At 58.5% G+C, this 64,548-nt stretch overlaps 8 protein-coding genes across 21 annotated transcripts in view; 5 read left to right on the plus strand and 3 right to left on the minus strand.

Moving 5' to 3' along the window:
• Positions 1–6,382, minus strand: part of LOC111154659 (ATPase family, AAA domain containing 3A) — a 22,603-nt gene extending 16,221 nt beyond the window's left edge. For both annotated transcript variants that reach the window (XR_002641096.1, XM_022514447.1), the window contains exons 1-4: positions 6,095–6,382; positions 1,422–1,498; positions 629–730; positions 241–300 (exon numbers count right to left, since the gene is read on the minus strand). Coding sequence is in view for 1 of the 2 variants with exons in the window: in XM_022514447.1 (XP_022370155.1) it covers positions 241–300; positions 629–730; positions 1,422–1,498; positions 6,095–6,296 (441 nt within the window). In the remaining variant the exon portion in view is untranslated. The remainder of the gene's footprint in view (positions 1–240; positions 301–628; positions 731–1,421; positions 1,499–6,094) is intronic.
• Positions 6,383–11,358: 4,976 nt separating this feature from the next.
• Positions 11,359–15,474, minus strand: LOC111154695 (von Willebrand factor A domain containing 1). 2 transcript variants are annotated; one of them, XM_022514538.1, is made up of 4 exons: positions 15,360–15,474; positions 13,698–14,255; positions 11,797–12,075; positions 11,359–11,700 (listed from the first exon to the last, which is right to left on the minus strand). In XM_022514538.1, exons 1-4 carry the CDS (start codon positions 15,430–15,432, stop codon positions 11,363–11,365), a joined length of 1,248 nt encoding a protein of 415 aa, XP_022370246.1. In that variant the 5' UTR covers positions 15,433–15,474; the 3' UTR covers positions 11,359–11,362. The 2 variants fall into 2 exon arrangements, with proteins under 2 accessions (XP_022370246.1, XP_022370245.1); XM_022514537.1 differs by having other exon boundaries at positions 11,359–12,075.
• Positions 15,475–21,308: 5,834 nt separating this feature from the next.
• On the minus strand, positions 21,309–23,468 carry LOC111154671 (transmembrane protein 88B). The gene is made up of 2 exons (XM_022514474.1): positions 22,820–23,468; positions 21,309–21,792 (listed from the first exon to the last, which is right to left on the minus strand). The coding sequence occupies exons 1-2, from the start codon at positions 23,093–23,095 to the stop codon at positions 21,532–21,534; spliced, it is 537 nt and encodes a 178-aa protein (XP_022370182.1). The 5' UTR covers positions 23,096–23,468; the 3' UTR covers positions 21,309–21,531.
• Positions 23,162–29,420, plus strand: LOC111154670 (ankyrin repeat domain 65). Of its 6 annotated transcripts, none has more exons than XM_022514469.1 (7): positions 23,162–23,227; positions 23,468–23,784; positions 23,935–24,104; positions 25,052–25,170; positions 27,272–27,501; positions 27,608–28,139; positions 28,593–29,420. In XM_022514469.1, the coding sequence occupies exons 4-7, from the start codon at positions 25,096–25,098 to the stop codon at positions 29,295–29,297; spliced, it is 1,542 nt and encodes a 513-aa protein (XP_022370177.1). In that variant the 5' UTR covers positions 23,162–23,227; positions 23,468–23,784; positions 23,935–24,104; positions 25,052–25,095; the 3' UTR covers positions 29,298–29,420. The 6 variants fall into 6 exon arrangements, with proteins under 6 accessions (XP_022370177.1, XP_022370178.1, XP_022370181.1 ...); XM_022514470.1 differs by having other exon boundaries at positions 25,074–25,170; XM_022514473.1 differs by lacking the exon at positions 23,935–24,104 and adding an exon at positions 26,980–27,171 and having other exon boundaries at positions 25,092–25,170.
• A 5,269-nt stretch (positions 29,421–34,689) lies between these two features.
• On the plus strand, positions 34,690–38,776 carry LOC111154773 (mitochondrial ribosomal protein L20). The gene is made up of 4 exons (XM_022514672.1): positions 34,690–35,103; positions 35,222–35,332; positions 37,095–37,172; positions 38,376–38,776. Exons 1-4 carry the CDS (start codon positions 35,017–35,019, stop codon positions 38,547–38,549), a joined length of 450 nt encoding a protein of 149 aa, XP_022370380.1. The 5' UTR covers positions 34,690–35,016; the 3' UTR covers positions 38,550–38,776.
• Positions 38,777–41,657: 2,881 nt separating this feature from the next.
• Positions 41,658–50,452, plus strand: LOC111154649 (cyclin L2). Of its 5 annotated transcripts, none has more exons than XM_022514423.1 (11): positions 41,660–41,980; positions 42,261–42,335; positions 42,512–42,621; positions 43,420–43,540; positions 44,918–44,982; positions 47,477–47,576; positions 47,778–47,882; positions 47,970–48,111; positions 48,978–49,086; positions 49,171–49,268; positions 49,412–50,452. In XM_022514423.1, exons 1-11 carry the CDS (start codon positions 41,687–41,689, stop codon positions 49,771–49,773), a joined length of 1,581 nt encoding a protein of 526 aa, XP_022370131.1. In that variant the 5' UTR covers positions 41,660–41,686; the 3' UTR covers positions 49,774–50,452. The 5 variants fall into 5 exon arrangements, with proteins under 5 accessions (XP_022370133.1, XP_022370131.1, XP_022370129.1 ...); XM_022514421.1 differs by having other exon boundaries at positions 41,661–41,980; positions 48,975–49,086; positions 49,171–49,263; positions 49,419–50,452; XM_022514422.1 differs by having other exon boundaries at positions 41,661–41,980; positions 49,171–49,263; positions 49,419–50,452.
• Positions 50,453–51,298: 846 nt separating this feature from the next.
• On the plus strand, positions 51,299–52,773 carry LOC111154907 (aurora kinase A interacting protein 1). Of its 2 annotated transcripts, none has more exons than XM_022514863.1 (4): positions 51,299–51,517; positions 51,683–51,771; positions 52,047–52,492; positions 52,590–52,773. In XM_022514863.1, the coding sequence occupies exons 2-4, from the start codon at positions 51,720–51,722 to the stop codon at positions 52,689–52,691; spliced, it is 600 nt and encodes a 199-aa protein (XP_022370571.1). In that variant the 5' UTR covers positions 51,299–51,517; positions 51,683–51,719; the 3' UTR covers positions 52,692–52,773. The 2 variants fall into 2 exon arrangements, with proteins under 2 accessions (XP_022370571.1, XP_022370570.1); XM_022514862.1 differs by having other exon boundaries at positions 51,299–51,443.
• A 7,077-nt stretch (positions 52,774–59,850) lies between these two features.
• The window catches only part of LOC111154826 (matrix remodeling associated 8), a 10,454-nt gene continuing 5,756 nt past the window's right edge, over positions 59,851–64,548 (plus strand). The window contains exon 1 of one of the 2 annotated variants that reach the window (XM_022514753.1): positions 59,851–61,914. In XM_022514753.1, the coding sequence (XP_022370461.1) occupies positions 61,902–61,914 (13 nt within the window). In that variant the 5' untranslated portion in view covers positions 59,851–61,901. Of the gene's footprint in view, positions 61,915–63,053; positions 63,548–64,548 lie in introns of those variants that run through there. The other variant, XM_022514751.1, reaches the window with a different exon arrangement.

The raw sequence follows: 64,548 nt of genomic DNA on the forward strand, positions 1-64,548 counted from the left end.
GTTTCCTTGTGACATCCTGACAGGTACCAGCATTTCGAAGCCACCCCTACCATGCCCTTGTCACAGCCGGGTTCCCAGGTTCTCACCTGGAAGAACCTCACCACAGCCAGAGCCTGGAGGCCGTGTCTCCTGTGTGTGCGCGTCCCTGGGACCCAGCACCTACTGCTGGTAGAACAGCGCTGAATTCCGGCCCACCAGCTGCCCCCGAAGACGCCCTCGGCGCGGACAGAGGCGGCTCACCTGCTGCTTCAGCTGGTCCTCGTGGCGCTGTCGGGCCAGCCTGTCTTGGTACTGGGCCCTCTAGGGAGGGAGAGGGCAGCGTGAATACGGCTCAGCCGCAAAAGCTGGTGGACGGCCTGAAACCAACATCTGAATCCAGACTTTCCTGGGTGCTGGGCCCTCAGATAAGCCACCCACCCCTACCTGCTGTGAGCGAGCACACACGCTTGAGACACGTGTGCTCCCCGTCACGCTCAGCACTGGCGGACCCGTGGGCTTTCGATGTTTGCACACGGTCTTCCCAGAGCCTCGATGGGCGACAGACCCACACTGAATGTGGGGACCATGGCATGCCCCAGCAGCGCCCCACCCCGGTCACCCTGTGGCTGTGTGGCCCTGCGGTCCTTACGGCCTGGTGCTGCCGCGTCTCCTCGCTCAGAGTCTTCCTCCTCTCTTCCGCCTGCACGCGGATCTGTTCGCTCTTCAGCTGTTCCACGGCGGCCTCGTACTCCTACAGAATGTTCCAGCGGCTGCAAGCCCAGAGCTGCTAGGGCCTCCCTCTCAGGACTCTGAGCTCAGGGCTCACTGCCTCAACAACCCTCTCCTGTGTGGGCTCCAAAGGGGCTGGACAGGAGCAGGAGAGGCACCCAGAAGACACCTCCTGGACCAGCACCCCGCACGCCCGTAGGCTCCCAGCCGCGTGGGCACCACGGGCCAGGACCACCTGGCCCCACAGGTAGTGAAGTGCCAGGAGAACGGATAGGTTTGGGCCCCAAAGAAGCAAGGGCATCCAGGAGACCTGCTTCCCCAGTTTCCGTGGCTTATGTCCCATGCTCACTTGTGGACCACGCTTTCCAACAGCCAACGACGGGCCAGAGCCTGTGCCGTTCCCACGCCTGCCGCGTGCTCAGCATAATGGTCCCGCCAGATGCAGACGGACCAGGTGAGAACGTGCCTTGGGGAGACCAGACGGTGCTCCCCACAGCAGCCCTTCCGGGCAGGGCGGCTGCAAGCGTTCGGGCGACAAACCCAGCGCGCCTTGGCCTCTTCCTGTTTCCCTCTCAAGCACCAGCACAAAGGCAAATCCAAGCCCGAGATGCCTGAGGAACCCGCCCGGGCCCCACCGCCCACGTGCACTTTCTCCTTCCAGCCTCCCTGCCCACGGGGCGAGGCGTCCTCCGGGCAGCACACCCACTGCCCACCTTGAGCTTGGTCTGCTGCTCCAGCTGCAGTGTCTGCTCCTGCATCTGCGCCAGACTCAGGGCCTCCTTGGCGTGTCCTGGGGGAGATAGGGACAGAGTGGGTGTCACGACGCTGGCACACCAGGCAAGCGTCCCAGTGTGCCGGGGCTTTCAGGGAGACCACAGCTCACCTCAACCGCAACACGCCTGTGCCCACCCTCACTCCCGCGATCTTGCTTGGTGACTCCCCCACCCCAGGGCCACTGTCCCCTTCTCATCCGCTGTGTCCGCTCCCCCCCTCCACGGAAAGCCCTGCATGCGAGACCTCGCGCCCCCTCCAGCTGTCACGTCCCGGAGGGCTATTAGAAAGGTTGCCCCACGCGAGCTGAGAGGAGGGTCAACGGGACAGTCCCATTCTGGTTAAATAAAAAAGCAGCCTGTGGCTAGAGTATCTTATTTTTCGTGCTAAGTAGTTTCTCTTAAGTCTCCAATACCTATCGTTATCGACCCCATACCAGACACAGGTGCGTAGCACAATCAACATGAAGGAAACAGTGAAGTTACAACTACACCAACGCGCAGTGAAGGCTCTTCACAGACCTCGTGAACACGTGATTTATCAATGTCTTCTGTACTTTTTTTTTTTAAGATTTTATTTATTTGTCAACAGGGAGAGAGAGAGAGAGTGCGTGCGCCCAAGCAGGAGGAGCACCAGGCAGCCCAACGCAGGACTCAATCCCAAGACCCTGGGATCATGACCTGAGCCTTCCAGGCATCCCTTATCTGTGTATTTTATTCATAAGGTGCAATTCGTATCCATCAATATTGGGTATTCTGGAAAAAAACTAAGTTCTGGTCCTCTCCTAACCAAAAAACCCATGCATCTGGCTTCTCAAGTATTTCGGTGAGGACACAATTCTCCCATACGTGAGACTTTACTGTAAAAAATGTTCTACTATATGACAGCACGGAAAGTAACTGGGAACCCCTGGGAACCCAGCTCCCTGACCAAACAATGCACCTGGTTTTCTCCCTTTGTGTACCAAGCATCTACCCTTCCACCCCAGACCCACAATCCAGTTTTTGAAGCCTTTGAAGTATGCTGCGGACCCCAGTGCCCATCGTCCCCAAACCGCAGCAAACACGTCAGGAGCTAGAGCAGACTTCTGCGCACAGGGCTGTCAGCGCCCGCACAGGCGGACGTGGATGTGGCGGGAGCTGCCGTGTTTGGAGGGTCTGCTAGGGCAGGGCAGGAAACGAGAACACACTGCCTGCGCCTGGGAAGGCCCTTCCGAGCCGGTCCAGAGCGGGCTGACACAGCCTCCCACCCTCCACTGCAAGGCTCTTCCCTGGGTGTCTGGTGATCGGAGGCACAGGATCCCGGGGGACCCGCCCCTGAGGAGAGGTGGCACAAAGGCACCGGGGTCCCATATCCTGCACCATAAAATTGGGAAGCCACAAAGCCAAGCCTTGAACAGACCACAGAAGACCCTTTAACATAAACATCTGAGCAGGAGGGCATGAGAGCACAACCGAGCTCACCCTGGTGCAGCAGACAGGAACGTGGGCGCCTCAGGCCAACAACGCGGAGACCGGGTCCCAGCTGCCCTTTCCACCACCCCATGACCTTTGGCCAGCCAGGCTAACCTCACCTGCATACGAGGCAATCAGAGATCCCTCAGCCGCTGCCTCTCGAAAGAGGGAAAGGAGAGAGCAAGTACCTGAGCACAGGGCCTGGCACACGCCCGGCTCATCACAAGCTCTGACCTCACACTACCAACGACCATTCACCGCCTCGAGACCATCCTGTGAGAGGAGCTGCGCCTTCCAAAGCATCCCCGTAGCGCCTCCTACAGGCAAGGGGCTCTTTTATACACCCCTTTCATGGAGTGGACAGGCACACGGACAGGAGCACTCCGGGATCTCAAGGCCAAATGTGCTTCTCTGGCCTCCAAGGAAGGCTAGAGACCTAGGGGACGAGGGAGCGTCAGGCTGGGCCCAAAGGACAGAGCAGGTGGTCATACTACAAGGAGCTGCTGACGGCATCTTGGTTTGCTTGGAGACAGCAGTGAGGTCAACAAACAGGCTCAGCCCAACCAGGAAGGCACTGCCGCCTGTGAGCTGCGAGTACCAAAAAGACAGGTTTTGCAGAGCGGCTACTTTTTTTTTTAAGGATTTTGTTTATTTATTTGACAGAGAGATCACAAGTAGGCAGACAGGCAGGCAGAGAGAGAGAGGGAAGCAGGCTCCCCGCTGAGCAGAGAGCCCGATGCGGGGCTCGATCCCAGGACCCTGAGAGCATGACCTGAGCCGAAGGCAGAGGCTTAACCCACTGAGCCACCCAGGCGCCCCTGGAGAGCAGTTATTGAGCAGAGAGGCAAGAGGCACCCTGGGAAGAATGGCTTGGGGACAGAAAGAGGGTGGCACACCAGAGCAAAAACCTCTCCCACTGACCAGCAGTCAGGCCAGGAAGGCTTACAGGAACAGAATAACGTACAGGGACGCCTGGCTAGCTCAGTGGGAGGAGCATGTGACTCCTGATCTTGGGGTTTTATGTCTGAACCCTAAGTTGGGTGTAGACATGACTTAAAAAGTAAAAAAAAAGGGGCGCCTGGGTGGCTCAGTGGGTTAAGCCGCTGCCTTCGGCTCGGGTCATGATCTCAGGGTCCTGGGATCGAGTCCCGCATCGGGCTCTCTGCTCAGCAGGGAGCCTGCTTCCCTCTCTCTCTCTCTCTCTCTGCCTGCCTCTCCCTCTTCTTGTGATCTCTCTCTCTGTCAAATAAATAAATAAAATCTTTAAAAAAAAAAAAAAAGTAAAAAAAAAAAGGGGGGAGGGCACCTGGGTGGCTCAGTATGTTGGGGCCTTTGCCTTCAGCTCAGGTCATCATCCTAGGGTCCTGGGATTGAGCCCCGCATTGGGCTCTCTGCTCTGTGGGGAGCCTGCTTCTCCCTCTTCCTCTGCTGCTCTCCCTGCTTGTGCCAGGACTGCCTGAACTTGCTCTGTCAAATAAAGTCTTATCTTAAAAAAAAAAACAAAACCAAAAACAAAACACCGGATGTAGAGACTGATGGGGGACCATACCTCCTCTACAGTGTCCCCTGGGGACAGCTGGAGAATATCCTGGGGGAGGAGCTCTCGGGCAGCTGGTACCAGAGACGTGGCAGCTGTTCAGAGTCACGATCAGATGAGGAAGAGAGGCCCCTGACCTGCCTCCCCTCAGGCACACTCAAGGCTATTCACAAAGGCCCCTATAACTGCAAGGGTTTGGGGACAGTATGATTCAGCTTCCATAAGTGGGAAAACTCTGAAATTCTCTGCAGGACTGAGTGGATAAAATGTCACAGTAGCTGGGGCAGAAAGGTGCCCCCCCAAAAGGCGTTAACAAGAAACTGGATCACATGTCAAAACTCTGTCATTATCCGAGAGGCCCTGGTGCCCAGCCCAACCACATACTGAAATTATCCAGGCAGGCCTCAGGAAACAGGCCCAAATATCCAAATGTTTTTAATGTCCCCAGGGGACCTGAGGGCCAGGCACCCTTGCACCAGAATGTTCCTGCAGTCCCCTGGGGAAGGGCAGGGACGGAACCACAAAGTGACAAGCCTCTCCGTCCTTAAACAGATAGACTCTCCCTTACACCTGTTTATAACACGGCTTCTTTATACAGCCTCCTTTGAAAAGCAGCATCTCTGCTCAAGCAATAATTTGAGAACTGTATTCTTTCTATCAGTATTTATTTGGTGCCTTTTACATCCCAGGTTCTCACACACTCGGACTACGTCCCAGGACAAATCACTAAGCCAAGGGGCGCCTGGGTGGCTCAGTGAGTTGGGCCACTGCCTTCGGCTCGGGTCATGATCTCGGGGTCCTGGGATCGAGTCCCGCATCGGGCTCTCTGCTCAGTAGGGAGCCTGCTTCCCTCTCTCTCTCTCTCTGCCTGCCTCTGTCTGCTGTGATCTCTCTCTGTCAAATAGATAAATAAAATCTTTAAAAAAAAAAAATCACTAAGCCAACAGGAGAAAAGAAAATTGGGAGGAAAGGACAGAGGTTTAGTGAAGGTCCCGCCGATGACCGTGCCTTGAGGGCCCTGAGTCAGGAAGGAAGGCTACCAGGAGGGGCCAGGACATACTGACCTGCGTTGCACTACAGACCCCTCCCATCTGAACGCTCATGCTTTCCAGTAACAAGCACAAATCTGCTTTCTTTTCCACGAAACCAATGGCCCTCAACCGTACTTCCCTGCCCAAGCGGAGGACTGTCACCCGCACCACACTCCGACCGGATCTGGCCAAGGCTCCGGCCACGTGGAGGCAGCAGCAGGCGCGAGGAGCTCCCCTCCGCGACAGTCACTTAAGCCCAGGCTCCAGGCCCGGCAGTTGCTGCCTGTGGCCTCTGAAAGTTCGATCTGCACCAGCTTTCTCACTGGGGGACGCTCGGAAGGCGCCAGGGCTGCTGGTACCCCCGGCGTCCCCGCACGCACGGTGGCTCCGGCCAGGTTTATTCCCGTAGGCCGGGTTCTTCGCCGGGCAAGTGGGACTGCAGCCAGCCGCCTACCACTCGGACGGCCAGGGAGTCCAATGCGCCCCAGGACCGGGCATGCCCGGGGGCTCGGTGGACCGGCTCTCCGTGGAAGAACCCCGAGCTCCCCGGGCCCCCACCCCAGCCCGGGCCCCACCCTCGCCGCCGCACTCACGCGAATGCTCCAGCTCTCGCGCCGCCTTGGCTGCGCGCTCCAGGCCCGTGGGGTCAAAGTTGCTCCATTTGTCCTTGGGCGCCTGCCGATCCCCCGCGCCGCGGTCCCCGCCGCCTTCCGCCCCAGGCTGAGCGGGCGGCAGAGACAGCGGCGGCCCCGCGCCTTCGCCCTTGGGGCCCTTGATCCCGAAGAGCCACGACATGGCGCGAGACCGCCACGCGCCGCGGCACCCGCGGGGAGCCCAAGCCGAACTGTAGCGCGGGGAGCCGAGCAGCCTCCACGCGCCGCGAGCCGGCGGTCAGAGGTCCCGCGCAGGCGCAACAACGCCTCTTCCTCCCAGGCGACGGAAGCGCATTAGGGACCCGAACCGTGCGGCCTTCGGATTGGCCGGGGGTGACGTGACGCCACCGGCGTCCTCGCCAGGACTGCCTGAACTTGCTCCGGGGGCGGGCCGTCGAGGGGCGGGCCGAAGCGCCTAGTTACGGGGACCGATCAAGGACAAAATCGACGGCTTGGGTGCATGAGCGCCCTGGTTTACGTCGGTTCCCGGTCCGGCGTCGGTTCTGTGTCCGCGCGCGGTGGGCTCCCGCAGAATCCCGACGAGGCGGACGGAGGTGCGGGTGCCGGCGAGCCGAGGCGGGGCGTACGCGAGGCCTCGAAGCCAGGGCGGTAGGCCCCGACGGAGGGAGCGGCCGCCGGAGGAGAGGCTGCCGAAAGAGGCTGATCCGTGAGGGAGGATCCACCCGGCCGGGCGCGGGGATGCCGGGGCCCCCGGAGGCTGGAGGCCAAGCTCGGTGGGTCTGGGCGCTCGCGCACGGAGCGGGCGCTGAATGGGACGTTCGGAGGGGGCCCGCGGTCCCTGCCAGTGCCCGGCAGCCTCAGGAGGTTCACGCGCCGGCCGGAGGTCGAGCTCTCCTCGGCCTCCTCCCGGGTATCTCAGACCCCAGCGGCCCCTGCTCGTGCGCTCCGGCTCCCAACGCGAGGGAGGCCGACTCAACCCCGGAAGTGTGGAGACGCAGAGCAGCCCACCCCCGGTCCGCCAGGAGAGCGCCCTTGCTGGAGGAGGGGTCCTGGCTGGGGGGCACCAGCAAGGGCCACGTGCCTGGTTCCGGGACACAGCGCCAGGCCGGGTGGCCTGGGGCGGAGGGAGAGAAGGCTGGGCAGAGCCAGCATTGCTCTAGAACCCGCAGTGCCTGGAGCTAGCAAAGTTCGCTTCTGGGGCCAGCATCCAAGTTGCCCCTTTACTCTTTCCTTGATGGAATTGGTCGAGTTCCCAGATTTATATGGCGTTGTCCCCACTACACTGAAAACAGCTTTAAGCCTGAATAAAGGGGGGGGGGGGGTGTCACAGATAATTCTGTGATTTTTCATCTTCAAGAGAAAGCCAAATGAGTTTCCCAGCCAGATGCCACCCCCTCCCCGACACCAGTGGCCATCCAGGTTTTAATGGATTAACCACAAACTAGACCTCCCAAAGCACCCGCCCCGCAGGGCTCGGCTGGATTAATAAGAGGAAATGCTGGTCCCTTTTCTGTTCTTTCTCTCCAGCTTCCAGAAGGACCTGCTGGTTCTGGTGTTGCTCACAGTCGCCCAAACCCACATACACTCCACGTCCACCCCCATGGGACAGACTCCAATTCTGCCAAAAGAGTGGCTGTCCAGCCAGCCCTCCCAGGACTGAGCCCCCAAAATAGGGCCCCGGGCTGCTGATTCCCATCCTCGCTGCCAAAGCAGGGCTCCCAGATCACAGGGCTCCTGCAGCTCTTCCGTGGGCTTCCAGAGGGCCAGAAGAGGGCATGAGGGGTCATAGTGCTGAGCTCAGAGCTCACTGCGCCTCCACTCTGTCTTCCCTGAGCAGTTGCCTACTCAGATGCCCTGGCCGGCTGTTTTCTCCCCCTGCGGATCCACCTGGCAGAAGGTCTGCACAGCCAGGACATCCCCATGGGCACCTGGCGTGGGGGATCCTTAGCACAGGCCTCCACCCTGCTGGCAGGAGACACACTGTGACCACTGGCCTGCCCTTCTCACAACAGAAGCGGGGGCAGATACACCACACCGTCTGGACAGACCTCAGGAGCAAAGTCCTCAGAAGCCATGGCCACTGAGGAAGATGTGTTCTCCGAGAGGGGCTGTGAGTGGGCCCTTGGCTGCAGCATGATACACCCTCTTGCTTTTTTTGTCTTAACCAGAAGTAACCACAGCACAGCCCATTCTGATTTTCACACCTGCATCAGAGGCTTATAGTTCCATGTGTCACTTCGCACAAAATGACAGTCCCTGCAGGTGGCAGCCTTGGGCTGGACCTCGTAGATCGAGGAGCCTGCAGGGACGTGGCGGGGACAGGACAAAACTGCTTCCTGAAGGTTGTTCCCAGACGTGGCCCAGACTTACCAACCTTTAAGAGTTGCCTGGGCGGCTCAGTCATTTCAGGGTCTGACTCTGGATTTTGGCTCAGGGTCATGGGATGGAGCCCCCCCATCTGGCTCTGTGCTCAGCGTGGAATCTGCTGGAGATTCTCCCTCTGCCTCTCCCCACCCTGTGCACATGCTCTCTCTCTCTCTCTCTCTCTCTCTCTCAAATAAAGAAAGAAATCTTATTTAAAAAAAAATTAGGGGCACCAGGGTGGCTCAGTGGGTTGAGCCTCTGCTTTTGGCTCAGGTCATGGTCTTGGGGTCCTGGGATCAAGCCCCGCATTGGGCTCTCTGCCCAGTGGGGGAACCTGCTTCCCCCTCTCTGCCTACTTGTGATCTCAGTCAAATAAATAAATAAAAATCTTAAAAAAAAAAATTAAAAGTTGCCTGGAACGGTGCAAAGAGCAGCACTTCCAAGGTAAGGGCTTCCAGAAGAGACATTCGTTGGCATGGAAGTGGGGGCTCCTTTCCCTGCCCTCAGCATCTGGCAGTGATGAGCTGAAGCTGGAGTGTCTCCCGGGGAGCAGGGCCATGTGTCTTCGGCCACTCTGCCCTTGCTTGGGGTCGCAGGCATGTTTGGGGGAGGAGCCCATCTGTCTCAAGGGCATGACAGCAGTTAGGAAAGCAAGTGCCAGTATTCTTGTTTCTCTTGTCACCTGCACACCACTCTGCAGGCTGGACCAGGAGGCTCAGTGTGGAAGGGGAACCTTTCCAGGGGCCCAGTGGGCTTGGACCTACAGGTACTCAGGGCATCAGGGCTGGGCACCCTGGCCTGCATGTGGGGCATTCTGATCAGGTCTGGGGAAGGGTTCCCTCTCTGGTCGATGCTGCCTAGGACCCTGTTGTTCACATTCACTAGCCTTGGGAGGGGTCAGCCGACTGCACAGCCTGCTAACCACTGGTCATGGTATAAGCAGGTGCCTGCAGTGGCACACGGACCACACGGTACCACTGGCTTCCCTGGGCCTGAACCCGCCAGGGGTTGTGGGGACATGTAGGAGAAACCCAACACCCAGTCAGCAGTACTTCCCTACCCTCTGACCAAGTCTGGCCTGGCCTGCCACTACCGGGGTAACCTGGACCCACCACCTACACCCCTGCCTGCCTGCCGGCCCTGGCCCCGGCCACACAGGAGGGGCAGGAGCCCTTTGTCCCCCATGCCACTATTACATAGGCACACCGTGGGCTCGTGCACCGCTGGCCCCCACAAACATTCAGTACACAGACCAGTGTGTGCTGCAGGCCCTGGGTGCTTAGGGAGCCATGTGATTCTTGGGAGCCTGGTCCTCGAGAAATGGTGGCAGGCCAGCCCGACTGAAGTTTGCCTCCAAACCCATGCCCACCAAGCCCGAGTGGGCAAACTGAGAACACAGTCAAGGACTCCGGGACCACCTCTCTCAACGCTGCGGGGTTTCCGGATACCCGTCAAACTGCTGCTGAGGGAGTGATCTTGCCAGCAGAGGGCGCCACAGCCCCACCCTTGGTCTGAAGGCTGCGGTGGGGACGGCCCAGCACAGTCAGGTCCTGCTCCTGCCTTCGGCCACTGTGCTCCAAACCGCGGGGTGGGCCTGTAGAAATGCCCACGGCCCTCTGAGGAGGTGCAGATGGCAGGGTGCTCCCAGCCTCCGCAACAGGGGGGGCTCTGCTCCCCTCCTCTTCCCCAGCACCAGCCGCAAAACACGGGCCTTGGGTCTGGAGCTCTTAGAATACTGGAGTGTTGGGACGGCGTAAAGCACTCCAAGGAGACCGCAGAGCTCAGTTTACAACTAGTTTATGTACTTCAAAGTCTGGGATGTTAGTGGGGAAGAGGCAGTGTGAGCACGGAGTTGGAGAAGACAGGAGTATAGGCCTTGGTGGGGCTGGGGGACAGTGGGTACTGCCCTTACGACGTGTCTGGTGGCCCCAGTAGAGTAGCAGTGACAGCAGAGGGGGTCAGAAGATGCTGTAGAGAGAATCGCTGGGGTGACCCCCCCGGGGGACTCTTGTTTGTCCCGGCCCAGGCATGGAAGCTCACCACCCAGACGCACCCTGTGCATGCACTAGCCTTGGGGCTTGCAGGGTCCTGTTCCTTCGGGAAGGTGTGGTCTGCATCTCTGTGGCTGCAGGGGGACACAGCGGGGTCCTGGGCAGGAAGGCAGGGCCACTGTCCCCAGCAGGCACTACCCCTCAGGCCAACTGAACGCCCTGGTAAAGCCCAGTTTTCTGCTCACCCAGCTGCTGACCGTACCATCAACCCGCCGCCACAACTCCCTGCCCTTCTCCAGATCCTGTCCCCTCCGGAAAGCCTTTGGAACCCAGCCAGAGCCAGCTCCTGCCCTTCCCCAACCACCTTCTACCAACATCTAGGACCCGAGTGGCCGCAGGGACTCAGAGCGGCCGACCGGACCAAGCCCGCTCAAACCGATGCCAGCCCTTCCCCCAGAGGGACTGGTTCTTCACAAGCGACAGGTCCGGCCGCTCCGCTCGGCTGCCTCCTGTCCTGGGCTCAAGGCCAGTCCTGTATCTGATGTTCTCAGCCCGCCCCAGGCTCCCTGCCCACCTTCCGGCTAACTCCTGCCTAAAGGACAGCACCGCGCGCCCAGCTCTGGGCCCGGGCGGGGCAGGGGGTCGCGATGGCAAGAGCTGCTGCCACAGCGGCAGCGGAGGGTCAGGCGGGGGAGCCAGGCGAGGCCCCCCCGTCCTGGAAGGCAGACGCCCGAGCCGGCGGCCCTCCGCCGCTGCAGGAGAGTTCGGGGTGGGGGGGACGGGGGTTCGGGCGCAGTCGCCGCGGGGCAAGGCCCAGGTTCCGGCGGCGCGCGCTGCCCCGCCGGGCTGGGGAGAAGGGGGCCCTCGGGCGGGCGGGGCGGCCGGCTCCGGCTCACGGCGCCCGACCCGCTGCCCCCGGCGGCTGGGGGCGCAGGGCGCGGCTGCGCGGGCCGTCGGGCGTGCAGGCCTTGGCCGACAGCGCCCTCTCGCGGCCGGAGCGGAAGGCGGCCGTCACGGTCACCAGGTAGGCGGTGCCGGGCGCCAGCCCCTGCAGCGTTGTGCCGTTGCGGCCCGCGGGCACCTCCACGCGCTGCGCCGCGCCGCCCGGCAGCGGCCCGTACTGCACGTGGTAGCCGAGCACCGCGGCCGGGCCCAGCGCCGGCGTCCAGCTCACGCGCAGGCTGCGCGGCCGCGCGTGCGAGACGACGATGCGCTCCGGCCCGGCCTCCTCTGGGGGTGGCGGGGGAGGGCGCGTGAGAGGAGGGGGCGGGGTCTCGTCCTGGCCCCGCCCCGCGCCCGCGGCCCCGCCCTCCGCGCCGGGCTCACGGGGCAGCGTGTGCACCCGCAGGTGCTGCGGCCTCACGAGGTGCACGTTGGACTCGGGCACCAGCGCCACCTCGTAGTCGGTGTCGGGGTCGAGGTTGGTCCAGGCCCAGCCCGTGGCATTCCCCGGCAGCTGTTGGCGACGCACGGTCCCCGGGTCAGCGCTGGGCGCCAGCTCCAACACGTAGTAGCCGGAGTCTGCGGTCAGCAGGGGCGGCCAGGCCAGGCGGAAGCCGCTGGACGTGACCTCAGAGGCGCGGAGCTGCTGCGGCCGCATCGCGTCTGTGGGTGGTGCAGGACGTCAGGTCTCCTCTCGCCCGGCCTGGGGCCCTGACTGCTGACTCAGGGCGGACGGGACAGGGAGATGTGGGGGACAGCCCAGGCTCCAACACCGCAGCCGTGCTAATGATACACGACCCAGTGACAGGGCTGAGCTACGGAACCTGGGACTCCATCAGGTGCTCAGCGGCAAACCCCCGCAGGTGAGGAGCCGTCGTGGCCACTTCCCACCACTCCAGTGGCCTAAACAGGGCCCCTCAAAGGTGGTGTTTGAGAACAGAAGGCCAGCCCCTTTCCTGGGCCCCAGTGGCCAGCACAGAGTGTGGGGTCAGCTCTGGACAGTCCATGCAAAGGGGCACCACTGGGGCAGCCAGAAGATGGGAGGCCACGGGTGGGGGGACTCCCCAAGGGGGGATGACGTGACAACTCCAAGAAAAGCTGGGTGAGCGGTCAGAATACCACCTGCCTCAGATTTCTAGGGGGGGCTCCAGAGTGGGACCCCCAAATGTGCATTACTCCTGAGACTGTGACACCACATGGCCATCTGAGTGACCATGCAAGCAGATAAGGTTGATAAATGTCTGGGCAGTTATGCCCATTGGGATCCTCATGCTTCCTCATTTAATGTCGGGTGCTCCAGCTGTCAGCCTGGCACTCATTCTCCTGCCCGTCTCCCAGATTCAGACCCCACCCCACCCCTGGAGCCCCCGCCCCACTGCCTCACTGCCCTGCAGCCTTGGGTTCTTCCTGTCCAGCTGCTTGCTTTTCCTCCTGCTGTCCCCTCCAGACTCAGTCACAGTGGCTGACGCGGGGGCCACCAGAGCCCAGGTATCCCTGGGAGAAACCTCTGAAAGGACCCTCTCCCTCCTGCAATCCACAGCCCAACCCCTTTCAGTTTTTGGTGGATGATTAACCCACAGGCGGAGGCTCAGGAAGAATCCTGGGGTTAGTGGCATTTTTCAGTGGATAGAGCCAGCTGAGCCAATAATCAGGCCCTTCATCTCCCCCCCCCCACCATGAGGTTTGGCTGGGTGGGGGGTGCAGAGGTGGTCTGTAAGGAAGTTGGTGGGGAGCTGCTAGCCTGCACTGGGCCTTCCCTGGTCCAGCCTCCTCTCTAGCAAGTCCCCAAACCACCACTGGCACCAAGTCACTCCGCGACTCTCCTCCCCCCTAGGGTGGCAGGGCCTGCTCTCTGTGCAACCCTACGCCATCCCGACCCGGCTCTCTCACTCGCAGGCATGTACAGGAGCCTGCGGTGTCCATCGGCACAGTCCTCAGGCTTGGGCCTCCCTCTTCCTCTCCATTTAACCACATCCCACCACAGGCAGCCCCTTGGTCGCCCCGCCCCTCCAGGCCCTCCACCCTGGGGTGGGCCAGTTAGCGTCAGCAGGGACGGCCCCTGCACGTGTTTACTCAGGCCTGACCCTCTGCCCGCTAGAGCCCCAGGCAGTGGGGCCTACAGGGCGCAGAGCCTGACCGCGCCCCTGGAAGACGCAGAGAGAAGTTTGTGAGTTACCTCCCTGCCGACCACCCCGACAAAGTGCTGTTGGCCAGGCCCCCGGCCCCTGCTCCGGGCCCTCGAGTCCCTCTCCCTGCACCTCTTCCGGGGCTCCTTGGCTACCTACCCAGAATGGATGCCCTCAGCTGCTGGGCAATGATGTGTAGGTCATCCACGTCCACAAAGTGTAGGTACTCCTCGGGGGGCGCTGAGGCAGCGGCTGACAGCTCCAGGAGGTTGCCGCGGCCGGTGCTGACGACGAAGACAGTGACGCCCAGGTCCTTCAGCTCCTGCATGGGGGGTCCCACGGGGTCGCTGGAGCCGCCGTCTGTCACCCACACCAGCACCTTGGGCACCCCTGGCCGGGCCCCCGCCACCTCTGCAAAGAGCTGCTCCTTGGCGTATGCCAGCGCCAGGCCAGTGTTGGTGTCGCCCATGCGCTGGGCTGCAGCACGTATGGCATCCTGGACAGCCTCGCCTGAGCTGTGCTGGCCGAAGGGGAACTCGGTGTACGGGCGGCTGCCCACATGCACCAGGCTGGTGCGCAGAGCCCCGGGGCCCAGGGGCAGCAGGCCCACCAGTTGCCCCACAAACTCCCGAACTCGGGAAAACTCATAATGAGACACGCTGGCCGAGCTGTCCAACAGAAACAGCAGGTCCCCCTGGGGGGCCGATGCTCGGGGGCCTGGGGGAGAGGGGAGGGTTCAGCCCCGGGTGGTGGCCCCCAGACAGCCCCACACCCAGGGCAGAACCCCCAGGGTCTGAGCTTCCCCTACGCTGGAGCTTGTCCTTACCCAAGTAGGCCCTGAAAGTCCGCTCAGCCCCACCCCCAAAGGTCCTGAAGCTGGCACCCCTGGGGAAAGGAGGAGAGGGGTCCTGAGCCAACAAGTTGCCCACAGTCTCAGTGGGTTCAAGCTCTGCACCCTGGTCATATGCCTGGGGTGCTCTCTGGGCTCAGGTCTCATCTGTCGCGGAGAGCCACCCCCTCTAAGCCCCTCCAACCTCCCTTTGCTCAGCCGACTCTCTGCAGGCTGGAGCCAAGGGTCCTGGCCCAGCCCCTAGGAGTGTGGGTGGACAGGCCTGGGTCACAGGGGTGGTCTCCTCAGGCTTGGCTTCAGGCCCACAGCCCAGCCTCCAGGTAAAGCGACTCATTGTTGGGGCTGGGAGGCACAAAGTGGCTGGGCAGACTGGGGGCTGAGGTGGATGAGGGGCACAGAGCATGATCACAGCCCATATGGCCAGGCTGGAGTCATGACCCCACTTGCAGATGATGTCACCCCTCCTCTGGACCCAGGAAGCAGGTTACCTGCTGCAGCAGCCCAAGGGCCCACCAGCCCCTCCAAACCCTTCCCCTTGCTCCCGGCACCCCAGGGGGCAACAGGACCCCTTCCACCACTGCGCTAAGGGCAGACAGGAGCTGCGGTGTCTCGGTTCTGATCTGTGCCTTGGGGCCTCTGTTTCCCCCTGTTTCCCCCAATCCGGTGGGGCGACTCGAGCCCTCTTACCACCCCAGCCCTCTATTAAGGGTCATCGCAAGGAGAAGGAAACTGAGGCAGGGACTTCCTCCCCGACAGACGCCTCCCCTCCCTTTCCAGACCCGCCCCCCACAACATCTGGCGCCCGCCAGGCAGCCGGGGGGCACCTGGGTCCGCCCACCGCAGGTGGGTGGGGTGCCCGGCGGTCTTCCCTACCCCGCGGCCGCGGAAGGGAAAGAGACTGTCCCGCGCAGGCAGCGGGGGTTAGGGGCGCCGCCTGAGCTGGAGCCCAGCCCGCCTCCGGCCTCACTCACCACGTTCGGCGCCGCTCCGCGCCAGCGCCAGCCGCAGGCTCAGGGCCAGGCTGAACGCCGTCCAGGGCAGCATCGCGCGGCGGGAAGGGGCGCGCTCGGCCTCCGCTCGCCCTTCGCTCGCTCGGGGACTGCAGGGCGCGCCGCCGCGCAGGCCGGCCCCGACCCCGCCCCCGGGAGGCCCCGTCCCCGAGGCCCCGTCCCCGAGGCCCCGCCCCCGGTGCGCACTCACCCAGCGTGCGGAGGCGCACAGGCTCCGGGTGGCGGGAGGCGTGCGCGCGGAGAGACCCGGGCGGGTAGCGACACGCCGCGCTCACGGCGGTGCGACCGCGGCACACGCGCGTGGGCGTGCACAGACACAGACACTGCAGCTCTCTTTCCTGGTTGGGAGGCTTCGGGGTCCCCACTGCCCCCTGCCCCCAGCCAGGAGCAGAGCAGGGAGCTCTCAGGCTGGACTCTCACCCCCAGGCCCACCGCCCGTGACCCCACCCCCAGTGCTTTGAGTCTCTGAAATCAGGCCCAAGGGAAACCCAGGGGGTGCGATGGGGTGGGGGTGACACTGAGAACGAGGTCACCCTAGCAAGGCTGGGGCCCTGGACTCACCTCTACCACGGGGTTGAGAGAGGGGTAGGTGTTGTGGTCTGGACACTTAGAAAGGAAAGGGGGCATTGGGAGGGTGCAGGGGTCTGAAGGGGAGCTTCCCCCACCCCTGCCTGGCTGCTTGGAGGAAGAGGCATAGGAGCTGGGAATGGCTGGTTTAGGCCCTGTCCAGTGTGACCATGCTGGAACTATTGTTGTCCCCATACACCCTGCCCAATGAGGGTCCCAGGGTTTGACCCGAGATCTGACTCCAGGACCAAGGGCAGGCCCCCAAGCCCTCTGGAGGGACCCATTAGCACCAGGGGTGGCTGACAGTTCGGTAGTCAGCATCCTGAGGCCGCTCAGGCCTTAGGGCAGATGGCCTCTGCTTGGGCAGGAGCTGAGGGTCCAGATGACGTCTCTCACTATTTTTTCTTTTCTTTCTTTCTTTTCTTTTCTTTTTTTTTAAGATTTTATTTATTTGACACAGAGACAACCAGAGAGGGAACACAAGCAGGGGAAGTGGGAGAGAGAGAAGCAGGCTTCTTGCTGAGCAGGGAGCCCGATGTGGGGCTCAATCCCAGGACCCTGGGATCATGACCTGAGCCGAAGGCAGATGCTTAACCCACTGAGCCACCCAGGCGCCCCAAGGTCTGTCACTACGAAGACCACTGGCTTCTCCCAGCCACTACTCTGTGGAGCTGGGCGGGCACAGGTCCCCCGGTGCAAGGTGGCAGGGGTGTCTATGCCAGGATGTCCCCTCCCTTCCCCCCTCCCCAGGAGGGTGCTCAGCAGCACGGACATGGGACTCAATGGTGTTCCTTCCTCCCTTTATGGCAGGTGAGACACTGTGTGGGACGGGCTGGAGCTCCAGCTTTGCCTAAAAAAGGAAGTGGCTCAGCCGGGCTGGAGGATCCGGGCCGGAACAAGCGGGAACTGTGTCCCCGCCGCTCCCACCCCCTCGAAGGGAGTCTTGGCACGGCAGTGCTGGCTCAGCTCCACAGACCTCAGGCCTCCGCTGGGACCAGAAACGGCCTGGTGTTTCTGCCTGGGCCCTATCGTTGGGGGGGTGGTGCTCAATAGGCTTGGGCCCTTGAAGTCCAGGGTATGCCTCCCAGGGGGGCCTTGTCTGGCCCCCGGCCCCAAAGCACACAGGCTGACCGGGACCGCTGCTGCTGCTGGGGACAGTGAGTCGAGGCCATGGCCAAGCAGAAGCAGCTGGAGGCTGGGGCTCCCACCCAGAGCCGACCCTGGGGACCCTGGGGTGGAACCACCCAGGTAAATGTGAGCAAACACTTCTCGGTTCATCCTCTGTCTCACTGGGCACCCCCGGCCAGGGGCGGGTCCTGGGCCATGGCAGACCGCCCTGAGGCAAGGCTAGAGCTCCCCAGCTTGGCCCCCAACTCCCCGTGTAGCAGGCAGGCCCCAGCCCCACTTCGGCCTGTGCTGCCGGGCCAACAGGGAAGTTTCCGTCCCTTCTGGAAAAACTGAGCGGGTCTTCTTGGCCATGACTCAGGCCCTCGAGGAAGCAGCTGCCCTCCTCCCTCCGGCCTCTCCGTGAGACGGAGAAAGGATGAGAGGCCCCGTCTTCGGACCGGTCTGCCACGGCCTCTGCCCAGACTTGGCTGAGCTGGCCACCAGCCCTGGTACATTCTTCCTCTGCTCTGCTCTGTCATCCCTGCTGCTCGCATGGAGCTGACCTCTCACCTGACCCCTGGGAGGGCTCCTCCACCCCCGCAGTGTGGCCAGCTTTAGTCCCAGCCCCTGCTAGGCCCTGAGGCTTTCCTCCTGCATCAAGGCGAGTCTCATTCCAGCACCCTGCACTTCCCCACAGGAGACTCAGGCAGAGGGAAGGTTCCCAGGGAGCATGGGGGTCAGCCAGGAGTGTCATAGTCGGGGTCAGGGCTGGGCTTGAGGCAGACGCCAGAGGAAGCACAAATATAATTATCCGGAAACCTCCTCCCTCCCCTAGGCTCACCCAGCCCCTGCCTTGCCGCACGCCCCCCCAGGCTGAGAGCCCCAGAGCATCACTTCCTGGTGCTGGCCCACCCCACCCGCTGCTCCACCGGCAGGTGGAGGGGCTTCTGTGAACCCTGGGGACACGGCTCTCTGAAGGCCCTGCCCCCACAGGGTCCACGGGAACACTCCTCCTCCACACAGTCCAGGCCTCTGCAGAGAAGAAGGGCCCTTTGTCCCCAGCTCACTGTGGTCATGTTGACCCTAGGGAAAAGGGCAGCTCCCGGGGCCTCTGACCCCAGCCTGAGGGCACTCTGGGCCAGAGGGGCAGAGCAGTGTGTATCCCCACCCTACCCAGTGGGGTGCCCTGTGCCTGTTTTTTACATGTTTGTACCTCACATATGCACACACTGGGAGCACCGAAACAGGAACAGGGGCTGCTGTGGTCCTGAGGCAGGGTGTGGGACAAGCCAGAGGCCTTCAGAACCCACCCCACAACAGGAAGGGGGGCAAAGGGAGGGGGGCCGGAGCAGCAGGGCCCAGAGGTCCCTTCGGCCCCCCGCCCAGCTGCCACACCCACACATCCTTCTAGACTCCACCTGCCTGTTTATGGTCAGGGACATGCCAGCATCCAAGGGTCTGGAGGTCTGTGCTCTCATGGCCCAGGAGCCGAGGCCTGCCCTCTGTGGTCGCAGAGCTGGCAACAGCAGAGCGGGCAGCCTGGGCGAGGGACGGGTACCACCCTGCCTGCCTTCATCCCATCAGGTCTCTGCAAGGACCAGCCAATGCCATATTCTGCTCTGGGGACACGGAGACCTGTCCTCCAAGGGCTGCCAAGCTGGATGGGGGACAAGCAGGCGTGCCTGCCAGGATGCATGTCTACTTATTTTCCCTGACAAGGGTGGGGCCATGTCAGACCGGGTGGGCACGAGCTGCAGAAGTGCCGAGACCCTAGGGAGGCAGCTGACTGGTGCGTCAGGACAGTAAGGAGGCCCGGGGTGGGGGTGGGAGGGGGCAGAGAGGAAGGCCAGCATCCAGACTCCTGCGTTTCTGGCCTGTAGAGACCTGAATAGTGGGCCCCTCCTGAGGTGGGACCCCAGCTTTGGTTCCCTCTGCTGGAAACGTCTGCCACAGGGAGCTGATCACCAAACCCAGCCCCAGCCACAGGCACAGTCCAGTCCAGTTTGGATTGGTAAATAGAGACTGGGGAGGGACAGACCAGTACCAACACTTTGGTGGGGGGCTCCACAGAGGTCAGGGTGGCGCCCAGGGGGCAGGAGGGAGGAACTCAGCCCTCAGAGGGAATGAACTGGCCTAATCTCCCAGAGCCCGGCTAGCTGCCCCCAGGGTCTGAGGGTGACACCTGAGCGCCCATCGCAGGAAACACTCTGAATGAATAACTGACCTGGGGCAGGTCAAGGAAGCTGACAGAGCCTCATCTCCCCATCCGTGGGGTTGGGACGATGACTCTGCCTGGGGTGTTCGGGAAGCAGACAGACGGATGCGTGCACATCTACACAAACATGCAGTGCACACACATACGCACACACACACACTGTGGAGACCCCATGACCAGGTACACTTACAGGTCAGGGGCCTGGGCACCTGGGAAAAAAGCATTTGTTGCCCAAAATAGAGATCTGTGCCTGTCCCAGCAGTAATCCAGTGCCTCAGCCCTTGGCTTTCCCAACCGACCCTCTAAAAGCAGACCACTCGGCCCCTTCGTTACTCCCCACTCACCCACCCCCTCGCAGGTGCTCCTTTTGTGAGTGGGTGGGGGCAGAGCTGGGGCTGAGGCAGCTCATCCCTGGGGTCAGCTGGAGGCCATGCAGGGCCCCTGGGGCCGGCCTGGGAAGTTGGGACACACCTTAGGAACCCCTGAGGTTTTGGCAGCTGAGTTCCCCGCCAAGGCCCCCGCCCCGCCAGGCCCAGCTGTTGTTTGGATGACACTGGGGCCAGAAGGATCCTCGGGAGGGCCCTCATCTCCGAAGCCTAGCCAGAGCCTGCCCAGCCTCGGGCAGGAGGGGAAGGAAGGCGACTTCAGACCAGGGGAAGCTAGCCTTGGGCGCTGGGCAGCAGGCCAGGCTCCTGTCTGACTGGGCGCAGACAATTGGAAAACCCCAAGAACTCCTGTGGGATCTGAGCCGGCCACACACTGCACTCTGCCCGAGGCCACAGAATGAGCCTGAACCCGGAGCCCCGATCTTCAGGCACATCTGAGTCCTGACCCTGCTGCTCACACACAGAGCCTTGCCGGCAACAGAGGATGCTAGATCCTTGAAGAGGCCTTTCGGCTACCCCTAGATTCTGGACAAATTACAAGAAACACATTTTTGGTTTGCTTTTTTTTTTTAAGTAATCTGGGGGCCCCTGGGTGGCTCAGTCAGTTAAGTATCTGCCTTTGGCTCAGGTCCTGGGAGGGGCTGCGTCAGGTCCTGGGATGGGCTCCTCTGCTAGCAGGAAATGGGCTCCTCCCTCTGGCTTGTGCTCTCTTGCTCTCTCTTTCTCTCAAATAAATGAAACCTTTAAACAAATAAATAAAAGCAAATGTCTTTATAAAAAAAAAATCTGTACATCCAACGTGGGGCATGAACTCACAACCCTGAGACCAAGAGTCACAAGCTCTAAACACACACACACAAAGAGTCACACGCGCTGCTGACTTGAGCCAGTCAAGTGCCCCAAGAAATATATTTTTAATATACTGCTGGGCTTACAAATAAGTAAGTATCTTCGAGGCTCCCCCCAGATTAAAAGCACTAAGAATACATAAATAAATAAACAAACGCGGGAAGATGAAAGGAAACAGGTGGCATAGCAGGGAGGCCCGCGATACAAGGACGGCGACGCGCACCTGCCATTACCGAAGCCCGCACAGGACCGAACAGGGCCCAGGTAGGGCCGCCTCGCAGAGGGACTCCTTCCCGGAGCAACGTGTCCCCAGGATGTTCACGGGTGCGGCGGACAGGGGAAAGGAGCCACCGCTCAAAGAAACAATACACTATCAGTGAGCCTCATCGGAAACAACAAATAACGGATTTGGACCCCCCGCCCCGAGAGAGTAAGACGTCGTGGCCGTCAGGTGTTACAAAGTAACCATGTGGGAACTGCTCCCACATGGAATCTGGAAGCAAAACTGGAACCTAAAAACTGAACGTGCGTGAAGAGACCGTCACAAATGACGGGATTTGAACAAGAATTAACCTCTAGATACGCTAATAAAAGAACAAAATTAAGTGACCGTGTTAATTGGCAGATTAGACTTCACCCAGCAACTAGGGAAATTTGGAAGAAGACGAAGAAACTGGCCAGAGCGCAGGACAGAGTCCGGGAGTCGGAAACAGCGAGCGAGCAGGAGGCCCGCGTGGACACACGGCCGCGGGCGTTTCCGCGGCGCAGCGGCCGGCGGCGCGGGGCGGTGCGGGGCGGCCGTCGGAAGCGCGGCCTCCGCTCGGGCGCGTCTGGCGCCACCTCGCGGCCGCCCCACGCGCTGCGCACGGAGCCCCGCGGGTCTCCCGGCGGGCACCCGGACGCACGCCTCGAGCGCGCAGGCCCGGGCTCTCTCACGGGGCGGGGCGGGGCGGAGGCCGGGGGCCCTTCCCGGTCTCGGGAGTCTCGGCCCTGGAGAGGCCTCCAGGGCTCACACCCAGGCGCAGAGCGGCTCGTCGCCGTCGGGGTGGCGTCCCACTCGCCCACGGTCGCGGCGCCCAGCGCGGCGGCGGGCTCCAGGGCTGCAGGCTTCGGGCGGCAGCAGCGCGCGGAGGCGCCGAGCCAGGCGGGCGCGGGCGGCCGAGGCAAGCACGAGCAGCGGAGGCAGCGAGAGGAAGCCGAGGACGATGAGCGCTGCGGAGCCCCTGTCCGAGAGGAGCGCGCGGCACGCGGGGCGGGGAGCCGGGTGAACCTGCGGGCGAGGCGAGCGGTCGGGCGGGGCGGGGAGCGGCGGGGCAGCAGGTGGCCCCGCAGAGGCCTGGGGGCGGGGCCCGGAGGACGGACGGGGCGGGACTGCGGCCCGGGGGCGGGGCCGAGGCGGGGCCTGGTAAGGGACCGGGGGTGGGAGCAGGCGGACCAGGCGGGGCGCGGGGTCAGTGCGGACCCAAGGGCTGGGGCCTGGGCGCGGTTCTGAGGCCTGGCGGAGGGATGTGGCTGGGGCCGCCTAGGGCCAGGCATTTTTGAGTCATGAACGGGAGATCCGGGGCCCAAGCGGCAAATGCCCCGCGTAGGAGTCCCTTGAGGGGAGGCTCAGAAACTTGTTCCCAGGTTGTCTCATCGCGGCTTTCCTCCCGTCTCTGCTTTCCCGGGGCCCTTACCCACGTGGGCATCGGACCTCGAGCTCCTCCCCGTGTCTCTCCCCAGAAGGCACCACCGTCCCTCCCGCGGCCCCGTCTTCATCCCCCTGCCCACCACCCCCGCCCCCCGCCCTATGCCTACAGAAGAAGGACCCAGGGCATGGCTACCTACATGCTTGCCCCTTCCTTAGACCAAGCCATAGCCCATTCCACACGGGGAAATCCAGCCCAGGGCAGGAAGGGTCTCCTAGTAGCTGTGAGGGCGGGTAGGGGCGGTGCCCTGGAGAGCTTTGGCCATATCTTCACCTTCTCTTTCTGGAACCCCCCTCCTCTTCCCATCATGCCCAGCTGTCCAGGCCCTGGTGGCCCTTGGTACAAGGCTAGGGGCCTCCCAAAGGGAGGGAGCTGTCCGCTCCAGTGACAAACAAAAGCCCTTTTTCTGTGGCTGCGGGGGGGGGGGGGGGGTTCCTGGCAGAAGAAGGGGCTTTCCAGGGAGGGGCACATGTGTCTCTGGGACAAGGGGGCCATGCTGAAAGGGCGAGATTCACCTACAGCCCAGGGCCCTGCAGTTCTACAGGACACCCCCCCCAGTCCCGAGGGCCCCAGCCAGCCCCCACCCTGCCCATGGAGGGCTTAGCTCACCCTCGAGTGGCACAGGAATCCCAGGTACACGATGGCAGCTGAGGGCAGCAGCATGAGCAGGAACACTGTCGAAGGCAGCAGCAGCTGCAGCAGGAGCCCCGCCAGGGCCTGGCCAGGCAGCAACAGGGTCCCCAAGCCGTGGACAGCCAGGCCTACCCATCCTGGGGACATCAGGGCTGAGGCCTGGCAGTCAGGAAGTCTTCCTGGCAGCATGGGTGCCGTGTCAGAAGTGCCCCCTCCCTCATCCTCCTCCGTCTTCTTCTCCTGTTCACTCATGCTTTCCCAGGCAGCAGGCCTGGGGGGTTCCCAGCAGTAGTCAGACGGCAGGACCTGGGTGCCCAGGTCAGACTCCCACCCAGAGCCCAGCAACCATGGTGGACCCAGATGGAGGACAGCGCCCTGGCCCAGGTAGGCCCAGCTCTAACCATCAGTCTCCAGGGCCACACCACTGCCTCAGTTTCCCCTGCTGCCAGGCCGGGCCTCTCTCTGCCAGGCAATCGCAGCTCCAGCCCTGACTAGTGTCCCCAGCCAGCTCCTGTGTGTTCTGGTCAGGGCTTGCACAGCTGTCCTGGCCCTGGGGCCCTCCTCCCTCCCGGGCCCGCCCTCTCCCTGCTTCCAGCTCCCCCACACAACGACTTCATTTCATAGGTCGTGACTCTGACAACGGCCCCATCAGTGGCTGCTGTATTGAGGTGGCCACACACCGCACTTCCCAGCCTTCGTCCCTGCTGGTGCTCTCATCCCAAGCCTGGCCTCCCTCAGCCTCAGTAAAACAGGGGCAACACTGGGTGCGTAGAATGTGGGGCTGCTGAGAGGCCACGTGAGCAATGCACATGAACTGCTTAGTGGAGGACCCAGCATACAGTAGGTGCTCAATAACAGAGGCTACAAATACAAGCATCCTTTGTGTTGGAGTCTCATCCATCCTGAAGACAGAGAGATGGTGCATTCCATTATTTCAACAGGTGAGAAAGCCTTCCGTGACCTTCCGTAAACCCCAACTTATTCCCCCAAATATCACTGAAATGCTCTTAACTCCCAACAGACATTAGGTTTTTCTTACATAGCACACAGCATTTTATTTTATTTTATTTTATTTTATTTTATTGTTTAAGATTTTATTTGACAAGAGGGCAACAGAAGCAGAGTTGGTAGGGGGGAGAAACAATCTTGCCTGCTAGGCAGGAAAACCAGCTCTTTACCAAGACCCTGGGATCATGACCTGAAGGTGGAAGCAGACACCGAGGACTGAGCCACGCAGGCGTCCCAGAGGCCTTTACACCAGGTGAAGCAGCATGCTTTGTATCTTGTCAGAGAGATAGTATAGGACTAACCGAGAAGTCTGCAAAAACTTCAGCCAACTAGAAAGGCACACCTTTGAAATGGAGGCAAAGTCAGAGAGGTCGGTCCTAGGCTTTACTAAAAGCTGCTAAGGACCAGATTATGGAAAAAAACTCCCAAGTTGCAAAAATGCCCCATGAAGCTGGAGAAGGGGGCAGGACAGACGGACGTGGGATGTGGGCCGCAGCTCAGACCCCGGACCTGGAGGTAGGAGGCTGGAGAAATCATGGATGCCACATTGAGTGCATTCACCAAAAGCCCTTGCTTCCCAGTCGGTCCCAAGAATGCAGCTGCTTTCCTCAGACAAGGTAGCAGGCAGCATTTTATTTTATTTTATTTATTTATTTTTTTTAAAGATTTTATTTATTTATTTGACAGAGAGAAATCAGAAGTAGGCAGAGAGGCAGGCAGAGAGAGAGGAGGAAGCAGGCTCCCTGTTGAGCAGAAAGCCCGACGCGGGGCTCGAACCCAGGACCTGGGATCATGACCTGAGCCGAAGGCAGCGGCTTAACCCACTGAGCCACCCAGGCGCCCCTTATTTTATTTTTTTTAAGATTTAATTATTTGACAGACAGAGATCACAAGTAGGCAGAGAGGCAGGCAGAGAGAGGAGGGGAAGCAGGGCTCCCCGCGGAGCAGAGAGCCCGATGCGGGCTCCATCCCGGCGGGATCCCGGGACCCTGGGATCATGACCTGAGCCAAAGGCAGAGGCTTAACCCGCCCGCCGAGCCCCCCAGGCGCCCCATCACGCGGCCACTTTAAGCAGCGCTTGCCTGACTAGCTGACACTGGGAGCAGCTCGCCTGCGTGGGGGCTGAATGAGCGAGCTGGAGGGCGCCAGGTAACGGCTCCCTCTCACGCCTCCCCCACCACGGGCTCTATTGCTATCCAGCTTTTCCTCTGACGCTTTCCAGCACGTGCATTCCCTGCAGACACATGTGGATGGTGGATGGCGGCGGTCATGCACGGCGGGGCGAAGGCATGAAGCCTAAGGCAGGCCCCGGTGAGGAGGTGAGCAGAGGCTCCCTGCAGCCCACGCCAAGCCCTGTTGCCCGACATGCGCGCGCGCAACTGAATTATTTTCCCAAGTACACACGTATCCAGATCTTATACTAGCTGTTTGGTTATTCACATACAAATAATTTAGGGTAGAAAACGGAGCAAATGATAACGTTCAGGCGCAGAGTTTGGGTGGAGAGGGTCCCAGTCTGCTTCTCACAAGCTCCCGCCTCTGCTCACATCCCTCTTGCGTTCGTTCAGTCACGGAGCAGACACTCGCCAAGCTCCCTCAGTGGGCCATGACTGCTCTAGGTTCTGTGGACCCAGTGGTAAAGGAGGCCAGCGTGGCCTCTGCTTTGTAGGGAACAGCTCTGCGTGGGGGCCCCGGCAGGCCTGCGTGAATCCATACCTGAGTGAACGGCAGGGCTCTGGGCTGCGGCAGAAGGTGGGACCAGCCATGCAGCCGGCTCCCACGGATGTCCGCCTGCAGAAGGGGCAGGTTCTAGGCTTCCCTGGCTCTTAGGGGGGTGTGAGATTTTCCACCAGGCCTCCCAGGGGTCAGCAAAACATGGATGCAGCTTTTTGGCAAGAGCCCCCCTGTCCCCCCACCCCTCCAGCTCACCCCCTCACCCCCTGCCATTTGTCAAGGGAAGCAGGGAACAGACAGCTTTGACCTCTTGATTCTGCTGGCTGCTTAGGTGGTAAACTATGACCTGAGCTGAAGGCGGGCGCCCAGCTGACTTAGGCACCCCGGGGAGGCGACATTTGAACAGAGTGACTGCGGCTCACGGGATAGAGTCCATGCGGCTTGGGGGGTGAGATGGGGCCACTCAGCCCCTTGCCAGAGATCCACCCTTTGGATCTGGCACCTGGAAAGGCTGCTCTCAGGGTGGGGGGGAGGGGAAATGTCAGTGTTCTGCTAACACTCTAGAGCAGGAGCTGGGCCTGGGGTGTGGTAAGGCAGGGCCTTGAGGACACCTCATTCCTGGGAGTGTGTGCAGCGATTGGGGACTCGGGGCTGGGAAAGACACGATCCCCCGCCCCAAGCCATGTTGCTTCCCAGTGGACAGTCACAAGAGGCAGCTAGGCTATACCGCCCTCTCCTGTCCGGGGTCTGGACAGGTGGCCTTACCCAGGGACTGGGGATGATAAGGTAGTCTCCGAGTCAGGGCCCCCGAATTGAGGTGACGAGTCCTGGAGGCCTTACTCGGGCCCTCTCCTGAAGCGCCACTTCCCATCCTCTGGACTTGACTCTCCTAAAAATCCTTTGTCTGACTCCCTCCTCCTGGTGTCCAGGCAGGTCTCTGCCCCTTTCACAGCCTCTGCTGAGTTGCCTCAACCTGCCCTCAAGGGGCTTCCTACTCCCCACAGTGTCATCCAGGCTGCTCGGTGTCCGTGGTCAGTCTTCTATCCTGGCGTGGCCTCTGTGTGGGGGGACGGGCCCCACTTACCCTGTCCGTTTCCCCAGCCTGGAATCAGGAGAGAAGCCAAGCTCTAGCCACAGAGGTGGTCTTAGCCAGCAGAGACAGGAGTGGGGGGAGGAGCAGGGCCTGAGGGAGGGACCCGAGGGAGGCACGTGGGTGCCTCTCTGGGGCAAGTCAGGGCACAGCAAAGGCTGTGGGCCTGTTTCGGCCTGCCTGGCCTTTGTCTCCCTGGAGGGAGGCCGAACCAAGAGCCCTGGCACTTGGCAGGGAAGGAAAGGTGCTGGGGCAGGGGCTGCTGCCAGCCCACAGGGTGTGTCTCCTTAAGTTGCTGCGTCAACAGTGCAGAGAAGCGACCCGTAGGCGGGCCCAGGAGACCACACGGTATCCCCACCTACAGCTGCAGCCCCAGCCTCCCAGCTTCTGGAACCGGGCAACCCACCTCCACACTTTCAGAAGAAGTGTCATGAGAGGGCTATCAGGCTGTGGCTTGCCTGGGAACCGCGTGGAGAGGACCCCAACTGGAGGACAGAGCCCAGGGTGGACCCCCTCGAGGGCAAACGGGGAGTTAAACCCTTCAGAAGGCTAAGTGGTAGTAGTCTGGTCCCTTGGGGAGATGATGGGCTGGGGACACATGGGCTGGGGATGGCCAGTGGCCTCCAGTAACCATGAGGGATTCCTGTTCTTCACAGATGGACTCCAGGAGCTCCCAGCCAGGGGAGCAAGACGTGACAGAGGCAGGGGCTGCCCAGGAACTTCGGTGGGTGGAGCTGGGCTCCGAGGGCTCCGAGGAGGCCCTGGGAGCCCGGACAGAAGGTCCCAGGGCCCCGCAAGCCGGGGGGCGCCTGCTGCAAGCCGTGTGGTGGGGTCATCTGGGCCTGGCAACAAAGCTACTGCGTCAAGGGGCCAGTGTGGAGGAGAGGTGAGCCCCGGGGCGGGGTTGGCAGGGGTCCCTTGTCTGGGCAGGGCGGCAAGGGCCCTTCCACCTGCGCCTTTGCCCCCGTGCGTGCCCCCCTGGCTGCCCACAGGGACCACACGGGCAGGACCCCGCTCCACCTGGCCGTGCTGCGCGGCCACGTGCCCCTGGTGCGTCTCCTGCTGCGGCGCGGGGCGGCGGTGGCAGCTGCCGACCGAGCGGGGCGCACACCGCTCCACGAGGCCGCCTGGCACGGGCACTCGCGGGTGGCCGAGCTCCTTCTGCGGCGCGGGGCCCCCGCGGCGGCGCGCTCGGGGGCCGGCCTCACGCCACTGCACTGGGCCGCGGCGCTGGGCCGCACGCTGCTGGCGGGGCGCCTACTGGACGCGTCGGGACCGGGCCCCGCGGCGGCGGACGCGCGCGGCTGGACGGCGGCGCACTGGGCGGCCGCGGGCGGCCGGCTGCCGGTGCTGGAGCTGCTGGCGGCGGAGGGCGCGGGCCTGGACGGGGCCCTGACCGTGGCGGCCGCGGCCGGGCGCACGGCTGCGCTCCGCCTCCTCCTGGCGCGCGGGGCACGGGTGGACGCCCGGGACGGCGTGGGGACCGCAGCGCTCGGCGTAGCGGCGAGCCTGGGCCGCAGGCAGGTACGGCTCGGCCTGGCTGCGGGGAGGGCGCGGGCGGGCGGGCTCCTCCGCCGGATGGAGCGGGACGGGAGGGAGGGCGGGCGGCTGTCGGGGGTCTGAGAGCGGCCTCGCCATTTGTAACCTCTCTTGGGAGGCCGGTGAGGATGCCTGGCCCGGCATTCGGACTTCCTCCTGGTGACTGGCAGCAACAAATACGGAGCAAGCACCAGGGCCGTCCTGGAGTCCAGCAGGCCCCCAGGCAGCCGGAAGGGAGGCCGCGGGCTGCTTAGTCTTGGACTTTGTAGGAGGATGGAGGAGGAGCCCTCCTCCATCTAGGAGCCCTCCAGGACTGCAGAGGTGCTGGCCCATCGTCACCCAACGGGGAAGCAGCATTGAGAAAGCGGCTGTTGGGTAGGAGAGGCCAGATGAGATGTGGGTCAGGGCCAGCATCTGCCCTCTCCTTCCCTCTTCTAGGACATGGAGGTGCTGCTTGACCACGGGGCAGACCCCAACCTCAAGGACAGGCACAGTCGCTCTGCACTCCACAGGGCTGCTGCCGGGGGACACCTGCCCGCTGTCCAGCTGCTAGCAGCCTGGGGAGCAGGGGTGGATGCTCGCGACTCGCTGGGCCTCACACCCCTACACCATGCTGCTCGGGGAGGCCACACAGAGGTCGCCAGCCACCTCCTAGACAGGGGAGCGCAGGTCAATGCTGCTGGATGGCTCCACAACACCCCCCTTCACCTTGCCCTGGAGCATGGCCACGGCCCCACTGCAGAGCTTTTGCTGAGCCGAGGAGCTAGCCCCACCCTGAGGACACGATGGGGTGAAGTGGTCCAGGACCTGCTGTCTGAGGGGGCCTGCCCCAGGCACTGCCCACCCTTTGCAGAGAGCAGGAGTGGGAGGGGCACAGAGCCCCAGAGGCCCCGAGCTGGACAGAAGTCTTCCGGCTCCCACAGTCTTCGGTGTGCACCAGTTCCTCTCTTTTGGACCGAGCCTGCCTGCCTCCCTAAGGGGAGGACAGCAGAGAGGTTCCCAGAAGAGAAGGGGGGCAGTGACTTGAGCTCCACTAATGGATCTGGGACTGCTCCGCAGCCCCCTGGGATCACGTCTCCCCTGCAGCTGCAGCCTCCTCCACACTCTGCTTTAGCAGAGACTGAGTCGTGGCAACAGATTTGACTGAAACCTGACAGTCTCCCGTGTCCACCATGGGGTTGTCACCCTCAGCTGTTCTCGCTGTGACATGGGGACGTTCTTACTGTGTTTCCTTCATTATATCTGGTATTTGCCTGTTGACACCCATTTTTTTTTTTTTAAAGATTTTATTTATTTGACAGACAGAGATCACAAGTAGGCAGAGAGGCAGGCAGAGAGAGAGAGGAGGAAGCAGGCTCCCTGCCGAACAGAGAGCCCGATGTGGGGCTCGATCCCAGGACTCTGGGATCATGACCTGAGCCGAAGGCAGAGGCTTTAACCCACTGAGCCACCCAGGCGCCCCGACACCCATTTTTTTAAAAAGATTTTATTTACTTGAGAGAGAGAGAGCATAGAGGGGAGAGGGTTAGAGAGAGAAGCACACTCCCTACCAAGCAGGGAGCCTGATGCGGGACCCCATTCCAGACATCCAGGATCATGACTGCCGAAGGCGGTTGCTCAACCCACTGAGTCCCCCAGGTGCCCTGTTGGCATCTCTTTATCACAGGGCTGAACTAATGGGCACAGTTGTTCACATCACCCGTGATCCAGGGCCCGCTCTCAGAACTGCTGTCTTCCCTCTCACAAACCCAGGTGATACGCCCCCATCCTAAATTATCTAAGGTCAGGTACCGGACAACAGGGACAGGCACTATGCACCAAGGACCACTGGGATTCTCAGACAAGCCGAGGCAAACTGTTTCCCTTGCCCTGCCTTGTCTTCCCTGTGGGACCCCAAAAGAGGCTCTGGCCCAAGCTTTCTGCTCCTTCTTGCTTCTGGCTCCAGAGGACACTGGTGCCTCTCTGCATGGCACATCCTCTCCTCGCAGGAAATGCAGGTAGTAAAGAATGTTCTTCAATGATGTCAGCCTCTCCCTGTCATTACTCAGCCATCTCTGTAAGTTAAAACTCCTGTGGCACAACTGAAACAGATGAACGGTTGTTTCTGACGACCCACTTCCGGATCCTCATAGAAAATCATCACCATATTTAATTTAAAACTATAGTTTTTCTGAGAGAACAGCTTTACGGAATGGATTTCATTTTTCAAAAGTGTGAGTTCTGCCAAATTTTTTTAAAAAGATTTTATTTATTTATTCATGAGAGACAGAGAGAGAGAGGCAGAAGGAGAAGCAGGCTCCCCACTGAGCAGGGAGCCAAACGAGTTGTGCCAAATTAGCACCTTGGCCCACAGGCCATGGAAATGCTTGGATTTACACCCAGGGTAACAGGAAGCCTTGAAGGAGTTTGTGTGAATGTGACATGGTCTGATCTGCTTAGAACTGGCCAAAAACACAGTGGATTGCTCCTGAGGAAAGGAGGTACAGGGAAGCCAGTGAGATGGTGGCACCTCAGTAGCAGGGGTTGGGATAAACAGGCACAATCAGGCTGATTCTGTGGGCAGAGTCCCTTGGACTTGTTGACGGGCTGGACATGGGAGGCGAGGTACGAGGGGATAACAGTGATTCCTAGTGAGACCTAGGCCTGAGTTGGGGGTGTCGGTGATAGACCTTTTACTCCATGGGGAGAGCAGACCCATAGGAGATGACAAGAGGGAAAAGGTGAGGGCTGGAATGACATCTTTGGGATCCTCACTGAGAATGGTCTCCAGAGGTGCAGGATGGCCCTACACCGAGCTGGCCAGCCCAGCCCATGGGCTCTACCTTCAAGGCACACCCAGCACCCAAGTGCCTCTCACCTCCTCCACTGGGTCCGCTATGGCCCACACCACCATTGGTTGCACATGGAACATGATGTTGCCACAGCCCAGCCAGCTCCCAGCCCAACTGGTCTCCCTGCCTGAGCCCTGGCCTCCCCACAGTCTTCCCTGAACAGCAGCTAGCAGCTCATTTAAAAAGTTGGCGGTGCTACTCTCCCACTCCAAATGTCCCCACTGACTCCTCCTTTCATGAAAGCAAAAACCAAATGTGGGATATTGTATTGCTCAGACGCCCCAGTGACCTCACCCAGCTCACATGTTCTACCGTGGGATCTCCTTGTGCCTCCTGTGAAAATTAGTAACAGAGGGGCGCCTGGGAGGCTCAGTGGGTTAAAGCCTCTGCCTTCAGCTCAGGTCACGGTCCCAGGGTCCTGGGATCCAGCCCCACATCAGGCTCTCTGCTCAGCGGGGAGCCTGCTTCCTCCTCCTCTCTCTCTCTGCCTGCCTCTCTGCCTACTTGTGATCTCTGTCAAATAAATAAATAAAATCTTAAAAAAAGAAAAAGAAAATTAGTAACAGAAAGCCTCACTAAAATGTAGCCGGGAGGCTCAGGGCAGAGGACGCCCTCCGGCCCCCCCACTCACCAACTGCTGACCCAACAAGAAGAGGGACTCTGCAAGTGGGTGTTACTTCCACTACCCCCAGCAGGAGGAAGAGAGGCTTTCCTCGTCTGCCCAGCAACAGCCCAGCCAATGAGGGGACTGTTACAACCTAGACAATGAGGCTGTCCAATGGGAGACAGCCATAATTTAGCCAGCGAGAGACTTTCACAGCCCAGCCGAAGGGAGGGGCACCTGGGTGGTTCAGCTGGTGAAGCCTCTGCCTTGGGCTCAGGTCATGATCCCAGGGTCCTGGGATGGAGCTCCACATCCGGGTCCCTGCTCAGTGGGAAGCCTACTTGTCCCCCTAACTGCCCCCACCCCCACTGTGACCTCTCAAGTAAATAAAAAATCTTTAATAAAAGAAGACAGCCACAATTTAGCCAATAAGAAGCCACTGTATTTCAAACTCTCAGTTTACTCCAGTGGACTTTTTGTTTGCAAAAGCCCTCCCAACCCCTAGTTTTCCTTTATAAAAATCCTCCCTTGGCTGTTCTCCTGGTATTGGAGAAGCTGGCTTGTCCTGGATTGCAATTCTCTTATTTTTAAAAAATTTTTAAAAAGATTTTATTTATTTATTTGACAGAGAGAGATCACAAGTAGGCAGAGAGAGAGAGGTGGGGAAGGAGCAAGCTCCCTGCTGAGCAGAGAGACTGTAGATCCCAGGACCCTGAGATCATGACCCAAACAGAAGGCAGAGGCTTTACCACTGAGCTGCGGGGGCGCCCGTGGCAGTTTTATTTGTAATGTTAACACTCCTACCTAGAACTGGAGTCCGTGTCTCTGCCCCTTGACACTGAATGAACTTTTTTTTTTTTTTAAAGATTTTATTTATTTATTTGACAGACAGAGATCACAAGTAGGCAGAGAGGCAGGCAGAGAGAGAGGAGGAAGCAGGTTCCCTGCGGAGTAGAGAGCCTGATGCAGGGCTCGATCCCAGGACCCTGGGATCATGACCTGAGTCGAAGGCAGAGGCTTTAACCCACTGAGCCACCCAGACGCCCCCTGAGTGAACTTTTGTGACTATTTGGGCTGCTGAAATGATGCTGTGTGGCTCTCCAGGGTGAGCCAAAAAGGCATAAGGCACCGGTATCACCTTGCCCTTCAGCCACCGTGTAGGGAATAACAGCCCTGAAACCACCACGCAGCGAGGAAGCCTGAATGCAGCATGTACCCGCCCATCTCTGAGGTTCAGCGGCCCATGGGACTCTCATCCGCCTCACTCCCACCACACTGGCTGTTTTCCTGTTCCTGACCACACCAGGTGTACTCCTGCCTCTAGTCCTTTGCACTGGCCGACTCCTCTGTCTGCTGCTCTACCCCACAGATACCAGCCTGTGCCGCGGTCACTTCCTTCACTCACCACCTCCCTCAGTGATGCTCTAACACTATTTAAAATTGTGCCCCCCAAAGAGAAAGCTCTTCTTCAGGTAGAATGCCAGGAAGTATGGGAAGAATGATGGGGTTAGAAAATCAATGAATGAATACAGATTTGCCAAGAAATAGGATATGTATGTTGTCTCAAAGTGTGGTGGCCCTGGAGGGGTGCTGCTCACCCGTTCCAGACTGCGCTTGTCATTCTGGTTCACGTCCACCACAGCACCTCTCAGTGGACTGTATACTTCTCCTGGTGGCCCCTGACACAGGCTGAGCATGCAAAGTTACTGGGGTCTCCCATTTCCGCCCAACACAAGGCATCCCTAATAGCAATGTTTGCTCACAACTACTGTGGGAGTTGACATGTTGTCTGACCTGCATCCTATCTGAGGCCCTCCCTGTCTGATCCAGATTCCTCTCTTTTTTTTTAAAGATTTTATTTACTTGACACTTAGAGCATCTAGACCACAAGCAGGGGGAGGGGCAGAGGAAGAGGGAGAAGCAATCTCCCTGCTGAGCTCCATCCCTGGACCCGGAGATCACCACCTGAGCCGAAGGGAGACGCTCAGCAGACTGAGCCACCCTGGTGCCCCCGCTTCCTCCCTCTCAACCAGACACCTCTGCACTCCTACCTCCATCTCAGGGTCTGCTTACAGGAAACCCTTAATGAGTTACAAAGTATTTCTCTACAAGATACTACTTACAAGCATAAAAAAGGTGGAGAAGCCTGGTAAACAAAACCTTGAGCCAAGTGGTCAAAGCTGACAGCACCCAAGTTGGGACACGCTGCCATCCGGCTGGATACTATGCACCGACAAAGACACAGTATAATTTCCGTAGTATTCTGCCAAAAATGTACAACCAGACTCTAATGAGGAAACATCAGATTCAAATTCAGACACCCTACAAAATAACTAACCTGTACTCTTGAAGAATGCTGGGATCAATAAAGAAAAAAAGAGGATTGGGGGCGCCTGGGTGGCTCAGTGGGTGAAGCCTCTGCCTTTGGCTCAGGTCATGATCTCAGGGTCCTGGGATCGAGACCCGCATCGAGACCCGCATCGGACTCTCTGCTCAGCGGGGAGCCTGTTTCTCCCTCTGCCTGCAGTTCCCCCAGCCTGTGCCCTCCCTGTCAAATAAAGAAATATAATCTTTAAAAAACAATGTTTAAAAAATGGTAGACCATTGGTGCTTTTGGGTAAAGTGCATGGGGAGTTCCATGAAGTAGTCTTGCAACTTTTCTGTCATTTAAAAAGTTACAAAGAAATTGCCCCCTCCCATTCTGCCCCCGACTTCGTTATTTTTCATTTTAACGGTAATACAGCGGTTAGGTGGTAAAACACAAAACTTACCATCTGAGGGATTCCGTTTTAGGGTAAGTGCTGCGGAAGCGAGCACGCGTCCTCACCATTTTCAAGTGCACAGTTCGAGGGTGTTCGGCACCTTCACACACTCAGGCAGCCTCAGCACAGCCGCAGAACCTTCCTGCCCCGCCGGGATCCCGGGCCCACTGGCGGCCGCGCCCCCCACCCCCCCCCGCCGCCCCCAGCGAACCCCCCTCCCCCCGCGCCCCCCGCGCCCCCCGCCCCCCGCCAGCGGACCCCGCCCCCCGCCAGCGGACCCCGCGCCCCGCCCAGCGGGCCCCGCCTCCCGCCGGCTTCCGTCGGTGCACCCGCCCGCTCTGCGCGTCCCAGACGAGCAGGACCGTTAGCGTCCATCTTCCTCACCGTACCCACCGCTCCGGACCGGCTCCTCTCTCCAGACTGCGAGCCCCGGCCCCGCAGGCGCAGCCAGCCGCCGGCGCAGGGGGAGGGCGCCCCGCCGCAGGCCGCCGAGCCCCCAAACCTCGGACCAGCCGCGCAAGGAACCCCGCCCCAGGACGCCCTTCACCTCGGAAGTCCCCGCCGGGCCCTGACCCGGAGGCAGTCGGGCGCGGCCGCCGCTTCCGCTGGAGGCGGGGCGGCGCGGCGCATGCGCGGCTGGGTAGAGCCGCCGGCCCGCGGGCGCCATGGTGTTCCTCACCGCGCAGCTCTGGCTGCGGAGCCGGCTCACTGACCGCTACTGGCGGGTACAGGAGGTGCTGCGGCATGCGCGGGTGAGTGGGCCGCGCACGCCCCGCGTCCCACCGCGTCTTCCCCCGGCCCGGAGCCCGCAGATGGGGCGCGGAGCCTGCGGGTCGCGCTGACCACCCTCCTTTCCCGTTCTCGACCCAGCACTTCCGCGGAAGGAAGAACCGGTGCTACCGGCTGGCGGTGCGAGCGGTGACCAGAGCGTTTGTGAAATGCACAAAAGCGCGAAGACTGAAGAAGAGGAACATGAGGACAGTAAGCGCGGACGGCCGCTCCCACCCCACCCCTTCCCCCGGGTCCCGACCCTCTCCGGCCCCCATCTCGGGGGATGGCTTCTCCGTCTGGTACCGCCCTCGGTTCCCCTGGTCCTCCCTCTCGCACTTCACGTCCGAAGCCGCCGCCAGTTCTGCCTGCTCCGCGGACGGAGTCTGTGCTAGCCGGGCTCTCTCCTGGGCCGGTGTGACAGCTCCTCGCCAGCGCCCCTGCTTCCACCGCCCTGCTCTCCGCGGAAGGCCCTGGGGTGGCCGTGCACACCCTTAACGAAAGCGACCCCAGCCGGACTCGGGTGCCGAGACCGCGTCTGTAACCTCTGGCCTTCGTCAGTGGCATTTTGTAAATATTGGCTGAACGAATGAGAAAGAGGGGATAATTCTGACCCCCCTTTTAAAAATATTTATTTGAGAAGAGAGAGTACAGCAGGGGGGAGCAGTAGGTAGAGTGTGGGGGGAAGCAGGCTCTCCGCTGAGCAGGGAGCTCGGTGTGGGACTCGATCTCAGGACCCTGGGGTCACGACCTGAGTGGAAGGCAGACGCTTAACCCACTGAGCCACCCAGGCGCGTAGTTTTGACCCTTTAAAGTCAGAAATGCCTCAGTACCTGCTGACCAGGGTCACAGCATGAGAAACTATCCCTGTGCCCAGTGGTCTCATGTGCAGGAGTGACCTCTGCATCCCAGCGCTGTTCTTCAAGCCTTCCATTCACTCAGAATGTTAGCCTGGTGCAGCTTCCTGCGACGCTGGGTCTGGTCAGTCCACCAGCGCACGGGACGACCTGTGGGCAGTGTCCAACAGCACACATGCGTGTGCTGCTGTTGGGAGCAGAGAACCTCAGGGTGGGCTGGGGTCCCCGTACAGCTGCGGCCTCATGTGAAAGCGCGTTAGCAATGCCGATTCTCAGGCCCACTACTGAGTCAGAAACTCGGCGGGGTCGGGGGGCGGCTAGAAATCTGTTTTAACAAACTCCTAATTCTTGTGCGTGTTCAAAGTTTAGAACCACTGAAGGGAGAAAACGGACTTGAGTACTGTCTTAAGATTGAGAAAATAATGACTTAATCCAAAGCCTTATTTTTATTTTTTAAAGTAATCTGTACAGTGTGAGGTTTGAACGCACAAGCTCCAGAGTTGCATGCTCTACCAGCTGAGCCAATCAGGTGCCCCATAATGCACCCCCATGTTTAACAGACCAGATCTATGTCACTCTGACTTACCCTCCCAGATTATTCTTGATTTCTGTGCAGTTTCCAGACCTGTTGCTGTGCCTGGAACTTACCCTCCTACTCCTTGCCAGGAAGGATCTCATGATGCTTCCCCTCCCCTCCCCTACAGTCCTGCTCTTTCCTCCAGACTGTGCTTACCTCCATCTCTGCAAAGCTTCCACCTCAAGTTTTTCATTCCCACCTGGTTGCACTGATCTCAGTGGCTGTTGTAATTCATCCACATGGATCCTTTCTGCACTGAACTCTGTCTGAGTCTTTTGCCCACTTTTGTATTCTCAGGGTCTAAGAAATGCTTTAAGGCCTGTGATTTTCCTCCTTATTTAGAAGGAAGCAGGCATTTGAATGAAGGGCATCAACCTTTGCTAACTGTACCGCAGGCTAGTGTGTGTGAAGAGAAACCACGGATTGTTCTATTTACTTTTGCAAAAAGAGTTTGACTTTTACTTGACTCAGAACCTTTGCTGGGAGGTGTGGACATAATGCACAGCTAGTTCTTAAGCATCTCAATGTTTTCTCATTCCAGCTCTGGATTAATCGAATTACAGCCGCCTCCCAGGAACATGGACTGAAATACCCGGCATTCATTGTCAATTTAATTAAGGTACGGTTGAGGATGTGGTCTTGTTGAGATGTTGAAATTTACAGAAAGTGATCCAGCTGACACAGTCCAGTACAACAGGCTGTGGAGTGTTGGCTCCTTGGCACGTTCTCAAGGTGGAGCTGTGGCAGGTTCAGGGACCCATTGCAAGTGCTTTGCCTTTGCCTCGCTGGTAGCAGAATTGGAAATAGGGCAGTGATACCAGGACATGAGCCCTTGTGTTTCCCCATCAAGAGGAAAGGGGCAGAAAACTTGGCTGGACCTTTAAAGTGTAATTTCAAAGTTTTGCACTGAAAGATTTCTGATGAGGTAGCAGATGAAGTTGAAACTCAGTCAGACAGCAGGGGGACTATTTTGGACAGGAGAGATTAAGCATGTGTCACAACATTTTGGTTAATTGTTGAATCTGGTGTTTATGCTAATCCCTCTTACATTTAAATTTTTTCTTAAAAAGGGGAGTGGGTGTTGTGCTTCTAGCCTGTCCCACATCCTGTCTTCGGTACTTTGCAAGTATCTTCATGCATGACTTCGTCATTGTACCAATGAGCTCGAGGCTCAGAGTGGACCTTGCCCCAGGTGGTAGAGCAGGAACCACCCTTGCACAGTTAGAGTTCACACGCAGGCTCATCCTACCTTTTGCTTTTCACGTTCGTCTGTTTTTGGAAGTCACATGTAGTTTTACTTGATAGATGATCTGGTGCTGTTCCCTTGTGGGAATCGAGAATACCCGCTTTTGTTCTTTACTCCTCTGCCGGCATCTCACATACTTTTCTGTGTCTCATTTTGTTGTTTCTTCAAGGGGGATTGTCATTTCCTCTTTGAAGCTGCCTTAGAGGTTTCCCCAGGCCAGCAGTCCTAGTTCTGTCGGGGTGACTGATGATCGATCGTTGACCCTAACAAGGTTCTGAGGGTCTACCAGGACCAGATGCTGGCATTCTTGCTCATGGGACATCACCTCCTGCAGGATGCCTTCCCCTTGTCCACGTTTACCTTCAGCATCCCGCTTGGATACATTTGCCACAGGCTCTCCACCTCCCCAGAGAGCCCATGTGTCCCGGGAGGGCAGAGACTGCCCTGGAGTGGGTGCTCAGCAGAGGAGAGGCTTCTGGCTGACTCAAACCATAGGACTCTTAGCTGCATTCAGTCTTGCTGCCTTTCACTGAAAGACATTTCTAATGCTGACACAGGCTCTGATTTTCTTCCCAGTGCCAGGTGGAGCTCAACAGGAAAGTACTTGCGGATCTAGCCATCTATGAACCAAAGACTTTTAAATCTTTGGCTGCTTTGGCCAAAACAAGGCGACAAGAAGGATTTGCTGCTGCCCTGGGGGATGGGAAAGAACCTGAAGGCATATTTTCCAGAGTGGTGCATTATCACTGAGGGGGACTCCAACACTGTCTGCCCTTTGCAGCCGAATGTCTTAGGAAGTTTTCTTTTTCCATCAGAGTAATTAAAATAGGGGCTAAGAATTATTTGTCACCAGTGTGTTTTATCACCAATTAGTAATCTACATTTTAATAATAGGTGTAAGAGCCCCTTTTTTCCCTCACTGCGACAGATCTAGACATCATACAGATTGTACAAATAAAGTTCGTGTGGTATTCAGAGCTTTGAATTGTGTTCTCTGGCATAAGCACACATGCCCTGGGTGCCCTGGGGGTGGGGGGGAGACTGCCAGGGTGAGGGGTCAGCTGGGAGAGCAGGAGCCAGATCGCTGAACTTTGACCTTGGCTCCCCCTTCAGGGCTGTGCTGGTAGCCTGTCCAGAACCCAAGCCTCCCAACCCCACACTGGCCCTGCCTATGCCTGACTTAAGTCTTCTACCCTTCTAGCCCTCCCCTGGTTCTCCACGCTACAGCAGAGACCTGGTGCTGAGCTCTCGGGCCACTCTGAGTCCCAGTTTCAATTTCTCTGCTTTCTGCCTCACTGCTGAGGCCAGTAAGAGCAGCAGGCTGGGTGTCTGTGCTGGTTCCAGCCCCACCTTTATGCTCACAAGCTAGGTGATCATCACATCACCCCGGGGGGAGATCTGCACGCAAGGGTTTTGGGTCCTTTCTGCAGATACTCTACTTCATTAAGTACAGAGTCAAGCCCAGGATTTCCCAACATGCTCATTCACAGCAGCTCTAACTCTACCTCCCTTATGTCCGTCCGTCTCTGCCTACTGTCTTGCTGGGGTGTCCATCCCCTGCTCAGGTCCAGGTCCCTTCCTCTGGTGAGCTGTTTCTACCCTCAGCTTCTCTTGCATGTACACTGAGCTCACTCCAGCTTGGCTCTGTTCCCCTCTTGGCCAGCTCTGGTCTCTTGCTTCCTGCTACCACTGGGTCTGTAGTTGGTCCCATCATGCCCGGCTACTCTCACCAAAGACATCTGGAACCAAAATCCAACAGATACAGTCAGCCCTTGACCTCTAAAGACCATGGACTTCCTCCCCTCTTCCCTCTCACTGCACTGTGCCTCTGCTCTGCGCTTCCACACACACCCTCTGCCCCAGGTAAGTTCTTGAGGCCCATGGTAGCGGTTGGTGTCTCCATTTATCTGGCAATGTACACCTGGCTACCCAAAATGAGTGCCCACCTTCCCCACTCCCCCCTCCTAACAGTCCCATGCCAGGTCCCTCATCCTTTGGTAGTAGTCCCCTGGAAGTCATTCTGGGTTCCTGTTGTGGACTCAAGACCCACCACCAAACCCATGGAGAGCCAATGAAATGCTGACCACCTACCACTTGGTGATCTCTTGAATCTGTCCCCTTCTCTTCATCCTCCTGCAAGCCAACATCTTTCCAGGCTCCAATTACTGTACTGGCCCCCTTACAGTCCCCTCCTCCTGGCTCTTGTCACTCCAGTGATGACCACCAGACTATTTGGAGGTCTTGTTCACTGTCCCTGGCTGTACCTAGTTTAGTGTCTGGCTATGGATACAAGGTGCTCAGGGCACCGTGTTTACCAGTGAGCGGGTTCTGCATACACACCAGGGTGGAGGACACAAGACTCCTTTGGTGTGTGGGACTGAGTTGTGTACAATGAGCTGCTGGGCAGGAGCTGCCTCTCCTTTGTCCACCTCAAATAAGGAACACAACAATGTGATAAACCACCACGGGCTGCTCCCAGCACCCACTCCCCTTCCAGCAGCTGGGCCAGGTTTTCCTTCAGGTAAGCCTGGGTGCATGGCCTGGCTCTAACTGGCTACAGCCATCCCCTTTTCCCTCATTTCTGGCCACTGCTTAGGGGTTGGTAGAACAACCTAGGCGGGGCCAGTGAGAAGTAAGCTGTTGGCCGACAAGCGAGTGTTCCTCCTTTCCGGAATCGGGTGCTGTTCAACCCGGAGAGAGGGACATCTGGATCCTAGACTGGGGGAGGGAGATGGGACACTGTGTAGCCCCTGGAGAGGAAGCGAGGTCGGGTCTTGGTTGGCCCTCTATGAACTGCGGGCAGGTTTCACCGGGGGTGAAAGCGGCGGCTCATCGGAGCGGAGCGCTGTCAGGAACCTCTCCAAGTTTCCGGACCTGCCCCGCCCAGGCTCCTACCCGGAATCTCCTCTGCAGCGTAGCCCACCTCCAGCCGCCCCTCGCCCAGGCTCTCCCCCCACCCGCACGTGGGTTCCTGCGCTAGTCCCGGTGAAAGCTGGGGCTCAGCGCACAGCGGCAGCTGACGAATCCGCGGCTCGGGCTCCGGTACGGATGCAAGGGCAGCACTGCCGTGGGCTCCGCGAGGAACCCCCGAGCCTTCCTGGTGAACTGCTCAGGGATCGCGAGGGCTTCCTCCGAAGACTCCCCTCCCCGCCCCTCCGTCCCGGGAGCCACCGCTGCCTTTCCCCAGGCTTTGCCAAAACCCCGAATCCAGCTCCTCCTCCTCCTCCCCTGCTGACTCGGTTCTCAAGGCAAGAACTTCAGGAGCCCCGTGTGAGCATCAGCCCGAAGCGCGGGCTCAGCGAGGCTCGGAGACGAGTGGCCACGCCCGCAGCCGCGGACGGACGCAGGCGATCGGCACGTCGTTGACGCGGGCTGGCGACGACTCACCGGCGCGCGCCCACTCTTTCGCGCTCGCAGGCACCCCCGGGAAGGCCTGCGACCTCCGCCAGCACCCGCGCGCGCCCTCGCGGATCCGGACCCCACCGTGCGCGGGCCCCCTCAGGGCAGGCCGGGGCTCCGGGGCGGGAGCTCCGCGAGCGTCCGGGTCTCCGCACTGAGAGTACTTCCGCACCGGGAAGACCGGAGTCTAAGGGCGCCCGGGGCGGGCATCCGCCGTAGTGCTTCCGGGTCGGGCTTTGGCCCTCTGGACATCCGGGCGCCGCGGGGCCCTCTGGGTAACGAGCCCGCCCCCGCCCGCTCTGAGCTACGGCGTCGACGCCAGCCGCGACGCTGACGGGTAGGTCGTCCAGCCAATCGCGGCAAGGCGGCGCCGGGCCGCCCGCAGAGCGAACCAATGACACGCGGGGGGGCGGGGCGGTCGCGGCCGTAGTGCGTCGCGAGGAGCCGCCCTGCCGGGAAGGAGCCCGAAGGGGAGTCGGCGGCACAAAATGGCGGCGGCGGCGGCGATGGTCGCTGCCGGGGCTCTGGGCCCGGCGGTCCCCGCCGCAGCGGCCTGCACTCCGGGCTCGGGGAGCGCAGCCCCCGGGTCGCAGGGGATGTTGATCGGGGACCGGCTGTACTCCGGCGTGCTCATCACCTTGGAGAACTGCCTCCTGCCTGACGACAAGCTCCGCTTCACGCCGTCCATGTCGAGTGGCCTCGACACCGACACGGAGACCGACCTCCGCGTGGTGGGCTGCGAGCTCATCCAGGCGGCCGGCATCCTGCTCCGCCTGCCGCAGGTGAGGGCGCGGCCGCGAGCCTCGGGTCGAGGTAACCGCCGCGCCGGCGCCGGGGGAGGCGACCGGGCCCTTTGTTGGCGGCGGGGTCCGGGCCAGCGCCGCCCCCGGCCCCGGGTTTCGCCGCTGCTGTCCTTGGGGGCGAGGCGGGGCGCGAAGACCTTTTGAGGGCCTGCCGACCGTCCTGGCGTCCGGCTCTGTGTCCGCCGCGCGAAGCGAGCGGCTTCCCCGCGAGGCTCTGGGTCGTGCTCTGGGGAATGACGGCGGCGCTGCTCTTCTGCAGGTGGCGATGGCCACCGGGCAGGTGCTGTTCCAGCGGTTTTTCTACACCAAGTCTTTCGTGAAGCACTCCATGGAGGTAAGGGCCTTCTCCGGCCTCCTGCGGGAGTGACGGAGGGGACCCCCGGCTGCCGGCCTGGCGGGTGGGGGGGTCCCCGCGCCGCGGACGCAGGGCGGTCTCAGCGCCGCGGCTCTCGCCGTCCGTCGCGCTCGGCCGGAGGGACACACGCGTGCGTTGCGGTGCTTGCGTTCCAGCATGTGTCCATGGCGTGCGTGCACCTGGCCTCCAAGATAGAGGAGGCCCCGCGGCGGATCCGGGACGTCATCAACGTGTTCCATCGCCTGCGGCATCTGAGGGAGAAGAAGTGAGTGTCCGTCGTGCTGAACGTCCGTCCCCCGCTGTCGTGGCCGCGCCGGCAGACGCTTCCAAGGGGAGCCCGGGCTGTGAGCCGTGCGGCCTCGTCCGGGCGGCGTCCGGCCGCTGCTGGGCGCGCGCGGGGGCCGCAGCGAAGACGGCGGGAACGGGGCCTGCGGTTTTGTCCCGTCGGGTCCCGCTTGCCCAGCCTGTCGCCGACCTGGGGCTGGGTTCGCACGTCCGCACCGTTTTGGGCTGGATGGTGCTTCGCCGCCGGGAGGTCTCGGGCGCGGTAGGACGTGGAGCCGCGCCCCGGCTTCCGGAAACTAGGCGCTAGCGGTCCACTTGGCAGTCGCGACAGCCGGCAGCGACTCCGCCCCCGCTGCCCATGGTTGACAGCCGCTGCCTGGACAGCCTGACCCTCACGTGGAGGGACGGCCTTCGGGGAGTAGAGCCTCGGGCTGCTGGAACGTTCTGCTCGCCGCGGGCCCTGGCTTCCACCCACTCGGAGCGCGTGCGCGTGGGTCGTGAGCTGGGGGTGGTGCCCTTGGTTCTCGTGCGGCGACGCGGACAGCCGAGACGCGGACAGCCGGCGCTGTGCCGGGTGCGCTCCGACCTGCGGCGAGGGAAGGAGCCTGTGGAGAAGGGCCAAGCCCGTCGGCGCAGGGGTTTGAGGAAGCCGCTCTGGTTTTGTTAAAGCTGCATGTGTATGGCGGTGCTTACAGTGGATTTCACCATGTGGAGGTCATTGGGGTTCGGAAGGCGTTTTTGGATTCAACTCTTACGGACGTGTGCTTTGTCTGTGCAGGAAACCTGTGCCTCTGCTGTTGGATCAAGATTATGTTAACTTAAAGAATCAGATCATAAAGGCAGAAAGACGAGTTCTCAAAGAGCTGGGTTTCTGTGTCCACGTGAAGCACCCTCACAAGGTGGGTATGTGCCCGGCCGCTCGGGAGCCACTGGCCGCCGGGCTCTCACCCAGATTGAAAGCGCTGAAGAGCAGTGACTGTGCTCCTGCCGTGGGTTCCCGGTGTATGTCCAAAGTCTAAAACCGGTTTCTTGTTTGTGGTGGTCTTTGAGCTCCCTGTGAACTTTAACTGTGTTTTCAATGGTTTGAAAATGGGGTCTTTTAAGTTTGCGCTTTCAGAAAGAATAGTGGTGAATTTGTAAAGATGGAATCTGTCCATTTATGTTTTCCTTTCTCAACACCTCGTTTTCTAAAGTTGCTTTAGTGGTAGCGTATTTTCTCTTTTGGGGGGAATTGGAAGGCTTCTGAGCCCTTTATTCGGAAACGAACTGAAGGGGCACATGACAGTTGAGGAGCACCTGCCGTCCAGTACCCTGGGAACCTCCTGTGCGACACATAAATCTCTTTTATTTTTTATTTTTTCAAAGATCTTATTTATTTATTTGACAGACACAGGTCACAAGCAGAGGCAGGCAGATGGGGGCGGGGAAGCAGGCTCCTCGCTGAGCAGAGAGCCCGATTCGGGGCTCAATCCCAGGACCCTGAGACCATGACGTGAGCCGAAGGCAGAGGCTTTAACCCACTGAGCCACCCAGACGCCCCCATAAACCTCTTTAAAAAAAGGAGGGCGCCTGGGTGGCTCAGTGGGTTGAGCCTCTGCCTTTGGCTCAGGTCATGATCCCAGGGTCCTGGGATCCAGCCCCACATCGGGCTCTCTGCTCAGCGGAGAGCCTGCTTCCTCCTCTGTCTCTCTCTCTCTGCCTGCCTCTCTGCCTACTTGTGATCTCTCTCTGTGAAATAAATAAATAAAAATAAATAAAAAAAATAAAGGGAAAAAAAGATTGGAATTTGAACTTTTACTTTTATCCCCTTTTTATTGCTGAATTTCTTCCTAACTTTTGTCTCTCGCTTGTTTGACTTTCTGGCATTAATTTAAATTCTTGATAAGTTACTGTAGACTTAGAGCTCTTTTTTATTTGCTGGAAGTACTTTCATAACATGTTTTGTGTAAGGTGGTGATTAGGTACAGAGATGATTAGGACAAGCAGATTTCAGTGGTGGAAACTATGTCGAAGATGAGAATGAGAATCAGGCTTGGGATGGCCATGGAAAGTCTGGCCGCCTTTGCTGTGGGTGCAGCCTGGGTTCGAAAGAAGGTAGTGGGGTCTGTCAGCAAAATCTCCCCTCCAGCTGAGCTGTGCACCGGGCGTATGACCAGGAGCTCCCCCCCGCCCCAGGATCTAGCCTGCGGCTCATATTTACTGCATGGACGCTCTCAAGATCTGGATTTTGGGTTCTCAAGGTTCTTGGTAATAACTGCCTGACCTGTATCTTCCAGATAATCGTTATGTACCTTCAGGTGTTAGAGTGTGAGCGTAACCAGCACCTGGTCCAGACCTCATGGTGAGTTGACCTTCCTTGTTTTATGAGACCAGCAAGGGCAGTGCAGGAATATGTTGATTTGAGGCACTTGGGCAGTGGGTAGTCGGTCCCATGACTCGGTTGTGGGCTGGAGTTGTCTGAGTGCCCAGTGTTCCTGCTGTGTAAATTCTAATCAGCCTCCCAAAATATCAGGCACTAGTCTGACGGTAAGGTGCCCCCCCAGCCTTCCAGGAGAGCTTTCACTGGGCTTCCCTTTGAGGGCTGTTGACTTGGCACATTGGGATCTTCCCCACAGGTGCCAGTGTCGATGTAGTGGTCTTGTATCTCCTTGGAAGTTGCTTCTAACGGCCTCTTGTTAAAGAGGATCCTGTGGGAGAAAGGGTTAGGATAAAGTTTATCTGGGGACTGGTTTTAACAATGCGTATGTTAGAAATGAAGCCTGAAGTAGTAGTGCTGGTGTTTGTGAGTTTTCTTCCACGGAGTTAAGTCTGTAAGGGTCATGTTTTGCTGCCTGATTGTCTGGTGCCGTATCTCGTAGAGAACCTGTTTTGACTTTTCTTTTCTGTACTCTTTCAATCAAAGGGTAGCCTCTGAGGGTAAGTGACTAAGACTTCTCCTCTACTGTCCAAGCGCTTTGGTGCAGGGACAGCGGCCGTCCTCAGCCAATCCCGTGCAGGCTCTCCACCGAAGGCTGGCTCTAGATGGTGGTATGCGCACGATAGTATAGTGCTGGCCGACTGCTGCTGTGGTTCTCTGACGGTTGTGCTTCTTGTTAATCCTCTGTCGTGCTTTGGTAATTGTATTGATTAGAGTTAACTGTCTTGACTTGAATTTTGTCCCTTTAAAACTGCTGTACCTGTGCAATAAAGATGCAGTACCTTTCTCTAAAAAAAAAAAAAAAAAAAAAAAAAAAATTTTCTATGGAAAGCTACAAGAATTGGCTGATGGGAATTCGGACTGAATGACATGCCCTGGCTAAGTTTTATCGTCAGTATGGGATCATGTCATTATTCCTGGAAGTCCTAAAGTTGCTCTTCTCAACAGCTACGTGTTGACACATTCTAGTAAAAGGTGTGCATCTTTACATTATTTCATGGACCCTTCATATTGTAACTTAGATAAGCAGTAAGTTTAAATACACATTTCAAGGACTTTGTTTTGTTTTTAGGATTTAAAAGTTACTGTTATCACTACTTGAGTACTGAAAATTTATTAGAGCCAAAGAAGTTACTGATGCTTCTGTTTATGAAGTGTTTCAACTGTTCACTTTGCAATGATCTGAGACCTACGGCCTTGGTGCCCTTGTGTAGGTCTTTTCCTTGATTATCTCTTGATGCCTGGAGCAAGAGCTTCCAGAGCCAGGTGCCACGAGTTGGCATATGTCGAATATATCACTGAGAAATCTGAGTGGGTATGTGTGTCACCTTCTCCAGGGCTTAGGGCAGAGTTACCAGGGTGGGGGTGGGGGTGGGGGTGGGTCAAGTCAGACCACACAGTGGGACTTGGCTACCCTGTGGGTGTGGCCTGACGCTAAGGGTTTCGGTAGTGGGGTATGTTAGGAGCAGCAAATGTATCATTTGTTCGACTGTTTTCTCATGGAATTAATCTGTTGTTTTTGCAATATTGATGAAATTAATATGAGATCCTGATTTTGGGCTATTAAATCCTAGACAAATAATATCTAAAAGAAAATGTTGACAATGTAGCCAATTTAAAAACCCTTAAACTTAAAAAATGCAAATGTTTTGTATTTTTGTATTTTCTAAAGTACCATAATGTTTTTTAAACGTATTGATTATGATGAAACTTCTAGTGTTTTGTTGCTTTTGTCTGACTTTATGAATGTTCATTTTAAGACTCGTTATTGAAATGGGACAATTTGGAAACGGTTCTTTGATAAGCCTGAGAAGAGGACTTCCCTTTGGGCATTGAGCCTTCCTCTGCCTGATGTTCCCATGCGCCCAGGGGTGTTTTCCCTTTCCAAGTGGACTCCCTCATGGAAGGAGAAGGGCCAGGCCCTGAGCGCCTCTTCAAGGAAAAGGGATGCAAGAGGACGGCTTGTCACAGAAGAGCCCCCGCAGGCTGCCTGCTCAGCCCATTCATTTGAGTTTGCATGTTTCTCTGCACTATGGATTTGGGCATTTAGATTTCTTTCAGCAAGTAATTTCAGCCACTCCAGTAGACATTTTCTCTCTGAGGCGCTGTGCTTTGCACGAGAACAGCCAGAAGTTGAGGGAAAAGTAAAGTTAAAGTCGGTTCTCTTTCATAGCAACATGTGTTATCTGACATTCAGCCAGCTTCTTAGATTTTTTTTTCCCAGTAATTTCCCTGTTTTCCTATCCTATAGTCACAAAAAGCAGCTAGAATGTCTCTCCAGGAATCCTGAGCCTCACAGGACTGTGTAGCTCTAAGCCTAGGAGTAGACCACGTAGAGTAGTGATTGTATCCAGGTGACGCGCACGGGTATCCTGGGGGTGCCCGGGGCGTTGCAGTCTTTCCTGCATTTGGTTTTCAGGAATTACATGAATGACAGCCTCCGCACAGATGTCTTCGTGAGGTTCCAGCCTGAGAGCATCGCCTGTGCCTGCATTTATCTTGCTGCCCGGACGCTGGAGGTCAGTATTGTGCTCCCGCAGGGGGTCCTAGTCTGCTTCTTTCTCCAGCCTCCAGACAACTTCTGCGTAGTGTTTTTCAGATTACGCTCACGTATGCCAAGAAAAAGCCTGTCTCTTGGTGACCAGCAAGGCGTATTTTTTTATTGCCATCTTGTTGGCCACGCAGGAAAGTGTTCACAAGGATGGTGTTTGTGTTCACAGATTCCTCTGCCCAATCGTCCCCATTGGTTTCTTCTGTTTGGAGCTACTGAAGAAGAAATTCAAGAGATCTGCCTGAAAATCCTGCAGCTTTACACTCGGAAAAAGGTTCTGTGGTGTTTTCGTAGGACATACACATTTGTGTTTCGTTAGCAGCAGCCGGCTCTGAATTGTTTTGGATTTTGATTCCTGTAGGTTGATCTGACACAGCTGGAAAGTGAAGTTGAGAAGAGAAGGCGCGCCATGGAGGAGGCCAAGGCCCAAGCCAAGGGCCTACTGCCCGCCGGCCCCCGGGTTCTGGACAGCACTTCGGGGTTCTCACCCGCCCCCAAGCTGGGTGAGTGTGAGGGGGTGTGGGCCTCCTGTCCGCTAGGCTTCTCTTGGAACTGTGTCTGCTGCTGGCCTGAGCATTCTGCAGACACCAGGGTCCCCAGCGGACATCTGCTGATTTTTGAAGTGAGAGGAGTCCTCCTAAAGGAGTTTGGATCGTTTTTATATTGTCTTTCTCTTTTTGTTTCTTTTTTAAAGGTTTCTTTTTTAAGATTTTATTTATTCATTTGAGAGAGAGAGTGAGTGCTTGTGTACGAGTTAGGGGAGAGAGGGAGAGGCAGACTCCCCACTGAGCAGGGAGCCCAATGTGGGGCTTAACAGCAGGACCCCCGAGATCATGACCCCAGCTGAAGGTAGACGCTTAACCAGCTGAGCCACCTAGGTTCCCCAAGATTTTATTTTTAAGTAATCTCTACAACCAGTGTGGAGCTCAAACTTAAAACCCTGAGAAATCAGGAATTGCAGGCTCCACCAAGTGAGCCAGCCAGGCTCCCCTTGTTTTAACATGTTCCTTAGCAAGGGACGTGGACAGGCTTTCCAAAATGCCCTTTTTTTTTTTTTTTTTTTTTTTTTAAAACCCGGCCCACCTGATTAACTTGTCTTCTGATGAAAATTTTATAAATCCGGGTAGTAGAGTGTGTCTTCGGGTCATATTAGAGTTAAGCATGATGTACATCTCCAGTCCCTGAGGGAAAGTGAGACAGGTGGCTTTTTCTGTGTCTTTTGGGGGCATGTTTAGCTTCTGAGTCCCAGGCTGGGAACGGGGAGTCTCCGTAAGTCCCATAGACCTAGTATTATCTTGTTCTGCTAATGTGTTTTCTATCAGAACATTTTCTTGGTGGTTAGGTTTTAACTTGTATTTGATTCTAGCAGAATCCCCCAAAGAAAGTAAAGGAAACAAGCCTTCCCCACTCCCTGTGAAGAACACCAAGAGGAAAATGGAGGGTGTGAAGAAAGTCAAGGCTGACAGCCCAGTGAATGGGTGAGTACCCAAGCACCCCAGTAGGCCTTTGGGGTTGGCTGGAGAGACTTGAAGCCTGTAACTGCTCCCATCATTTGTTTGTAGCTTGCTAAAGGGGCGAGGGAGTCGAAGTCGGAGCGGGAGTCGAGAGCAGAGCTACTCAAGGTCCCCATCACGATCTGCTTCTCCTAAGAGGAGGTACATGCTACTCAGGGGTTGCGGGGGTGGGGGCGCCTGCCCCTGACAAGGGATGTTTTCCCCAGGGTGGCTGCCCCTCACGGGAAAGTCACTCCTGACTCCGGGGTGGTTGGAGTGAGTGGTCACCTGTTCAGTTGTGCTGTCCTTCCTCACAGAAAAAGTGACAGTGGCTCCACGTCTGGCGGGTCCAAGTCGCAGAGCCGTTCACGGAGCAGGAGTGACTCCCCACCAAGACAGGCGCACAGAGGTGCTCCCTACAAAGGCTCCAAGGTGAGGAGCTACCGGAAGTCTAAGGACTGCAAGTACCCCACCCAGAAGCCACACAAGTCCCGGAGTCGGAGCTCCTCTCGCTCTCGAAGCCGCTCCCGGGAGCGGGCAGATAATTCCGGGAAGTATAAGAAGAAAAGTCATTACTATAGAGATCAGCGCAGGGAGCGTTCCCGGTCTTACGAGCGAACAAGCCATCGCTACGAGCGGGATCACCCTGGGCACAGCAGGCATCGGAGGTGAGGTACTGGGCTCCCAGAGCGCTGCCCTTTGACCCTTGGTGTGTGCACTGTGGCATGACCGGCCCTGTGGTGCAGCTCTTTGGAAATGGATGTTGACTCTGGACCTTGTGATGAATTTGGAGATGGAATCAAGAGGCCGGCGAGGTGCCCTTTAGGCCGGCCTGGGCACAGCGTGCCTGGGCACAGCGCGCACTCGTTGTGCCAGCACAGGGCCCACCTCAGCAGCAGCCCTGTGGAAGCAGATGTGTACATCCTGGTGGTGTGGCTTGGTGCTAACGACAGGCTGTGTCTTCACTCCCATACCAATACTCAATTACGTTAAACCAAGAAAATGACTTTTAGAACCTTTGCCTATATTAGGTTGTACTTATGTACATATTTTGCAGTGTTTCACAGTGAGAAAATGGCCTTAATCGCCCCTTATTCTCCATTCACCCTGTAAATAAACATGTGTTTACTACAAGTTGGAGCTATACATGGGAACTCAGAACTTGAAGTGTCAGCTTAAAACTTGTGTAGAGAATTCTGATTTTTACAATGTGAAGGTATTTAGATCTGTGTTGAAAGTCGTATATTTTTATCTGTGGGATGCTGAGTGCAGGCCACCAGCTCCCAAATAGAGAAGTTTCCTATATATGCATTTTACGTGGTTAAATAAACAATTCTCTCTACTCAGGACATCTGGACATTCCAGAATGTGTGGTTTGTTGTCCTGCTCGTTCTGTGCGCGGCCTGCAGCCCCCGTCGTGGTGACCGGTCTGCGCCGCGGCCTCTGACCTCATTAAAGTGTTGGGGTCCGTACCGAGCTGTGCGGCTGCTCTTCGTGGAAGGCTTGCTCTGAGCCTGAGCTGGGACCCAGGCGGCTTCCTGGGGGGCAGGGAGGGAGGGTTGGGAGAGGCCAGAGCGGCTCTGAGGGACAGCGGCAAGCATCCCTGGGCGGTGGGCGCCCTTGGGTGGGTGCTGGGGAAGGGGTGGGCGGGTCAGCGCGGCCCAGCACCTGCGGTCCAGGGGGCTCGAGGCCGCCTTAGCAGACCCCTCTACTTCGGAGCCCGGGCGGCAGCTCCCGAAAGGCCCCGGGGCAGAAGCGTCCACCGTCCCCGCAAACTCAGCCAGACCGAGGGCGGGAGCGCCCAGGACAGCCGCAACGGGTCTGCCTGCGGTTCGGGTCTGCACCCCCCACCACCCCCACGGCACAGGACGGGGCTCGTCGGCTTCCGCACGGCCCGTGTACTCCGCGCACCACCGGCGCCTCGGGAAGGACTCCTCCCCTGCCCCGGTGCGGCACCGGCCCCGGCCGCTTCGTTGCCCCTCTACTTCCGCCGCGGGCGCCAACGCCACTTCCGCTCGCCCTGGGCGACTGGCCACTGGCCGTTCGGGACGTACTGCGAGGTCGGGCCGCGCAGGCGCACGGGGTTGTCCCTTAGGATTGTGGGAAATGTAGTTCTCTGGCCGCCTCGAGGGAGAGGCCGAGCCTAGGGCTGTGGGCGGGGCGGGCCGCTCCTCCGGCCGGAAACGGCTGTTTTCCCGGGCTGGCGGCCCCAGCGCCGACGCGCGGTCGGACACCGGGAGGGCGCCAGGGGGCGCCCGAAGTGGGTCGCGCTGGGCGGCCGCACGCGGGACCGGGGCCGGTTTGGGGACGGACCGGAAGTGCCTACACTGGGCGGCGGAGCGGTCAGTTTCAGGCCCCCGGTTTAGGTCTGGGGAGGGTCGGCGAGCGGCCGCGGCTGCGGGGGCACGGCGGCCGGGTGAGGCTGGGGCCCGACGGGAACCGCCCCCTGCGGCCTGCCGGGGTGGGAGAGGGGGACGAAGGGGACGAGGGTGTTGGGCTGCGGGAGTCCTGGCCTTCCCGGGGCTGCTGCACGCGCCCCCCGGCCACTCCCGCGTGACCCCTGCGCGCGCCTGTGTTCCAGCCACGCGGACCACCTGGGCCGCCACCACCCACGGACCATGCTCCTGGTGCGCCTGACTTCTCGGCTGCTGAGGGCTGTTCCTCGGGCAGGTAAGAGGCCCCGTGGGGGCAAGGCGGCCGGGCAGACTTTGGGGTGAGTAATCCCAGCGGCCGGCAGGTGGCCGGGCCTCACCGGCTGGAGGCAGCGGCCTGGCCGCGCAAACTCCTCGCGAACGTCCAAGGAGCGCAAAGGGAAAGTCCGGGCCTGAGAACATCAGCCTGAATTCCTGCGGAGACACGGCTCTGCTGCCCAGTCCCCGAGGCAGGATTGGCCGCGCTCGAGCCTCGTTGCGTGGCTGGTGCCTGTGCCGTCTTGCTTCCTGCAGGTTGCGGTGGGCTCTGGCCTGTGTCAGGGGTGCCAGGCGGAGGCGTCTGCAGGCTTTGCTACAGCACCCAGCCCACAGCCCCAAGTGGAGTTGCCTCCGTCCCCGGCAAGGGGCTCCAGCTGGAGCTTGAGGAGATGCTGGTCCCCAGGAAGATGTCTGTCAGTCCTCTGGAGAGCTGGCTGACCGCGCATTACCTCCTACCCAGACTAGCGGCCAGGGCCCCAGGGCCGGTGGCTCCATCCCTGCTCTGTGAGTGTCCACCCAGCCCAGTGGGGTTAGGGGCCGAGCAGGGGATGGAGGAGGTCTCAGATGCCCCCGGGATGCGGTGCAAGAACGTGCTGAAGATTCGCAGGCGGAAGATGAATCATCACAAGTACCGGAAGTTGGTCAAGAGGACCCGGTTCCTGCGGCGGAAGGTGCGGGAAGGACGCCTGAAACGGAAGCAGGTAAGTGTGGGGTGTGGGCCTCTCAACCTAGGGTGGGGCAAGGTGGCTGAGCACACGTTACCGTGCCACAGACCCATCGGTGGTCGCTCCCTTGCAGATCAAGTTCGAGAGAGACCTGAGGCGCATCTGGCTGAAGGCAGGCCTGAAGGAGGCCCCTGCAGGCTGGCAGACCCCCAAGATCTACCTGAAGAGCAAATGAGTCTAGTGCTGCTCTGTCCCACCTCTGTTGCTGCCGATGACCCACTAATAAATGTTCAGGAACTTAGCTGTTCCCCGGGGGACCTGGTCTCTCTGCTGCCTAGCGGGAGCGATCTTGGGATTGATGCTGGTGCCAGCCTCTGGTTTTCTTGGAGGCACAAGAGCCCCAGGGTGCAGATCGGGGTCCCTTCCCCAAGAGGGCCCTTGTCCTGGGGCCAAGGCCACAGGAGTGACAGTCTCCTTATTTAGCTGCAGACAAAGGCCCAGTGCTGTCCTCTATGCTCTTGTATTCTACTGCGGGAGGCAGATTCCCTTAACACACTGGTGGCAGAAGTACCAAGGGCCAATGCTGGGGGTTAGGGGTGCCCAGACTGAGTTGGGAGTGTGGTTAAGTTGGGAGGGGACAGGGAGGGCCTCATGGGGAAGACGGGGGGCAGACTCTGCCCCCAGAGATGATGGATGGGACCCTGCAGTCCCCCCAGACCTGGGCCTCCATTGGCTCTCCGAGCTGTCCTGCTCCACTATGGCTGGGGACCCCTAGTCTCCCTTGGCCTCTGCTGCCTCATGAGACCCTGAATGGGGGCTGATCAGGAAGGGATGGCTTGGAGGGTGTGCTCTGGCAGGGTTGGGGGTGGCTGAGAAAGTGGTGCTGTTTGTGGAGCTGGAGAAACCCTGGAGACTTAGCGTGAGCCCGTGGACCACCGCGTCCAGGGTGGGCGAGGGCTGGGCTGCCGGCAAGGGAGCTAGGCCAGAGTGCCCTGAATGTGGCAGGGGCTCTTCTCGGGCTCTGCCTGGCTCCCTGAGGGCACACTTAGAGGCTAGGACAAGCGGTGCATCTCTTCTGGGCCAGCTGCTAGAGGCTCTTAGGACACTGGCATTCTCCCTTGATCCCCTACAACCCGTTCAGGGCTACGCCACTTCTCACGGGGCTGTGGGGAGGTCTTGCCTTGTCATATAGAGGTGCCTGGGAGTGGGGGTTGGGTTCTGTGCACATCAGGCAGATCGTGCGGAGGAGCAGGGGTTTCCCTGCAGTTTCTTGGTTGTGCTGCTCACCCCACATTCTTTTAGGGTGCTGGGCAGGCCCCTGCCCTGTGCATGGCAGCCAGCCAGCTAGGTTAGCAGGCTTCTAACTGCTGGGCTGGTCTGAGTCCCTGTCGGTTGGGGACACAGCCCATGCACGTGCTGGGTGTGGCGCAGGAGGGTGAAGTGGCCATGACCTGGGAGGGACCTGACGCCATTGAGGGAGCAGGCCTTCTTCTTCATGTGGCTGCCAGGGGTCAGCAGTTGGGCTCCCAGCAGCCCCTGGGGTCAGGGCTGAGGTCCAGGACAGCCAGAGCACCCTGCCAGCCCAGTCACCTGAGAGGACACAGGGAGCCTCTGGAAGGCCCCCAACTAGGGTCCCAGGCACCCTTCCTGGGTCTTGGTTTCCCTATCTGGGGGTTGTAGGGCGGGGGCAGAGGTGCCAGGGCCCAGTGATGGAGCCCTCTGGGGTGGAGAGGACTGTGACCTATTAGTACCAAGCATGGCCTCATCCCGCCTGGCCTCTCAGCAGGGCCTCCGTCTGTCGGTGGCGCCCTTGTCCAATGCCCATGGCTGCTGGGTACCCGTGTCTCCTCCCAGCCCTGTCTCAGTGGCTGTCCTGTGGCTCCCTCTGCCCTCCACACCCCCCCACCCCGTGGGTGAGAGGAGCGTCCGGATGCTAAGTTGATCTGCCATCTGGAGACGAAGCCTCTGTCCCGAGCAGAGCGTGGCTGGCTGGGGGTTCCAGGAGGTGTGAGTGACCGGCTTGTGCAGGAAGCCACAGACCCACGCTCCTGGAGTTGTCTGCTGACAGGGTGGCACCACATGGCCCTTGCTCCAACTTCTGCCACCTGGTCGGAGGCGGGGGGCGTCCCCTGAGGTCCGGCACCTGGCCACATCTGGAGAGATTTCTGGTTGTCTCAGTTGGGGTCCTGCTGACAACAGTGGGAAGAGTGTGGGAGTGCGGCTGGAAATGCCCTGTAATGCACAGGGCAGCCGACACCTAAAAGTCTCCAGACATCAGTGGTGCCACAGCTGAGACCTCTGCTCCAGATGTCACTGCTCCCATGGGGTCAGGTCCTGAGCCTGCCCAGCCCCCCCCACCCCTGCCACCGCCTGGGCTGCCCTTGTGCGGATCACACTCTGTGGCTTGGGTGTGTTCGCGCCCCAACCACGACTTCAGGAGGCAATTTTGGTGCTTTATTTTTATCTCTGCAGTTCCTCCCAGGCTATAAGAAACTTCCCTCTTCCATATGGGGCCTCCACCCTGCCCCCCAGCCTGTGGGATGTGCAGCCCCTTCTCCCTGCTGGCCCCACACCCGCCATGGGGAAACGGCGGGGGCAGGAGGGGTGTGGCCGAGGCCCCTCCTGGCATTGTGTAGGGCTGGGGTGCTGGCCAGAGGAGACGCCAGCCAGGGCCAGAGCTGTTGGGGGTGTCCTTGGGCACTTGCTGGGGGCCTTGATTCCTGGGCCTGATGTGGAGGCATCTCTGAACTCAACCCCCATGCCTGTCCCTCTGCCGCTCCGTGCCAACCAGTATCTTCTGGGTGTTCCCGACTACACAGTGGGCCCAGCAAGGGGCCAGGCAGGGGAGGGTGCTGAGGCCAGGTGCTGGGTCCTGAGAGGGGCTGACTGTGGCCTGCTTAAGGCAGATCACCTGCAGGGGCCCTGGGCCATGAACGGCCGCGCTCCCTGCTGTCCAGGCAGTATGCAGGCTGGGGCGGGTGACAGCCTCAGAGTGGGACAGAGGCTGCAGAAGGAAGCCTGCTCGCTGGGCCTGGCTATGGCCAGCTGAGCTCACGGAGAAAGGTTGCTGGAACCTGGGTGGGCAGGGGCAGGAGGGAACCATCCTGTCTAGGGCTGAGTTGTGGGAAATGTCCTTGAAGGGCTCTTGAGCTGTGGCCTCTGGGATAGGGCTGAGGAGTCCAGAGCTGGGTCTGGAGTTAGCCTCACGGTGGGGGCCGGCAGGTGACACACCGCCTGGCCACCTAGAGGCCAGCCCATGCACCTGTCAAATTCTGTCCCCTGCTGACCTCAGCCTCACAGGGCCATTTGGAGGAGGAAACCGATCCAGGGCGTTGGGTCACACGACAGCTGAGTGTTAAGGCAGGGACTAGAGTCCAGACCCAGACTTGGATGCTTTTAGGGGGGTCAGGGGGCATCTGAACAGCGTCTGGAGGCTGGGGATTCTCTGTAGGATGTGGGATGGCCTATGTGTGTCTGCGTGTGCTGAGGAACACTCCTGGTTGCACGGGGGCGGGAAGCACTGAACATTCCTGGGTGACCCATGGGGAGTGGGGGGGCGGGGTGGGCAACAGCAGGGCTGGCAGGACTCCCTGAGGCCAAGGTGCAGGGAGACCTCAGGCCAGGCACAATCTTGGGCCAACTCCTGGAGAACCTCCAAAACGTGGCTGACGCCAGGGCTGAGCTGGGTCACCAGGTGGCATTAATAGCATCTTGTAGAGTATAAAATTGTGGAGCACACTTGTCCCAGGCAATTCGGGAACGCAGGGTTCAGCTCCAACAGCACATGGGGGGAGCGCCCTGTTTGCCTGACATTGCCTGCCCTGAGTTGGCCTCACGCTGGTGTGGACAATCTGGTCCAGGAGGAGACTGATCCTGCCCAGAGTCCTGCTGAGCAGAGCTGGGGTTTCCTGTCCCTCCCACGCCTGTTCTCCCGGAGGTGGGTCAGGTAAGCACAGGGTCCTCTGGGCTCAGACAGTTGTGGGGGCTGGTGCTCGGTGCTCTGGGCCCCTCCTGGCCTCCAAGAGGAGCCCATTCATTTTGGTCCTGTTGGTTTCATTACTTTGTATTTACAGTTAAGTTTTTACTTTTTAACGTGCTAGCCAGGTAAGATTGTAGCTCCACGTGAAGTTCTGCAAAGCTCGTAATAAAACAGCAGCCTCTGCTTCGGCGTCCAGGGTCCGTCACAGAAGCGGCTCCTGTGGCCTTCCTTTCTCGGACAACTGTTGGTTTTCCTGTTTTCTTCTGCATGTTTGTTTATTGATGTATCAAAATTCAGCCCCAGACTTGCTGACAGAATTTTAAAAGTCACAGTTTGGTCCAATTTCTCAAATGATTCTCCCGGTGGCCCCTGTCTGGGCTGCCCCAGGCCCCACCCACTGGGTCCTGTTTCTGGGTCACCACGTTCCCCTCTTGTGCAGTCTTCTCCCTTCTTTCCATGGAGTATAGTTTTGTTTTTTGTTTTTTTTTAAAGATTTATTTATTGCAGAGCCAGGGGCAGAAGGAGAGCATCTCAAGGAGATCCGATCCCACGATCCTGAGGTCAGGACCTAAGCTGAAACCGAGAGTCAGAGGCTCAACTGACTGAGCCATCTGGCGGCCCTCAGGGAATGTGCTTTCCCGGGGAGGGATGCCAGGGCCGAGAGGGCGGGATGAGGACTGGCTGACGGGAGTGAGTGGATCCCAGGCACGAGAGGTGTGCTGGGCTCCTGCAGGAGCGGCGTCATTGCCCAGCCAGTCTGTCGGCCACAGAGGGACCTCGCCTGCCGTCGCGCGGCTAAAAGGCGTTCGTGATTCAGCTACAAGCCTGGCTGGCTTCAGAACTTGATTTAAAAAAATTACTTTAAGAGAAGTTATGCCTGTGTTTGCGTAACTAGGTCAGTAGTTCAGTGGTGCTTGGGAAAGAGAACCACCCCACTTTTCCCAGAGGCAGTTTAAGCTCTCTTAGACGATTCTTCTGGTATTTATTTATTTATTAAGATTTTCTTTATTTATTTGACAGAGATCACAAGTAGGCGGCGAGGCAGGCAGAGAGGGGGAGGGAAGCAGGCCCCGCACCGAGCAGAAAGTCCGATGTGAGGCTCGATCCTGGGACCCTGGGATCATGACCTGAGCCAAAGGGAGAGGCTTAACCACTGAGCCACCCAGGCGGCCCCATTTAATGAAGTTAAAAAAAAAAAAATCTGCTCTGCTGTTTTTAATTCCTAAGAGACTTTTTGTTTGGGGGTGTGTGGGGTATTTTTAACAGTACTTGCCCTGTGTCTCCGGCTGACGTCCCTCCTCTGTGAGGATGTTAATGACGTGCTCCCAGGCTCGTTGCCTCCTTGCGCCTGTCTAGTGTCTGCTTCCGAGGTGGTTCTTCCTGCTCGTTGACTTTGGTCTCTGGTCTCCATGTTCCTGGCTTTGCCGTGGTAGAACGTGGCTGTGTACTTACAAGAAGCGGCCGAGGCCCACAAGGGGTCTTGGGGCTGCACTTCTCGTGGGAGCCAGGACGCTTGGGAGACACGGCTGGTTCCAGGCACAGCTGGCAGCTTCAGGAATAAAAACACAGGCCCCCTCGTTCAATGGGAATTTCGGCTACACAATAAGTAATTTTCATTATAAGTATGTCCTATGCACTATTTAATCTGGAGCCGCAAGGCCGGGTCCGTGGCGGGAGGCGCCGGGGGCCTGGGTATCGTTCTGCACCAGATGATACGCGGGAGGCTGCTGTGCGAGGGTCCGGGGGCCAGGGCCCCACGGGAAAGGCTCTCCGAGGCAGGTCGAGAGGTCTCGAGACACCTCGCACTCCTGACACCGATTAGATTCTTGATTGTATGACCAGAAATATTTTATGACCATACTAGTATAATTTTCCATCTTAGTGGGAACCAAAAATGTATATGATTATAAAGTCTCTGAAGTTCACTGCTTAAGTAGGCTAATACGTGCTTGCTAGATTTAAAATAGAGAACATGACAGTTCCAAAGGGAAAAAAAAAAAAGAAATTGAGCTTCTAATCCCTTAAGAAAGTTCACCCTTGGGCGCCTGGGTGGCTCAGTGGGTTAAGCCGCTGCCTTCGGCTCAGGTCATGATCTCAGGGTCCTGGGATCGAGTCCCGCATCGGGCTCTCTGCTCGGCAGGGAGCCTGCTTCCCTTCCTCTCTCTCTGCTTGCCTCTCTGCCTACTTGTGATCTGTCAAATAAATAAATAAAATCTTAAAAAAAAAAGAAAAAAAGAAAGTTCACCCTTTAAGAAAGGTCATTTTTGGGGCATCTGGGTGGCTCAGTGGGTTAAAGCCACTGCCTTCGGCTCGGGTCATGATCCCAGGGTCCTGGGATCCAGCCCCGCATCGGGCTCTCTGCTCAGCGGGGAGCCTGCTTCCCCCTCTCTCTCTCTGCCTGCCTCTCTGCCTGCTTGTGACTTCTCTCTCTCTCTCTCTCTGTGTCAAATAAATTAAAAATATCTAAAAAAAAAAAACAAAAGAACATTTTCTTGTGGAATCCACAGCTTAAAAATAAAAACAAACAGAACACAACCGCATCCCCCTCACCAAAAAAATGGGAGATAATGGTTGATTGTTGCGTAAGAAGCAAAGAGATACAAATTCATACAGGGAGCAAATAACACCAAGGAGACTTGACTTCATGGAAACATTGATTCAATGTTGTTTTAATGTTAGGCTGAAAAATGTGGGTTTAACAATTTCTATTGGGAAAAAGTTCAAATCATATTTATTTTTTTTTAAGATTTTGTTTGTCAGAGAAAGCATAAGCACGGGGAGCAGCAGGTGGAGGGGGGAGCAGCAGGTGGAGGGAGGAGCAGACCCCCCACTGAGCAGGTGTTCCCTCAGGTCATATTTTTAATCAAGGTGAACCCTTGGACAAACTAGACTGGTTTTATAATTTTGATTTAAAACAACTATGTGGAGGGGCGCCTGGGTGGCTCAGTGGGTGAAGCCTCTGCCTTCGGCTCAGGTCATGATCCCAGGGTCCTGGGATCCAGCCCTACATCGGGCTCTCTGCTCAGCAGGGAGTCTGCTTCCTCCCGCGGCCTCCCCGCCCCCCGCCTGCCTCTCTGCCTACTTGTGATCTCTGTCTGTCCAATAAATAAATAAAATCTTAAAAAAAAAAAAAAAAACAACTATGTGGGTATAAGATAATAGGAAGTTATAGCTTCTGGAAAAATTAAGTTGTTTACTGATGATGCAAAGTTCATTTAAACTTTACTAGATTTCCTGGTCTGATTTTACAGATCAGGTAAGTTATTTTTCTTGCACTCTTTTTTTTTCTTAAAGTAGTCTGTGTACCCAGCACGGGGACTGACATGGGGCTTGAACTCACGATCCTGGGATCATGACCTGAGCTGAAATCAAGAGTCAGAGGCTTAACTGAATGAACCACCCAGGTGCCCAGGCAAGTTATTTTTCCAGAAAATATTTAAGGTCGTGTAAATGCACACACATATGTTTAACTATATCAAGTACGGGCTCTCTCTCCTTGTAAACCTCGGCGCTCCGAGTTACTTGCATTTCATCATGTCACTTACCCCTCACCTCCCGTGGCATGTTCTCTCTGAAGGCGCTGTCGTTACCTCCCCTTCCCTGGGCACATGCTGCTCGGCGGTGTGACTTCGCTGCTGCTCCCGTTGAAAGCTGGGGTCGACCTCCCTCCTCTTGAGGGCTGGGTCTGCTCTGACGCACCGAGTGTGGTGGAAGCCGCCAGGCCTCGGTGTGAGGGGCCTGGCAGCTTCCGCCGGTGGAAGGGAGCTTGGGCTAGACTCCGGAGTACCAGCAGGCTGTGCAGAGGGAAGAGGCCCGTGGACGGAGAGGGAGTGGGTCACGTGGACAGAGGGTGCCAGTGGAGAGAGAAAGGGCCATGTGGATGGGGGGGCAGTGGACAGAGAGGGAGGGCCCCGGGGAGACAGGACCCACCTGGTAGCCACTCTGAGGCCCAGGTGCCAAAGTGAAGCTGGCTGGATCCCAGCCCCTGCTGAGCCGTCCCAGCCGCCACCACCGTGGCTGTCCTGGCAGAATTCCTGACCCACGGAGTCCCGAGCGGTGAAAGGTCACGGACACAGGTGCGATCTGCCCTGCAGTGGGGGTTGGGGCACTGCCCTCGGCGATTCTGCTCTCTCTGACCGTGATCGGGGACTCTCCTGCTGTCATTCAATCGGTATGGAACCGTGATGCCTAACTTTCTGTTGGGTTACGATCCAAAGCACCTGTGCGGACTGTCCCTGGAGGCTGCTGGTTGGCTCTTTGGCCTGTCCCATCACTCTCCCGCCAGTCAGTTTTCAGCACTCCCTCACCCCGGGCACCGAGGGTTCTCCAGGCAGTTGTGCCGGTCTCTTTCGCCAGTCCTAAGACTAGCCGCTTCTCCAAGGAGCCCTGGTTCCTTTTGTCGGAAACCGGTCTTAGAAACCAGGATCTGGGTGCTGGTGAGCCTGTTGCTTCCCGGACGACAGAGCTAGAAAATGCTCATGCGCGTGCTCTCCCGTGTGGGCTTGTGTGCGCCAGCATCTACACCAACCTGAACACAAGCTGATGCTGGCGTCTCCAGCTGTCACCCATGACCACACAGGTCATTCTAGCTGCCTCTCCTTGCTTAACTCCAAGTAGTGAGACACATGCCTGCCACGGCGGCCACCCACTTGCTGAACTGGGTGATGCTGGCACACACCAGAATCGATAAACCAGAGCCTGTGGGACACGGTGCTACTGGCTAGCGAGGAGGGCTGCGCACAATTCTTCAACCCCCATCCTTGCAAACTCTTCTCATCCCTGAAGTGAACTGGATCAGCACTTCGCCACCCTCTACACTCAGGTCATTTCATTCAAATTCCGATTCACTCCGATTCTCCCAACTTCCTAAAATAGCTTTTTTAAGACGGTGTGCATTGAGGTTCACACCGAGCTGTGTTCTTCCTTGAATCTTGATAAGCACACGGGGCCACTCACCCACCAGGACAATTCCGTCCAGAATGGCTTCTGTGCTCACGCCCCACCCCAGCTTGCAGTTGTAAAGCCAGTTCCTTTCAAGGTGGTTTGTTCTGGATCAAAGGCTACAGGAAATAGTGGGTAATTTTTAGAGATACTGAAATTCCCAAAGACGGACTACAGAGCTAGTGATCACTATATAAAAATGTTGGGTTTTTTTTCAGATCCTGTCTCGTTTGCTGGTAAAGGTACTGTGACATGCATGTTGTGTCATCTCCAGGTGCGCGTAGATGAACTAAAGTATCCGGAACACGGACACCGGTTTGCGGAGAGGCAGACGCTGTTGTTAAACTGAACCAGAGTGTCGGCAATGATAGAGAGAGGGAAACCAGTTGCTTCCTGCTTGAATCAGGAAGAGCATCTCCCTCACCCAGGCTCAGCCTCCTTGGGGTCTCCCTGTGGGTCTCGGGCTGATCCCCATCCATCTCGAAGCAGGCGGCCTGGGAGCATTCAGCTTAGCTCAAGATCCATATGCTGAGGCAGAGTAAGTGAGAGCCCAGGTAGGAGTGCTGAGCACGTGAGGTGATGGGAACTCTCCAGGCTGCACGGGCCCGGGGCTCACTGCAGGGGGGCAGGGTGCTGGTTTCCCTGTTAAGAGCCCTGGGGGAAGGTTACTGCGGCCAGGTCAACGCTTTGAGATGGGTGAGGGACCGTGTGTTGTGGGCATGACACCGCTGACCCCCCTGGCCCAGCCCGTCACACAGGAGAACTCCGTCCTCATGCAGCATCCCTCCCGGGAGAGCTCAACTCCACGCTTACTGTAAAGCCGAGATGCTCGAAGGAATCACACGCACAGGGACCTGGGGGGTCAGGTGGTGAAGCCTCAGGCTTCGGCTCAGGTCATGAACCCAGGGTCCTAGGATCGAGCCCCACATCAGGCTCCCTGCTCAGCGGGGAGCCTGCTTCTCCCTCTCCCTCTGCTGCTCCCCCTGCTTATGCTTTCTCACTCTCTCTGTCAAACAAATAAATAAAATCTTTTAAAAAGGGGGGGCGCCTGGGGGGCTCAGTGGGTTAAGCCTCTGCCTTCGGCTCAGGTCATGATCCCAGGGTCCTGGGATCAAGCCCTGCATCAGGCTCTCTGCTCAGCGGGCAGCCTGCTTCCCCCCCTCTCTCTCTGCCCGTCTCTCTGCCTACTTGTGATCTCTGTCTGTCAAATAAATAAAATCTAAAAATTAAAAAAAAAAATTAAAAAAAAAAAGGAAAGATTGGCTGGTTCATGATACAATGTCTCTATTATTTTCATATTCTTCTCTTTTTTTTTAAATAAAGATTGTATTTATTTACTTGTCAGAGAGAGAGAGAGTGTGTGTGCACAAGCATGAGCAGGGGGAGGGGCAGAAGGAGAGGCAGGCTCCCCGATGAGCAAGGAGCCCCATCAGGGACTCGATCCCAGCATCCCAGAATCAGGACCGAAGCTGAAGGCAGACACTTAACTGACTGAGCCCCCAGGTGTCCCTTTCGTTCATATTTTTAAGATTTTTTTTTTTTAGAGAGATCAAGGACACGAGCTTGAGGGGGGCAGAGGGAGAGAGAATCTCAAGCAGACTCGCCACTGAGCACGGAGCCCTCTACCCTGAGACCATGACCTGAGCCGAAATCTAGAGTTGGACACTTAAACCGACTGAGCCACCCAGGTGCCCTGTTTTTGTTTTTGTTTTTTTAAGCGCCAGGGCTCTTCCGGCATTGTTTTGGCTCCTGCCCACACTGAAGGGGAGGACACGGGGTGTGCCCCCCGTGTGCCCGGAGGACTGTGTTCCCGTTTGTTCACAGAAACCCTTGGTGCTCTAAGCCACCACATGTTCCCGCATCCCCAGACCACGTCCTCCTCTCTGAGACCCTCTGAGCCCTGACTTGCTCACTCAGCATATTAGCCAGATGGCGGCTGCACAATGCTCCCCGTGCACTCAGCTCTGCTCTCCCATCCGGGAGGCAGCTCCCCCGGCACTGGCCTGGACATTCACCGGGAGGCCGTCCCAGTCCGTCCTGTGGAGGGAGAGCTGCCCTGTTTTCTTCTCTTGACAGCACTTCTCCCAGGCATGAAAGCCGTCTTAGCTGTCTGTGAGCTGGCCTGCCGTCTGTCTGCCTCTCTCCAACAGCTTCTGGCTCCCCGGCACACAGTAGGTGCTCAGCACATATTTGCAGAGTGACAGGACAGTGGGTGTGAGCACGTGTCTCCGTCTGGCTGTGTCGTGGCGGCTCGGGATGCCTGTGGTTTCTCCTCCCAGTGAGCCTGGCTGCCTGGAATGTCCGAGTCCCCGGGAGCAGGAGCCAGGACCGGATTCTCAGTGGGGCTGGTTGACCCCTACCTCGTCCAGTCACACCTCCCCAGAAGAGGGGAGGGGGGTACAGGGTTCCGTCTGGCAGGGGCTTGGCTAGAGCTCCGGGGGGACTGCTGATGTCAGTAGTTTCGCCCTGGTGCGTGCTACTCCGAGGAGTGGAGGTGCCAGGCGAGACTGGGAAATGAGCCACCCACGGGCACCTGGAAAGGGGCAGAAGGCCCGCCGGATGCCACTCTCACCCGTGGCTAATAACTGCGGCGAGTGGGGGTTTTGCTGGCCTCGAGCAGAGCGGGCCAGGGAAGAGGGGGTCGGAGCCCTCCACTGCCTCTGTCCTTTCTCTCCCAGAGGTGCCTGGGGGTCAGCTTCCCCACAGTGGCGGTCCCCTCAGACTTACACATTTGGGCTCAGGTGAGGGCTGAGTTTCTGCTGGGAATGCCCCAAAGGGCTCAAGGCCAGGGACCCTGCTGGGAGTGGGAGGACGCCCACAGGCTCCTGGCTCAGGGCTGGGAGCTGACCTGGGGCCCCTTCCAGACAGAGGGGCCGGCGCTGGGCCATTTCTGCCTCCCTCCAACATGGCCTGGACATTTTCCCTCCATGGGGGAGAGACAGCCCAGCAGACAGAGGCGGGAACAGAGGACAGAGATGGAGAGACATGGGCGGGCGCAGAGAAGGGAGGTCACCGGCTAATATAAACCAGTTAAACAAACAGGAGGAGAGGCCAGGCCTCAAGACCAGGCGGGGCTTGTTTTTCCAGAATGAAAGGCCCAGGGAGGTGCTGGGACCAGGATGAGCTCTGATTCCAGTTTGAAGAGGGGCTCCAAACCCCAGGGCCCGAGTCT

The sequence above is a fragment of the Enhydra lutris genome, unplaced genomic scaffold, assembly GCF_002288905.1.
Source record: "Enhydra lutris kenyoni isolate GAN:26980312 unplaced genomic scaffold, ASM228890v2 scaffoldscaffold38, whole genome shotgun sequence".
Taxonomy (NCBI): Eukaryota; Metazoa; Chordata; class Mammalia; order Carnivora; family Mustelidae; genus Enhydra; species Enhydra lutris.

Coding starts and splice junctions, on each gene's coding strand:
- LOC111154671 (XM_022514474.1), bottom strand. CDS start 23,095: ATGAGTGAACAGGAGAAGAAGACGGAGGAGGATGAGGGAGGGGGCACT. Junction 21,793..22,819: donor GATTCCTGTGCCACTCGAGG/GTGAGCTAAGCC, acceptor CCTCGCCCGCAG/GTTCACCCGGCTCCCCGCCC.
- LOC111154649 (XM_022514423.1), top strand. CDS start 41,687: ATGGCGGCGGCGGCGGCGATGGTCGCTGCCGGGGCTCTGGGCCCGGCG. Junction 47,577..47,777: donor TTGCTGCCCGGACGCTGGAG/GTCAGTATTGTG, acceptor TTGTGTTCACAG/ATTCCTCTGCCCAATCGTCC. Junction 49,269..49,411: donor TTCTCCTAAGAGGAGGTACA/TGCTACTCAGGG, acceptor GTGCTGTCCTTC/CTCACAGAAAAAGTGACAGT.
- LOC111154907 (XM_022514863.1), top strand. CDS start 51,720: ATGCTCCTGGTGCGCCTGACTTCTCGGCTGCTGAGGGCTGTTCCTCGG. Junction 51,772..52,046: donor GAGGGCTGTTCCTCGGGCAG/GTAAGAGGCCCC, acceptor TGCTTCCTGCAG/GTTGCGGTGGGCTCTGGCCT. Junction 52,493..52,589: donor GACGCCTGAAACGGAAGCAG/GTAAGTGTGGGG, acceptor GCTCCCTTGCAG/ATCAAGTTCGAGAGAGACCT.
- LOC111154773 (XM_022514672.1), top strand. CDS start 35,017: ATGGTGTTCCTCACCGCGCAGCTCTGGCTGCGGAGCCGGCTCACTGAC. Junction 35,104..35,221: donor AGGTGCTGCGGCATGCGCGG/GTGAGTGGGCCG, acceptor TTCTCGACCCAG/CACTTCCGCGGAAGGAAGAA. Junction 37,173..38,375: donor TCATTGTCAATTTAATTAAG/GTACGGTTGAGG, acceptor TTTTCTTCCCAG/TGCCAGGTGGAGCTCAACAG.
- LOC111154670 (XM_022514467.1), top strand. CDS start 23,760: ATGGTGCATTCCATTATTTCAACAG. Junction 25,171..27,271: donor AGGCAGGCCCCGGTGAGGAG/GTGAGCAGAGGC, acceptor TGTTCTTCACAG/ATGGACTCCAGGAGCTCCCA. Junction 27,502..27,607: donor GGGGCCAGTGTGGAGGAGAG/GTGAGCCCCGGG, acceptor GGCTGCCCACAG/GGACCACACGGGCAGGACCC.
- LOC111154695 (XM_022514537.1), bottom strand. CDS start 15,432: ATGCTGCCCTGGACGGCGTTCAGCCTGGCCCTGAGCCTGCGGCTGGCG. Junction 14,256..15,359: donor GCGGAGCGGCGCCGAACGTG/GTGAGTGAGGCC, acceptor CCTCTCCCCCAG/GCCCCCGAGCATCGGCCCCC. Junction 12,076..13,697: donor GCTGAGGGCATCCATTCTGG/GTAGGTAGCCAA, acceptor CACCACCCACAG/ACGCGATGCGGCCGCAGCAG.